The 68,831-nt window shown below is 56.8% G+C and overlaps 1 protein-coding gene and 1 non-coding gene across 3 annotated transcripts; one reads left to right on the top strand and one right to left on the bottom strand.

The window, feature by feature from the left end:
• Window positions 1–11,273: 11,273 nt before the first annotated feature.
• Window positions 11,274–54,338, top strand: TENT4A (terminal nucleotidyltransferase 4A). 2 transcript variants are annotated; one of them, XM_021076642.2, is made up of 13 exons: window positions 11,274–12,184; window positions 38,661–38,784; window positions 39,498–39,544; window positions 40,376–40,496; window positions 42,406–42,513; window positions 43,476–43,604; window positions 45,944–46,157; window positions 47,898–48,024; window positions 48,900–49,000; window positions 49,566–49,738; window positions 50,050–50,208; window positions 50,994–51,158; window positions 52,161–54,338. In XM_021076642.2, the coding sequence occupies exons 1-13, from the start codon at window positions 11,457–11,459 to the stop codon at window positions 52,350–52,352; spliced, it is 2,388 nt and encodes a 795-aa protein (XP_020932301.2). In that variant the 5' UTR covers window positions 11,274–11,456; the 3' UTR covers window positions 52,353–54,338. The 2 variants fall into 2 exon arrangements, with proteins under 2 accessions (XP_020932301.2, XP_020932302.2); XM_021076643.2 differs by having other exon boundaries at window positions 52,158–54,338.
• A 5,022-nt stretch (window positions 54,339–59,360) lies between these two features.
• Window positions 59,361–59,433, bottom strand: TRNAK-UUU (transfer RNA lysine (anticodon UUU)). Its single transcript has one exon. It is a non-coding gene; the product is annotated as a tRNA-Lys (tRNA).
• Window positions 59,434–68,831: the final 9,398 nt, after the last annotated feature.

The following is a 68,831-nucleotide window of genomic DNA, read 5'->3' as shown; positions in this document are numbered from 1 at the left end:
TTCCCAGCCCAGGCATCAAATTTGCCTACCTCAGCCACAACCTGAGCCGCTGCAGGCGCAGCCCGAGATCCTTAACCCACTGGGCCACAAGGGAACTCCCTGTATTGATTCTTTTAATCATCACGCAACCCTATGAATGTTACAGCTCTTGTCCCCATTCTGTAGATGAGGAAACTGAGCCCGCCCAGCCTCAGAGTCAGGAAACGGCAGAGCAACGTGACCTGGCTCTGTGGCCCCCCTGTACTTAACCAAATAAACAGATCTGGGTCTGAGAGCAGGCTTTACACCCCAGTTAAAGTTCTACAGCAGAGGGGCATTTCAGCAAAGCCTGGGTTTATTTACCTAGAACTGCTTCCCTGTTGCAGAGCTGATGACCGCCTCGGGCTGTGGCGGACGGGTTTGGGCTGGGCTGCCCAGGACCTCGGGAAGGTCACAGAGCCCCGGGCGGCTTCAGCTGCAGGAAGCGTCTGAGACTCTGGTGTGTAACCTAAACACTCAGCAAGTGCTTCTTGTTGCAGCGGCTTCTCGAGGGAGAAAGGACGAGGTGTAGCCATAAGCGTGACACCGAAAAACCAGAATTTCCCGGTTTCACGTTCAGCGTGTCTGTTCATATCGCAAACTTAGCTCTCAATTTCTCCTAGACTGGGATGCAGAGGGCACAGTAAAACAGGTCGTGGAAACGTCTGCGGTGCTTCTAGGCCAGACCCCCGTCTCACTCGCGGAGGCCGTGGCTCCCGTGTTCTCCAGCCCTCTCGTCCTGCCCCAGGCTCCTCAGCCCAAACCTGGAAGCGCTCTGGTCCCGGCCTCTTCCCTTCCTCCACGTGGAAGCAATTATGGGGCCCGATGATTTTACCTCTGAAACATTTTGTGGCAGAGTCGGTGCTGTGTATTTGCCAGGCCTGCTTCCTTTCTGTTCTGGGCTCTTGGCTTGGCGGCACTTTCTAGACTCCCTTGGATGAGCTGGGACCACCAGCCGGAGATCTGGTCCCCAGGATGTGGGCTGAAGACATGCATGCCCCTGCCCGCCCACCAGGCCTGCCCCAGACCTCCTCCAGCAGGACGCTCCAAACTGCTTCCTCTCTCTCCAGGGACCCCTGCAGAGAATCAGCAGAGCCCACCAGCAGGGACCCTTGGGCCTCCTGAGCCTGCATCCCCGAGGGACCGCAGGGAGTCCCCGCCCTCCCCGCGCCCAGGTCCCATCAGGCCCACTAGGGGCTGGGGTGTGAATGAGACATGAAGTCACTCGTCCTGCCACAGCAACGACAGCCACTCACCTAATAGTTGATCTTCTAAATGTTCCTTGCCGAAGCTAACACGAGCTGGAGTTCTGGCCCCCGGGATGTGGGCCCTGTACTGATTGTCCGTTTCTCTCGACAGGCCACGTCCTCCTAATCTCTCTCCCTACCTTCACGCACCCTGGGCCTCTCAATCCCGTCTCCCAAGGCAGAGCAAGCCTCTGAAAACAACATAGACCCTGGCTCTTCCATGTCCATCTTTTCACAGGACCGCCAGGAGCCTCCTCGGGGCTGCAGCGTGGAGCACGGCCCTCCCAGGCCTTGGTCTACAACGCCAGCCTCGGACTGTGTGTCTGTGGCTCTCCTGGGCTGGCCTTGGGGGGTGCCGCCCTGTCTCTCCCCGGGCCTGGAACATTCTGCCCGCCGCCTTCCCAGTCGTCTTCCTTCTCTGCCTCTTCGAGCATCAACTCAATCTCAACACCTCCTCCAGGCTCCCTTTTGCTGTATTCAAGCGCCCCCCCCCACGCCCCCCCCAACCTGCCCACCACTCGCATCTCTGTTTTTCCTCCACTGAGAACACTGGCTTTGGAAACTGTGTTGGACGCTGGACACACAGCAGGGGCTCAAACGCTACCCCTCATGCTGATCAAAAGTGCCTCCAGACCTTGCCAGATGTCCCCCCGGGGCGGTGGGGGGGGGGAACAGTCAGCCCCACTTGAGAAGCTCTGCCCTGGAGTCACGCGGGGGAAGGGACCCTCTGCTGACCCACAAGAAACCAGAGGGCTCGTTATCTTGGGTCCATGTCGACCGGAACATCAGAACAGGCTCTTAGAAGCAGACTTGTGGGGACCAAACCCAGAGGAGACGGGAGTGGCAGGCACGGTACTCACCACGGCTCCTCTCCTGCTAATGGGTCCCGGTCTGGGTCAAGACGGCCTTCTGTCCGGCACAGGCAACACACCAGGACTGACCTGGGTTTTTCTCCATCATTCTGAGTCTCAACATCCCAGCCTCTCTTGCAGTTAGGGGTGGCCTTATCATCGGCAGCGGGACGTAAGGGGAAATTTAGTGTGAGGGGCTTTCTGAGACGTGTTTGCTTTTCTGATACAAAGGGCCACAAGCAACAGACAGCTCCCCGCCCGCCTCTCTCCATCCTTGACCGTGGACATGATGCTGGGGCAGGGGCAGCCATGGGGCAAAGGCCGGGGGAGCCATACACACCCTCGGGCCAGGGGCGCTCCATCTCCTGACTTCTAATTACGGGAGGAAACGAACTCTCAGCTTTTGTCGAAGCCCCTGGAGCAGGGTGGGTATTTCCCTCCCCCTCCCAGAGTAATGTCCACCTAGAATCTCAGAATATGACCTAATTTGGAAACAGAGTCTTTGCAGATGTAATTTGTTCCGGATCCGGAGATCAAAGCATGCTGCATTGAGGGCGGGCCCTCAATCCCGTGACTGGTGTCCTTATAAGAAGAGGAGAGGGTGCCGGGAGACCCGCAGGGAGAAGGCGACATGGAAAGACAGAGGTAGAGGTGGAAGTGATGCAGCCACAAGCCAAGGGACTCTACGGGCCACTGGGAGCTGGAGGAAGAGGAGGGGACCCTTCCCTGGAGCCTCCAGAGGGAGCCTGCCCGGCCGGGCTGACACCATGATTTGGGGCTTGTGGTCTCAACCCCAAGGGAATGGATTTCTGTTGTTTTAAGCTATCACGTTGGTGGTCATTTGTTACAGGCAGACCCAGGAAACAAATTTGCCCCTGTTAGTGAAGGTTTCTGTTGCTTTCGATGAAACTTTTATTGGGGGGGGGGGGCACACCCATGGTATGTGGAAGTTCCTGGGCCAGGGATTGAACCCACGCCACAGCAGTACTCTGAACCACTGCAGTGACAACACCAATCCTTAACCTGCTGTGCCACCAGGGAACTCCTAGATGAAACTATTCTTATTGGATACACGAAGATAGGCAGGGAGAACCAGTTTAGAAATCCCCCCCCGGGGGGGGGTTCATTTCCAGGGGACCCCCTTTGAGGACAAGAGAGGAGAGGAGCAGGTCAACTGGAAGGTCACTCGGGGGAAATGAAACTGATTTCTTCCACGTCAGGGGGGAGCCTTAAAAAAATTGACTCCAAATACTGACCACTAATTTAGTTTTTATTATGTATCATTTAAATGTGAAGGAGACACTTAAAATGGTGAACAGCACACACGTCGTATAATTCCTTTATCTTACATTGCGAAGAAATGCGACTTTCCTCACTAATCGACACTGCTGGAAACAGGCTTACCATTTTGTTTTGTTTTATTTTATTTTATTTTTTGTATATTGTTTTTTTAGGGCCACACCCCATAGAAGTTCCCAGGCTAAGGGTCGAATCGGAGCTGTAGCCGCCAGCCTACACCAGAGCCACAGCAAGACAGGATCCGAGCCTTGTCTGCAACCTACACCACAGCTCACGGCAACACCAGATCCTGAACCCACTGAGCAACGCCAGGGATCGAACCCGCAACCTCATGGTTACTAGTTGGGTTCATTAACCACTGAGCCACGACGGGAACTCCAAGCTTACCATTTTTACGTTCACTGACTTCTAATATTAGCCACTCGATAGCTACTTAATATTGATTTTGAGGCATTTCTTTTTCCATTGAGATATTTTCTGTTTTCTCAAAACCAAGATTTTTTTCAATATGCTTGAACTTATGTATGAATTTTTAAAAAATTTGACCTCATATCTTTATTTTACTTTAATAAAAACCATGACTAATCTAAGATATACAGCCTAGTGACTGGACATACCTGTGCCCAGTGAAATGATGCTACAGGCAAGCTAAGTGATATATCCACCGGGTCACATCGTTACTTTTTTTAGGTGGACCCTTTTGAAAATCTTCCTGCTGCCCTCAAAGGTTAGCTTCTGATGAAATGCCATGTGTATTCACCAGGATCGGGGTGCAATTTCTTGGACAAAAGGTGATCAAAGCGTAATTTGGGGGCTCCCTCTTTATCGAGTTCCTGCAGTCCATTTCCTGAATTCTGTTACATGCTCCTTCCACAGAAATGGTCCATATTCCACAAAGTCATATTTGTGTGACATAATGAGGTTAATTTGCATGGGGTCTGACTGACGGGACTCACTCTGGTCGTCCTGATTGGGCCGTGGTTTCAGGAGAGCTCGGAATCCTCACCTGAGACCCGAAAGAGTTAGACTAGGTGCCTGCGGGGCATCTTTTGCATCTCGAGTCAGGTGGGAAGGGGTCGCCAAGGACCTCTCTGTTGTCAGAATGTGGGGACCCTGCCCTGGAGGGACAAGGGACCTCAGGTCTGGGGCAGAGTGCTTGTCCAAGGCACTCAAGGAGTTCCTTGGTGGCTCGGCAGGAAGGATCTGGCCTTGTCATGCCTCGGGTCACTGCTGTGGCTTCAATCCCTGGCCTGGGAACTTCTGCAGCTAAGAGAAGCAAAGCAAGCAAACAAACACGAAAGGCCCTCGGGGGACTCAGGTCCACCTGCACAGCTGCCACACTTGCCAAGAAAGGCTGAACCTGAATTCCATCAAGACTCTGGGTCCAGGGAGTTCCTGTTGTGGCTCAGCAGGTTACGAACCTGACTAGTGTCCATGAGGATGCGGGTTTGATCCCTGGCCTCCCTCTGTGGGTTAAGGAGCCAGCATTGCCATAAGCTGTGGTGTAGGTCGAATACTCGGCTTGGATCTGCCGTTGCTGTGGCTGTGGCGGCACCTGCAGCTCCGATTCAACCCCTAGCCTGGGAACCACCATATGTTGCAGGTGTGGCCCTAAAAAAAAAAGGCAAAAAAAAAAAGACTTGGATCCAACAGACCAATTTACAGAAAACTGAGAAGACAGGGGACATATTAAGTCATACCACAGGGAGATATTTGTGTGTGTGTGTGTGTGTGTGTGTGTGTGTGTGTGTGTGTGTACCAAACTGCAAAACCCAGAAATGCAGACTGTGAGACAAAGGAACCACTTCCTTCAGTAACAGACTGCCATCCTCCCTCCCCAAGAGAAAAAGATAAGGGAGATATCATGGATTAAAAACCTTGGGGAGGAGTTCCTGTCGTGGCGCAGTGGTTAACGAATCCGACTAGGAACCATGAGGTTGCAGGTTCGATCCCTGGCCCCGCTCAGTGGGTTAAGGATCCGGTGTTGCTGTGGGCTGTGGTGTAGGTCGCAGACATGGCTCGGATGCTGCGTTGCTGTGGCTCTGGCGTAGGCTGGTGGCTATGGCTCCGACTAGACCCCTAGCCTGGGAAATGGAAATAAGACCAAAAATAAATAAATAAATAAATAAATACCTTGGGGAGTTTCCACTGTGGCAAGAGGGTTAAGGATCCAGCATTGTCCTGCTAATGGCTAGGGTGGCACAAGTTTGATTCCTGGCCCGGAAACTTCCACATGCCGTGAGTATGGAAATAAAAGAAAAAATAGGAGTTCCTATTGTGGCTCAGTGGGTGAAGAACCTAACACATCGTCTGTGAGGATGTGGATTCAATCCCTGGCCTTGCTCAGGGGCTTAAGGATCTAGCATAGCTGCAGTGGCGTAGGTGTGTTGCTGTGGCTGTGGTATAGGCCTGCGGCTGTAGCTCTGATTCAACCCCTAGCCTGGGAACTTCTGTATACCCCAGGCGTGGCTGTAAAAAAATAAAACAAAACAAAGAAAATGATAAATAAAAAATACATTAATACCTAAATAAAAAATAAAAACTTTGGAGGGTACAAATCAACCCGTTGCAGTATATAGACTTTAGGGGAAAAATCAACCCATTAAAATTTTTATAAGATGATCAAAGCTATTTATTATGGATCAGATATTTGATACTAAGTTATTGTTACTAATACCTTGATGGGATAATATCATGGTTGTGTATGACAACAAGTATGTGTATAACTTAGAAATATACCCTGAAGTATTTATGGAAGAGATTATTATCTGGGGCCTGCTTCAACATATCTGGGAGGGAAGAAAGTGGGTGAGGATATTAGTGAACGAACTTGACCACAAGTCGATAATTGTGGAATCTGGGTAATGAGTATGTAAGGGTTCATGATACATATTCTCTCTACTGTTGTGTATGTCTGACAATTTTTGTGATTAGTAATAAGAGGAGGATTATTCATTTTACAGAAAAACTCACCCCAACAATTTCCTTTAATAAGCACTTAAAACTTTCCAAAAGTTCAGCACTCACCTCTGCAGGAACACAGATTTTTGGAGAAAAATCTCTCCCCCAAACACGGAGTCCCCAGGGCACAGCGCAGGTACGTTGCTCTTTCTCTCTCCCCTCTCTTTTTGCCTGATCACATTATTTGCTTCCCAGCGACCGGAGGTTGCCCACAAGCTATGGGCAACCCACTGACTCCCCTAGTCTGGCTCTCACTGTACAGTAGCAGTTTCTGGATTACTTGCTGTATCAAGGTGTATTCTGCAGCAGGGCATGGCTGTGCAGAAGATGCTTCCACAGGTAAGGGAGGCCTCACCTTGGACACCCAGGGGAGGGAGAGGGAGGCCTCACCTTGGACACCCCAGGAGAGGGAGGCTATGGTGTGGTTGATTCTGCTGCTCAGCGAAGCACCAAGGCACTTCTTTGCCTTGTTCTGCTCGGCCCCCAGGGTACTGGTCATCTCTCTTCTGGCCTCAAGGTGGCTGCAGCGGTGCCTAGCATCCTGTGCAGATATGACTGTGTCCTGCGGTGAAGAGGGAGTCTCCTCTTGGGTGCCTCTTTTATATTCATAGGGGTCCCCGCAGCCTTTCCTGCATTTAGCCAGCATAGCTGATTCTTGCACAGGTAGTCCGTGAAACACACCTTGGAAACCATTTGTTCATGAAAACAAATCACTAAAACCATAATGTAATCTCAAATGTTCCTTCTCCTCTAATATCAGGAGAGAGAGGGGCATGGGTTTTGGCGGGAAGGGGTACATGCTGGGCTTAGCCTTGAAAATTGATAAGCGAAGAGAAAGCCTTCCCCTGCCCAGAGTCTCAGAGACTGCATTTTGACCTCAGTATTTTTTCTTTTTTCTTTTCAGGGCATATGGATATTCCCAGGCTAGGGGTTGAATCAGAGCTACAGTGGCTGGCCTACACCACAGCCACAGCAACACGGGATCCAAGCTGCATCTATGACCTACGCCACAGCTCACGGTAACGTCAGAACTTTAACCCATTGAGTGGGGCCAGGGATCAAACCCGAAACCTCATGGATCCTAGTCGGGTTCGTTTCTGCTGCCCCAGAATGGGAACTTCCCAGTACCGTTTCTTGATTTACATAGAGAAATATATTGCTTCTAATTTACATAAAAGATTTGTGATCAAATGCATAAATAACAAAATCCAGATATAATAACAAAAAGTTGACTGATGGGTGATGAATCCAACTAAAAGGCTTGGCTAGAACCGAGGAGGCCATGGATGGATGGATGGGTGGGTGGGTGGGAAGCTTACAAGGCTGAAAACACATCAACAATGACAACCTGTGTCTTAGATCCCGGAAGCTCGGCAACTGCCTGCTTTCATTCCCGTTGGGTCATCGAGGCTACCATCGGTCACCCCGCCAAGGTCTACTGAGGACCTGTCATGTGCCAGACACAGTGCTCGAGCTGGCCCGCAGCAGGGAAAAGGAGAGAGAAAAATTCTCCTTGTGAAGCTTCCATGCCAGTAGGGCGAGGGGACACAGATGATAAAGGTAAACAGAATTAGATTAGCTGGCATGGTCGTTTGAATTATGTCCCCTCAAAGACACATTTAAACCCTAACCCTGGGTACCAGTAGAATGTAACCTTATTTGGAAGTAGGGTCTTTGCAGATGTAGGCAAGTTAAGATGAGGTCAATAGTATGAGCCCTAATCCAATAGAATCAGTACCTTTATAAGAAGAAGAGACACAGGGGAAACTCCACGCAGTGACAGAGGCAGACATTGGAGCGAGGTACCTACAAGCCAAGGGACAGGAAGAATTGCTGGCAACACCATAAGATAAGGTGAGTTTCTCCCCTGGAGCCCGTGGAGAAAGCCTGGCCCTGGAGAGAGCTTGATTTCAGGCTTTTGGCCTCCAGGAGGGTGAGAGAATGAATTTCTGTTGTTTTAAGCCATTGGGTTTAGGGTATTTTGTTATGTAGCCCTAGGAAACTAAAAGAGATGAATGCCAACAAAAATAAAGCAGGGAAGAGAAGTAGGGAGTGTTGAGGGTTAGGCTGGTAGTTGAAATAGAGCCACTTGGAAGTCCTGACTAAGACGTGAGAGTGGAGACAGACATCTGGCGGAGGAGCATCCCAGGCAGATGGAACAGCAAGAGCAAAGGCCCTGCGGTAGGTGTGTGTCTGCTGGCTTGTGCCTTGAGCAGGCTTGGTTGAGGACCAGACCATGTAGGGACTTGGAGGTCAGAGCAAGGCTGTGAGAAAGCAAGCCACCAGGGGGCTTTGAGCAGAAAAAGTGGCCTGATCTGATTTTAAAGAAAACCAACACTTTCTTTTTTTCAAAGGAAAACTCAAGTGGGAGACCACACCAGAGGGCGTAAGAATGGAATGTGGGGAACCTGCTAGGAGGCACAGTTTTCTGTTTTGGTTTTGCCTTTTCTAGGGCTGCTCCCGCGGCATATGGAGGTTCCCAAGCTAGGGGCTGAATTAGAGCTGTAGCCACTGGCCTACACCACAGCCACAGCAACCTGGGATCCGAGCCACATCTGTGACCTACACCACAGCTCACGGCAACACTGGATCCTTAACCCACTGAGTGTGGCCAGGGATAGAACCCGCAACCTCATGGTTCCTAGTCAGATTTGTTACCCACTGAGCCACAACGGGAACTCCGAAGGCATAGTTCTAAACAGGCTAAAAATATTGGTGGCTTGCAGGGAGTACAGGTGCAGGAAGAGTAGCTGTAGGGGTTTGGCTGTTGCTGGCAGGTGAGGCCAAGAGGGTGTACTGGTTATGGAGAGAGGAGGCTGGGATGACCCCGGGGATTTTGGCCTGAGTCAACAGAAGCAAAGACTTCCAGAGTAACGACTGTTTGACTGGTTTGGGTATCATTTTCTGCACTTTATTTGACTGAACATGTTCTAACTATAATTTACCAAAAAAAAAAAAAAAAAAAAAAAGAGTCTGAACTGAAATAATTCACTTTCATCAAGTAACACCATTCGGCAAAAAACCATAGCATGCAATACATGGATGTTTCATTTTGGTCTGATGTTTGAGGTGTCCAGCACGTAGCAAATGTCTACTCAGCTCTGATACAGGCGAGGAAGAGACGAAAACACGCTTTGCATATGCACACCGACCTATATGGAATGACTGGCCACCCGGACCTGCTGTATAGAGAACTCTACCCAATATTCTGCGATAATCTATATGGGAAAATAACCTGCAAAAGAACGTGTGTGTATATACACAGCTGAATCACTTCTTTGTACAGCAGAAATTATCACAACATCGTAAATCAACTATACAATAAAACTTTAGTTTAAAAAAACCCAGCCTCGCTCCGAAGGAATGGCGCCCAGGCGCTGTGGGAGAAAGGCAAACAGCTTCAGGGCCCTGGCTGGGTTCCTCGCGGCCGCCTGGCTCGGGAATGCATTCCCCGGCTCAGGCTCCGGCTCGGACCAGGACGGGTGGGGCCCAGGCTGCGGGCACGCAGTCTAGGCTCCCTCCCAGTGGCACAAGCAGATTTGCCCTGGACTCCACAGAATGTACAGTTAGCGTGGCATTCCAAACAATACTATTGGCAAACCTGGCTCAGGGCACCCGCTGGACCCTGGGAACCCAAAAAGCAGACAGCTGGACAATTCTCTAATGAATCCTGCGGACCCTGTGCCAGCTTGAATAATCAAGGCCACTGGGCCCGACACCCAAGTGCTCGGGCTGTTTCTCAGATGGGCAGCACTGCCAAGCTCGCACAGTGAGCCAAGGGGACAGTTCGAACTTCATCTTCTGCATAGAAAATCATGTTTAAAGGGGAACAAGAAGCCGGCAGAGAAGGGTTCTGCCTGACCATTCCCGGATTCCGCTCGGGGCAGCGGTATCAGGGACCGGCGCTGCCCAGGCCGCAGGGTGTGGGACCTACTCCTTCGGGAGGACGCCGGCGAGCACGTGGGCAGGGGCGGGCACGAGTGACCGCAGCGTGACCGGCTGCACAGAGGACTCCGATGGGCAGCAGGGGTCTTGGGGCGTTTGTGTTCTTTCCTTGGAGCGGCGACGGTACCGCTCCAGCCGCCTACGGGGGGGGGCCGGCCGGCTTTGCTGGCGGAGGGCGCGGCACCCGCCCGGCGGCACGGAAACTTCCACCGGCGGCGCCGGGCCCTGCGCACGCGCAGCGGGGCCCGGGGCCCCGGCCCCAGCGCGCATGTCTCCACGCCTCGGCCCGTGCGCGGCGACGGGAGGTGGGGCCGGCGGAGCGCCCCGGGGTTTCTCCCTGCCCCGCCGCAGCCCAGTCTGGTCTAGAAAGGCCCGGGCCGCCGTCGCTGCCCCCGTCCGGCCCCTCCCAGTCGCGTATCCTTCCGACGCGGTGCCCTCCGCCCTCGCGGAGCAGCACCCAGCACGCAGGCGCGGTAACCTAGGCGGCGGTGTCTAGTGAGGATTTGAAATCGGCCGCGCGTGCGCAGTGGCGGCCCGGCCCCGGCGAGGGAGGCCGCGCTTCCTCCCCGCCCGCCCCCGCCCCGCTGCCTCCCCGCCCCTCATTGGAGCGGAGGTGGCGGCGCCCCCTCCTTCCCCCGCGCCCAGTCGCCGCCGAGAGTGTCTTTTCGCCGCCGCCGCCGCCGCTGCTGCAGGGGTGCGGAGCGAGCGTGACCGAGGGCCCGGCGCACGGCGGCGGCCCTCTCGCGGGTCCCGGGCCGCGCTGCGCCTGGGCCCGCCCCCTCGGCCGGGCCGCCCGCCCCCTCCGATGGCCTCTCCCGCCGGCCCGTGTGGAACGCCGCCGCCGCCGCGGCCCCCGCGCCCGCCCCGAGCCGCGTGAAGGGAGCGCGACAGGCCCGAGCAGCCCGCCGCGGCCTGCCCGGGCCCCGCCAGGCCGCCGCGACCGGACCCCGACGGGAGCCGCCGCCGCCGCCGCCGCCGCCTGCCGGCCCGAGCCGCGGCGCAGGCCCGCCCGCCCGTCCGTCCGCGGCCCGTCCGTCCGTCCGTGCGCGGCGCGGCGCGGCCGGGGCTCAGGGCGCGGCGGGGGCGGGGCCGCGGCGGGGCGGGCGGGCGCGCGGGCCCGCGAGGCGGCGCGTGGATGGATCCGCGCGTGGCCTGGATCCAGCCCGAGCAGAAGGGGCCGGCCAATGCCCTGTGGATGCAGATCTGGGAGACCTCGCAGGGCGTGGGCCGCGGCGGCTCGGGCTTCGCGTCCTACTTCTGCCTCAACTCGCCCGCGCTGGACACGGCGGCCGCGGCGGGGGCAGCCGGGCTGGGCGGCGGCGGCGGCGGCGGCGGCGGCCTGGCGGGGCCGGCGCTGCCCGCCGCGTCGCCCCCGCCGCCCGCGCCGGGCCCCGCCGCGCTGCCCCCCGCGCTGCTGACCGCGCTCGGGCCCGCGGCCGAGGGCGCCCGGCGCCTGCACAAGTCGCCGTCGCTGTCGTCGTCGTCGTCTTCCTCGTCCAACGCCGAGTCGGGCACCGAGAGCCCCGGCTGCTCCTCGTCGTCCTCGAGCAGCGCCTCGCTCGGCCGGGCGGGCGGCGGCCGCGGCGGCGCCTTCTTCCACTTCGCGGACGGCCCTCCGAGCGCCCCCGGCGCGGCCAACGGGCACCCCGGGCCGCGCGGCCCCGCGCCGGCCGGCTCCCCGCCGCAGCACCAGTTCCACCCGGGCCGCCGGAAACGCGAGAACAAGGCCAGCACGTACGGCCTCAACTACCTGCTGTCTGGCAGCCGCGCGGCCGCGCTGAGCGGAGGGGGCGGCCCCGGGCCCCAGGCCCCGCGGCCCGGCACGCCGTGGAAGAGCCGCGCGTACAGCCCGGGCATCCAGGGGTGAGTGCGCGCGGCGCGGCGCGGGGACCGGGGAGGGGGCGGGGGCCGGAGCCCCGCGTGGGCACCCGGGCCAGGCCCGGCGCGCCATCCCGCCGCGGGGTCGGTCCCCGGGCCGCGCCGCGGGTGCACCGACGTCCCGTCCCGGCTCCCGGGTTATTTCGAGGTGGATGCTGGAGGCCCAGGTGCAACTCTGCCCTGAGGTTTTACGTTGATTTTTGTTTATTTCAACTTAAAACTGTTTTCAAAAACGAGTGCTGTGTCCGGATGCTAGAATGACCGGTGCTGCTAGAAAGAGGCCGCTGAATCCGACTTGTGCAGCTGTTTTCCTTTTCTCGCCGGCGAAACTGGAGCGGACGTCGGATACTTTCCCTCTCGCGCCCCCCTCCCCCCCCCGGACAGGTTAGGGACCTCTTGTCAAAGTGGCCTGCAGATAGGTGTGGCGTTTTGTGTTAAGTTCCAGAGCATTTTGGGATTGCCGGCAACCTGAATCGAATTGAAAGTGAATGTTTGTTAAATGGGAACTTTTCTTGTTTTCTCTGAGAAAATCCATTTAAAAGATGACTAGGTTTTTGGTAGCGCTACAGTTCAGCAACAGCGAATTTAAATGATTTAAAGCTTACATGTTATGCTTTAATTTTGTGCTGAAATGGACAAATAGCATCATGTGCATCTGTTTTTAAAGAATAAACTAATAGCATGTGAAGAAAGAAAACATTTGCAGCACATACCTATCCGGAAAGTGTCATCTCTATTTCAGTGTTTCCACGTCAGTCTAGAGGGGGGTTGACGTTCCACTTAGGGTTACTGCAGTCACGCATCCATAAAGTTGGTGAGTTGAAGCCGCTCAGGTGGGAGTGCTACCTACCCAGCCCCGTTGCCTTCCTGTGCTTTTTTGAGCACCTGGAGACAAGGTAGTTGTATCTAGGTTTTATGTCAGTATTTCAGGACTTAGGTCAGAAACTTCACTTTCCTTGCATGGTCACATGCTGATTTAAAGGGCACTTAAGAATTTGCCAGGGTGTGTTAGGATTGGGAAACATGAGGCTTATAAATCCCACAGTGTCTAGGTGTGGCTGTTAATTTCTTAAAGTAACTTTTTCTCTCATAGGTCTGTTTCTTCTCATGTGAAGTATGTTTGTAGAACTCTTAAGATGATACTACTTAAAAGTGTGTGGGATACACAGTAATAGTTCTGTGTTCTGCAACTTGTTTCACCTGTGTGGGTTGGGAGTGTTACTTTCTTAAGCTCCCTGAAGCCTGAGCGCCCCTTCAGCCCCAGGTAGGAGCCTGGTCTCCTCCCCCTTCTGCCTGGGCTTCTTACTTGTAGGACTTGCAGAGAAGAGGTGGCCAGGCGCAGTTGCTTGATGTATGGCCTTGGGGGGACCTGTAGGTCTCAGCTTGTCATGGAAGTTGTGCTGACTCTGTGTCACTTTAGGAAAGGAGGGGATATGTGGTCTTTGCTTGTCAAGCATTTTTGGGCCCAGGCCGTCTGGAGTCCCCCTTCTTCCTTTCACGAGCTTGTAGCAGCGGCAGACTAAGCTCTTGTGCAACTTGCCCAGGTTCTGGAAGCTCCTTCCTCACCTGTTGGTCTCCAGGAAGCCTCAGTTGTCCTTAGGCTGCCGGTTGCTTTTCTTGGTCAATGAGCCCACTTCCTGCCAGGTGCTGTGCTGGGGTCCAGGGGAGGGGTCGGTGTGGGAGGCACACAGCCTCAGGACCCTGACTCAGAAACCCGGTCCTGATCGGCGAGTATCCCTGCCCCGACTGCCAGACCCAGTGCGCATGAGCACCGACCCTTGGGGCGGGCGGGGGGGGGGCTGCCCTCATCCATCACCTGCATCAGGCTCGTCTGGTCTCTTATTACCGAGGCCTTCTCACCCTCACGCGGCTGCCCTCATCTCCCGCTGGGTCCCTCATGGAGCCCGAGGTGGCGTCTCTCAGCATCCAGGCCCCTTTGGACCTGCCCTGGCACTGCCAGTGGGCTGCTCCCCTCTGCCGGGAACCAACCCCGTGATGGCACCTCCCTGGTCCCGCGGAGGTTAGAGATCAGGGCACACTGTGCCTCTGGGCCCTGCCTGGGGGTCTCACCCCTCCACCCCCGCCAGCCTGTTAGCACTTGGCTTGGCAGCCCTGTGGTGTAGGGCTGAAGAGGGGGCTCTGAAGCAGCAGGAATTCCTCGTTTCCGCCCACCTAGCTGGGGGCTCTGCTCCTTCTTCTCTTCACCAGCCGCCCTTCCTTGCCTGCCTCTGCGGGTGGCCCTGGGGCTGTCTGCTTTCTGCCATCCCTGCCTGGAGGGGGGCCTGCTGGGTTGCCTGCCCTGTGCCCCCCCCGCCCCCCGTCTGCTTGGCAGACGGCCCATTTAGAAGGGCAGGGAGGGGTGCTGGGGAACCCGTGTCGAGCTGGGGCGCTCCCGTCCCTAACGAGCGTTTCCACAGGGCCCGCCGGGCTCATGGGAACTCACCCTTTGGTATCGAGGAAGCCTGTTCGTGGAACTTGCTCCAGGCCGCAGCTCACCCAGAGTGATGAGTGTCTTTCTGCTCCTGGCTTAGAAAGGGAAGGACTGAGGGGAGAGCGCCCCCAGCCCAGCAGCAGAAGAGACTCACATTGACGGGGAGTTGCCCGGCCTGGATAACCTCAGGACTGGTGTTTCTGGAAAGACAGTGCCTGCAAGCCCGTGGGAAAGGCTGGGCAGTTGCTGGCGTGCTGGGCGTTGGTAGCATCAGCAGAACCCATTTGGGCCTTTGCCTGGTGGCCCTTGGAGCAGCTGCCACTTTTCTTTCCTGGGGAGGCTTCTGCCCTTGGACACTGCCTGGAGGCCGCCTTGTGGGATGGGCCGCCTGGGTTCACCCCTGAGTGAGATGAAGATGCCGCAGGTGAAAGCAGGCAAGAGTCAGCGTCAGGCCCTTCAGAGTGGAGACGGTCCACGTGCTGGCTTGGGGGCTGCCGTTGGTGCTCGTTCTTTGTCTGTTTGGGGGTTGAACTCTCAGACTTTGGTTTTGGGCGCCGTGCTCTGCACCTGGGCTCCCGACCGGAGCTGCAGGACAGGCGTACGGCCGTGGGCGCATCCTGGCCCCTGGCTCTGGCCCCTTCCCCCACCCCTCACCTCCTGATCCTGCAGGACCTTGTGCCTTTGCCCTGGTCGGTGTCAGCAGCCTCAGAAACCTTCCCAGATGAAAGACAAAGGTGAGAGTGGGAGCGTGGCCCTCAGATACTCCACCATGTCCCTCCTGGTGCCCCGCAGGTCCCCAGAAGAGTGTATGGGGGCGAGAAAGAGCCCAGCGTCCAGGACGGTGCCCGCGGTTCTGCCCTGGTCAGGGCTCTGTCGGGAGTTGGTCCTCTTGGGTCTGTCCACAGGGTGCGGGGCCACGTGCCACAGCATCTTCCCTGTAGGTCCCTTGATGCTTCATGCTGACGTTTTTTTCTCCCCAAAGGAATTCCTATAGCCTGAAGCTGGTGCGAAACCAGTGGATGTCACGTGGGTGTGGTCAGCCACAGCCGGCAGGGCAGGGCCGGCCTGGCTTCGTCCTAACTCTTTCCTCCTTTCCCCTGCGAGTCGGCGCTGGGCGAGGGCTCCGGTCCCACCTCTCCCTCTGTGGCCTGACTTGGCTCTACCTGAAGTCCGACCAGCTGCCTTCTCCGGCTCTTCCTTGGAAAAGGCCTGGCAGGACCCACCACGGACCCTAGCTGTCCTCTCTCTCATCCCCGTCCCTTCCTGCAGACGGCCCGGGATGCACAGGAGGGGTGGCTGTGAGCTCTGCCAAGAAAGGTGATGGTGGCACAGGAGCCTTGTTTGCTGCAGGTTCGTCCTTGGGGACCCAAGGGTGTGCGGCTGTAGCGGGAAGCAGGGCTGCTGCACCGGCGGTGAAGTGAGCTCCCACTCAGACACGCCCACCTGGCAGTAGTAGCATCATCACTGTTGGCATCGCCATTCCTGCCCATCGCGCCCTGGCCAGTCTCTGCAAAGTGACGTTGAAAATTTAGCGTGGGATGCTGGCTGTGACAGAGCTGGGGCGAGTGGTCCCTGGTCCCTGGTCAAGGAGGTAGGACAGCGGACACTCAGGGAAGGGGCTGCAAGGAGGGGGAGCAGGGCAGGCCCTGAGAGTGGACGGTCAGGATGTTAAACAGCCTGGCAGCCTGGCCGGGTCGGGGTTGGGTGGGGCGGGGGGCTCAAATGATTCTGCAGGAAGTGGCCTTACTGCTCCTGCTGCGGAGGTCAGGGTGGGTGAAGAGGGTCGGCCCGCTGCTGTGAGCTCGGGATGGGAAAGCAGGGCCCAGGCAGGGCCGTCTGCTGCTGCCCAGGAGTAACACGTGGTTGCAACTTAAGGCTTTTAAAAGTGATTTTTAAGTGGTATTTTAAACTAAAAAAGGTGTTCATAATTTGAAGATTTGTGTTTCCAAGTAAAGTCTCAGACCTTTTGGTCTCTGTTTACTATGAAATTTTGGTCCCCTTTTAAGTGGATTCACGTAAACGGAAGGAGGGATCGTAATTTCCCTTGAAAAATGAGACTTTTGTGCCGTGGTTAGGTGTTTCTGGTTTAGAATGTGGTTTTTTGGTGGTAGAGTAAAAGAGCGTTTTAGTAAACAAACAAAATCCTGTGATGGTTAAATTCAGAAACCAGATTTTGCTGATGCAGCTCAGCAGTCGGCCGGCTGGAGGGGGTGCCGGCTCCTGCTAACTAGAGTCACAGGAGATGGTTTTAAGTCACGGTGTCGGCTGAAAACTGCCACCGGCTATGGTCAGCTTGGCTGGGCGTCTTCTCCCGCAAGGCTGCCGGGCGAGCACGGCCCCTCAGGAAGGGCAGGTAGCTGGTCTCGGTTGTGGGGACAGACGCCCCCAGTGTGAAGAGCCTCCCAGTGAGGCGGTCGGGGTGCATCTCCCTGCTGGCTTGGGGTTTGCACTGAGATTCCCATGCTGTACCCATCGGTTGCTGCTGTATAACAAATGTCCACAGACTCAGTGGCCCTAGAATGGCACTCTTTGCGTGTCTGTCTCATGGTTCCTCGGGTTGGAGGTTGGGGACGGAGCTGGGTGCCCTGCCCAGCTGAAGTCGAGGGGGTGGCCGCCGCGTTCTCAGCAGGAGCGCCTTCCTGTTATTGGCACAATCTCGTTCTTTTGCAGTCATAGGACTGAGGTCCCCGATTTCTTGCTGGCTGCCAGCTGGGGCCTCTCTCAGCTCTTAAAGCCACCTGCATCCTTTGGCTCAAGGCCCTCCCATCTTCAGACTGGCAGCAGTGCTCTGAATCCGCGTCTGCCAGCCGGAGCAGCTTTCTGCTCTACGGGCTCTTGTGGTTGGGCCAGGTCCTCCCAGGTGACACAGTGTCGAGGGCACACGATAGTGCAGCACAGTCACAGGAGCGACGACAGTACGGTGGTGGCTGCAGGGTCTGGGGAGTCAGGTATGGAATCTCTGGGGGCTGCCTGTGGCGCATGCAGGTGCTCGGGAGGCCGGCTCTCTTCTGTGGGAAAACAGGCGACCGGAGGTTGTGTTTGCCTCTTCCAGCCCTTCTCTCCTGTGACTGGACCCCAGCCCACCACGGTGACTCTTGCCGATGGCTGGTCCTGTCGTGTCCTCTAGCTGGGTTGTCACCGCTGAACTCGGGGGCCACCAGAGTGGTTGTAGCTGAGTGCCTTTCTGTGCTTCTCTCTCTCTTCCCGGGCCTGTTCTTAAACTGTGTCATCTGGGAAAGGTTTACGTGAAAGCCGTGTGAATGCGTCTCTGAAACGACAGTGACAAGGCCCGTGCAGGAGGTGTCCCTGCACAGAGCAGCTCAGGAAAGGTGCCGCTCCTGTGCAGGAGAGGGTGGTTGGCATCCCATCCTGGCCGCCTTTGGGGTCCAGACACACAGACACGTGGCAGCGCATCTTGCTTTGCAGAAGGTCCTGCAGCACTTGTGCTGCCGTCCAGGTTGGGGGGGGGGGAGCATCTCCCGCCAAACCCCTGCTTCAGAGCACTGTCCCTTCCTGTGCAGTTACTGCTGCTCTTGAAAACTGACCACTGCCCTCCCGTGTCCCTTCTGGGAAGGAGGGGCTGTGTCCCAGGCTGCGTTCCCAGTGCCAAGCACTCCTGCCGCTGCTGAATAATAGTAGTGAGGGAGTGAGTGAAGGAAAGAAGAGAAGGGGAAATCTGGCAGCTTAGAGGAGCAGGTGAGGTGTGGCAAGTCTGCATAGTTTAAATAAAGCAAATGCTACAGTAACTTCCGTTGTTTGTCCTAGAATTTCTGAAGATTTGACTGCAAACTCTAAAGTTATTTAAATGCAGGTTAGGAGTTTTCTGGTGGCCCAGTGGTTGAGGACTCAGAATTGCCACCTCTGTGGCCCTGGTTCAGTCCTTGGCCTGGGAACCTCTCCCTGCCATGGGTGCGACCGAAACAATAAATATATAAATGCAGAATAAATTAAAATCTATTACAGCGTTTCTGCCCACTTTCCTGAACAGTATGGTTAAATCAGCTTCATGGAAGCCTTGCCGTGTAGAATGTAAAAACAGAACACCAAAAATCTGTGTTTGAGAGGCATCTTCATTCAGTTTTAACTGGTTTCCTTTTCTCATTGTAACGTTAACACCTGCTGTGAGCAGTCAGAAGCCTGGTGAGTGTCCTGTGACTAGTCCAGTGTCCTGGCCTGGGAGGCCTGTGCTCCCTTCGCTGGGGGGAGGCGGAAGCAGAGGTGGGCCCACCCTGGGGCTGGGCTGGGCTGGGCTCGGCTGGCACAGAGATTTATCCCCTGCACTGGCAGCGGAGGGTGTCTGGGTGGAGGGCTCTGAGGTTCCCATTGGTGGGGGTGGCGGGGGGGCCTTGGTTATCGGCAACAAGCCTGTGGATTGAGGGGGTGCTCTTCTTAATTCCCTAATCAGCTGCTCCACACACCCCTTTCAACGTCTCTGTGGCTTCAGATCAGAGCTAATCTCCTCACTGCCAGCTTGTGGAGGTAGGCACTTTCCAGCTTTCCTTGTCTGAAGGAGGTTCCAGACGACCTTAATCTTTCTGGGATCCTGGGAGTCTGAAGAACTGGCTGGGATGCGGGTGGTAAAGGACGGTGGAAAATCACATCGTGTGTGCGTTTCGTTGCCTTTGAGCCCTTTGTGTGGAAGCCGTTTGGCATCGGGAGGCCTGTGTGTGGCCTGGAGCTGGCATCTCGTGCAGCCTGGTTTCCGGCGGCGTTTGGCCGGTTTCCTCAAGGGTTCGGCCGTGAGCCTCCGTGCCCCGTGGAGCGGGGCTGTGCCGGCGCCCTGCAGGGCCCGGGAGACAGAGAGGAGGCGAGGCCTGGCGGTGTGTTGTCGTGTTGAGATCGGAAGCACACATCTCATTGCCACCGGCTGCAGACAGTGTCCCTGGTTTCAGGAGAGACTGCAGACGGGGGCGGGCGGCAGCGGGCACAGCTGGAGGCCCACCTGATGCTGTGGAAGTGCTTTCTCCCCTTGGAGCCAAGACACACTTTGCTATTTTTAAAAATGTAAACAGGGCCTGAGTCACGTGCTCTCCAGTTTGAAGGGAGAGCCAGGGTCCCCCCGTGTGTGTATCAGACGTGCCTGCGCCGCCCGCGGAACTGGACGAGCGCTGTTTGGGGTTTGGGTCTTGGGTGCCTGGCGTGGATGTTAGGTTATTTTTCCGGGCGCTGTGCAGCTTCGACACGTGTTTTGTGTACAGTGCAGAAAGCAGAAGCGGGGGCCGGGAGGGTCAGCACGAGGGCAGCGCCATCCGTGGACCGTTCCGTGGGGACGGAGGAGGCCTCGTTCGGGGCCGCCCAGCACGGCAGCCACCAGGCACGTGTGGCCACGGAGCCCTGGAAACGTGACTGATGGGACGGAGGAACTGGATTTTAATTGTCTCTCATTTTAGTTAAAATTTAAACGGGCCCATGTTCGGATGGCACTGAACTGCAGTAACTTGAGATTCCTGCGCGAACCGCAGTGCCTGATTCAGTAACTGCTGCCGGCGCAAGTCCACACTCAGACACCAAAGCTGTGTTCCTCAGCAGGTTACCCCTAGAAAGCTCTAGAATCATCTCTGAGCTCTAGTGGAAATCCTTTGCAGAGGCTGCTGTTTCAGCGACACAAGAGGCATAAATGGGTTCCTAGCCGGGGGTGCCAGGGACCAACCCTGGATGGCTGACCTCGGGTGTTGGGTCCAGCAGGCAGGGCTGGTGCCCGCCCCTCGGCACTGGCCGATGACCTGCTCGGCCTCTCCTGTCCCCTCGGGCTGCAGCGCAGGGGCTCCCGTGCGGGCTCGGCTTTCTGAATTCCCAGAGCAGCCCCCTGAAAGGGGCACCACTTCTCCTGTTCTGTGGGCAGAAGAGCAAAGCCTAGACTGGCTAATGTGGTCTGGCCAGAGGTGCTGCCCTTGGAAGAGGGTGTCGCTCTGACCTGGCAGCTGCACCGCCCCCTCCCTGGAAGCCAGCAGCTCACTCTGCTCACACCCTGTTCGAGTGTGCCCGGTGAGGGCCGTGGGCTTGTTCGTTTTCCTGCAGAGAGTGCGGACTGGGGCAGGGGCCTGGCTGGTGGCTTAAGGACAGACAGCGAGGTGACGGATGATGAAGGTGGGGTGGGAGGGCGCGGGGAGGCCCGGGGCCCAGAACCCAGTCCTGTTGCTGTAGTGCACGGAGTTCCTGCTTCCCCGGACATTCCAGAGCTGCCTGGGGGAAAGCTGTGGTGGAGAGCGCAGGACTCTACCATCTGGACGATTCTTAGAAGTCGCAGTTTATGAAAAATGCAGCATTTGATGAGTTGTTGACTTGCTGTTTTTCTGGAAGACAATTGAAGGCCCGAAAAGCAGGGCTGGCAGGTGTTTGCCCACTGCTTCCTTGGTGTGAGGCGCTGCCTTGGCTGCAGAGCCCACATTCTCCCGGAGCCTGTGGACAGCGCCTCATTTACAGGGAGGGCGGATGGAGTCTCCGTAGATGAAGCATCTTGCCTAAGGCGCAGCTGGAAGATAGAGAACTGGAGCCTCAACACAGGCCTGCTTGACGAGGAGGCCCGTGCGCGTGACCACTGCCCCCGTGGGAAGGGAGTTGGGGCGCGTGCATGAGAGCCAGAGGCAAGGGCCTGGTGGGTCCGCAGAGAGGGCAGCCTTGGCGCAAGGCAATTTAGAGCGTTTTGGTCGTTGATATCTTTTATAAATTTAAGCAAATAGATTTAAGAAATTGACGTATAAACTCTGAAATGATAAGTGACATAGAAAAGAGGGTATCTTGGGAGTTCCTGCCGTGGCGCAGCAGAAACGAATCCGACTAGGAACCACGAGGTTGAGGGTTTGATCCCTGGCCTCGCTTGGTGCATTAAGGATCTGGTATAGGTCACTAGCCTGGGAACTTCCATGTGCCGTGGGCACAGCCCTAAATAGACAAAAGACAAGTAAAATAAAAATATAAAAATTAAGAAAAGAGGGTATCTTGCCTGGTTTGTGAAATGCAGAGATTCTAAAGCATTGTTATAAGCCTTGTAGAAAAAAAGCAAATGATGATTCTAAGAGTTTGTGTCTCTCGAAGACCTTCTGACAAGGGGCCGACATGCGACCCTGAGAACAAGAGGGTGAATGGAAATAATGGGAAACTGAGACCAGATTTGAAAGAACGAGGACCTGTGAGAATTGTCGCAGGTTAAAGCCTGGAACGGAGGGCCGCCTGTGGAATTGGTACAGGTGCAAAGGGCCTCTTCGGATGGTTGGGAGGAAGCCCATGGGCAGTATGCGGGAGGCTGGGCTGGGGGAGCTGGCTCCGTGCCTGTAGCAGCTGGATGTTTCAGCTTTCCTTTGCGCCCATCAGAGGGGGGTCCTCAGTACTAATTTCCCTGGCTCTGCCGAGCCCTCGTCCCTCTACGTGCACCTGAGGCCCCCCGCCCTGGAGATGGAGGGGCTCTTGTCCCCTCCACAGTGCAGGAGAGGGCGTAGGTGCAGTGCCTGCCTCAGTGCCCAGGTGCCCGACCCCACAGCCCAGCTTCTTAAGCACTGGGCCCGCGGAGCAAAGGGGCTTGTCCGAAGTTGCATGGTAATAGGAAGACAGCACCTGCCCACGCTGCGTTCCAGGCTCCAGGTCAAGAGGAGGGACCCCTGGCTTTTCGGGAAGGGCTGCAGGCGCCGTGAATTCCTGCCCCAGTCTCAACAGTCGGGGCATCCCGAAGATGGACATCTTTGCCCGCATGTCCCCAAGAGGACCTGAGAGAGCTTCTTGCAGAGCCAGCAGGAGGCCCTGCTGCTGTCCCCCTGCAGCTCTTCTGGCTCCTTTGCCACAGCAAGCGCTGCGGGTGTGACCCCGTGCCTCTGCCTGCCTCTCTGTCTGCTCATTGCTTTGCAGTTAACTGCTTCTGAGAGTGCTTTGTGCTGATTCTTAAATAATGATACTGTTTTTATAAAACAGCTTTGTGTGTATTTGTTGGTAAAATGTAGACAGCTTAAAATCACTCAAGCCCCCACGCAGGAGTAAGTACAGGCCGGTCCGGTGACCGCCGTTGTAGCCACTTCTCTCAGCCGCGTGTGCACGGACACGTATGTTGATCAACAGAAACACTCCTGTTACAACTTACATTCTCCTCAAATCCCGTTTACTTAAAGTATTGATTTGGCCTGAAAGCGAACGTAGTATTCAAATAGAAATAATTGTTTCTGCCAACTAGTGTCCATGAGGATTCGGGTTCGATCCCTGCCCTCGCTCAGTGGGTTAAGGATCTGGCGTTGCCATGAGCTGTGGTGTAGGTCACAGATGCGGCTCGGATCCTGGGTTGTTGTGTCTGGCGTAGGCTGGCAGCTGCAGCTCTGCTTCTACCCCAGCCCAGAAACTTCCATATGACGCAGGTGCGGCCATTAAAAAAGAAATACTAGCTTCTAAGAGGTATTGCTGAGACCAAGAACATAAAAGATAGAAAACGGCATATGGCCAAGTGCAAAGAAAAGAGTGCGAGTTTTCACGCAGTCGCATCCGTGTGCTCACAGCCTCGGGGGCCGAGATGGCAGCCCTTGCCGTGGTCCGAGCTGTCCCCACCCCGATGCCGGGTGATGGTGTGGGGAAGTGGGACCTTAGGGCCTCATCCTGGGGTGCGCGTCCCTCTAAGGAAAGGCCAGCTTCCCTCGCTCTCCCTCCCCCACGTGAGGACCCAGTGTCATGACAGCGGTCGCAGGCCCGGAAGAGGGGCCTCACCGTAGCTCGGCCAGGCTGGAGCCCTGATCTTGAACTTGTCGCTCCCAGAACTTTGAGAAAGAAGTGCCTTTGGTTTCGGTGCCCGGGCTGCGGTGTCCCCTGACAGCGGCCCAGGCCCGTCAGAGGTCCTCCAGCTCCTGGCTTGCGTCATGCTGTCTGTCACCGCGAGTTGGCGCTTGGCTCTCTAGTCGTGACCACTACCACTTGCTGCGGTCTTGCTAGTGCCAGGCCCCTTCTAGACACTTTGTTGGGATTCATCCCATCCTCGTGCCAGCACCACGCGGAGGGTGTACCCTCAGCATCCTTGGGTTCCACATGAGGAAATAGGCCCAGGGCAGCCGAGGGCCCCTCGTGGTTGTGTGGCAGAAAGCTGATGGCCCTGCCGTCCCGGCTCCGCACAGAACACCACAGTTCGCAGTCATTAGTCTTTTTTGGGGGGTGGGGGCCCACCCATGGCATATGGAGGTTCCCAGGCTAGGGGTTGAATCAGAGCTGCAGCTGCCAGCCTACACCACAGCCACAGCAATGCGGGATCCGAGCCGTGCCTGCACCCTCCACCACAGCTTACGGTAACGCCGGATCCTTAACCCACTGAGCGAAGCCAGGGATCGAACCCTCATCCTCATGGATACTAGTTGGATTTGTTTCCGCTGTCCCATGACGGGAACTCCATGCAGTGATTGGTCTTGGTTCTGTATTTACACCGACTTTGTGCTTACTGCCGTGAGCCCAGTTGTGTTGTCTTGGCATGTGTATTGAGTAGTTGCATTTTTATTTTTTATTATTTTTTAATTTTTTATTTTCTTTTCAGGGCCACACCTGTGACATATGGAAGTTCCCAGGCTAGGGGTCAACTTGGAGCTGCAGCTGCCGGTCTACACCACAATCATAGCAGTGCCAGATCTGAGTCACATCTGTGGCCTACACCACAGCTCATGGCAATTCTGGATCCCTAACCCACTGAGCAAGGCCAGGAATTGAACCTGCATCCTCAAGGATGCTAGTCAGATTCTTAACTTGCTGAGCCACAAACTCTGGTAGTCACGTTTTTAAAGGCGGGCTTGTTGGTGCCGTGTTCCCTGCAGCCTGCCGTGTGCGTGAATAGCACACCTGCTTCGGAGTCTCAGCATCCTCCCCTTGCCTCTGGCTTTGACCGTTGTCAGGAATCTGGCAGGACTGATGCCGCTTCAGTGGAAGTGATCTCGGATGCCCGTCCGTCCGGGGCATCCCTCGCGCCCTCACCTGGTCCTTTGGGCAGCGGCGGCCCCACAGCAGCCTTCCTGGGCCACAGCTACCTGGCGCCCCCGCAGCCTGGCTCTGCCTTTTCCCTTGGGGCTGGTCCTCTGTTGGCTCTTGCAAGCGGCCTTGGTTTCATCGTCCTGGTGCAGGGCGGCCGCGTGGACAGCCGGACTCGGTTTGTCGCTCCTCACTGTCCGGCTTCCTTCAGTGGGCGCTGCGCAGGCTCTTGGCACCGCGGCTTCCTGACCTTGCCTGCTCAGCCCGTGTCCCTGCCGCATCCTTACCTAGATTTTCTGTGGCAGGAGGCACTGGAGTGGGTGTCCTGACCCCACGCTGGGCTGTGTCTTCACGGTGTCCTGGGCCCCCTCTTCTTCTCTCCCAGCTGTGCAGTGTACACAGGGTTGCTGGCCCGGCCTCTCTGCCGATGTGGCCGGACTGTATTCTGATCCATCCCTCCCTCTTCCCTGGAACTGTCCCTTTCAGGCCAGGCTGCAGGATTGAAAGGCTGCTGGGTTGGGCCAAGCCTTCAGGGACCCACTGGCCCCGGAGGGAGAGGAGCGTCTTGGAGCCAGTCGATGGGGGGTGGGCCACCTCGTTGGGGCCCAGGGTCCGTTCCGACATAGGCCGCCTCTCAGGGCTCAGCTCGCCTGGTCCCATCCTTGCCTGCTGCCGGGCTCTGAGCCTGGCCGTTGGCTTTGAACTCAGACTCGGGACAGGAGGCCCTCACTGCCGGTGTGTCAGCCTCAGGCTCCTGTGCTCTCGGCCGTGGCCCCAGGTTCGTCCCCTGCTCGCTGCAGGTCTGGCGTCTCCTTGCCCTTGTGTCTTGGCTGCAGCACCAGCTCTTGGGGAGGCTGGCGCAGGAGCCAGCCGGGGCCGCATTCGGCCTCTCCGTGTCGTCGGCTGTTTTTGGGCTTGACTCTGCTCCTCTGCCTCGCTCCTTTCTCCGGAGCCCGAGGCCCTCCCTGTCTGGCTCTCTGCGTGGCCGAGATCAGGACCGCGCCGTAGGTCGAGGCGACTAACCGTGCGGTGATGCCCCGTGTCTGCCCGCGGGAGCCGCACGCGTCCTTAGCCTTTAGATCCTTGCCCTTCTGTGCTTTGCCCGCCTCCCTCCCTCCCTCCTTTGATGTTTGCTGGTTTTCCAGCACCGTCGTGTTGTTCTTTTCCTGCAGTTCTTCTTTCTGGTGGTCTTGGTGGGGCCTTGGGAGGTTGGGGTGCTCTCCCTGGCGTCCCGTGCCGGAACCCGGAACCCCTCTGCTGGGACTTGAAGAGGCAGACACGTCTAGTGCCCGCGTGAGAGCTGGTTCCTCCTCTGCCCTGGATGGAGACAGTCCTGCTGATTCAGTGGGAGTAAAGCCGGAAAAGTCAGACCCGTGTGTGTGCTGCCGCGCTTAGACTTGGCGCTGACGTGCGTGCAGACGCAGGGCACCCAGGGCGGGGGGCTTTGAGTGCAGCCGACTCTCGGGTGCGTGACACCTGGTGTGGGGAGGCCCGGTGGGCGGCGAGTGCCTCTGTGGTCGCTTCTTCAGGCCGCATAGATCTACAGGCCACAGGCTCACCGAGTGCTTTGCCCGTCTTGGTGACGTGCACGGTGGCCGGCACGTCCTTCTCCGGGTGTGTCACACGCGGGCTTTCCTGCCCTGAGGGTCCTTGGGACGTCGCGTTCCCCAGGTCAGTCTCCGGGCCGGGGGAGGGGGTGCTGAGGCCCTGGGTCTGCAGGGCGAGGCGGGCCGGGCGGCCGATGGGGTGCGGGCAGTGTGCGCAGAGGGGCCCGAGCCCGCAGGTTCCAGGTCGCACGTGAGGCTCGGGCTACCTGTCAGCGCCGAGCCCGCCGTGAGCCGGGGAGGTGGCTGGTTCTCAGGGTCATAGTCAGGTGCGTCGTGTGGAGACTGGACAGGGCAGCCGATGGAGGGGGCAGGTGCTCGCCGCGGTCACGAGAGCGTCGGCTGGCAGCATCCCTGGTGAGTTTACCCGTGTTGCCTCAGGATCCTCGTGCGCACACCTCTTGACAGCAGCGCCTCTGACGGGGGCTGGGACAGCGGGCAGAGCCTGCTAGTGGTCCGGCTGGGGCGGGTCGGGGTCCTGGAGAAGACCCCGTGCTCACAGGTCTCGTCCGGGCTCAGTCGTCTGCATCCACGGAGGCTTTTCTGGGACTAAAGGGGAGCCTTCTTAGGAGCCCTGTCTTTGGGGCTGTGTCTGCTAAGTCAGTGGCTTGGTTGAGGTGGCGCTTGAAGCAGAAATGTAGGCCGAAGGGGCCTTTTAGCCCAGCTGGTCCTTGGAGCTGAGCAGAGTCCCAGTGCCCTGGACCCCGGAGGCTGGGTTTGGCTTTCACGGCTGACGGCGGCCAGTCGGCAACGTCTCTGCCCTGGGACCTTTGGAGTAAAGTCAGTGTCAGTAAAGCTGAGATGATGACGCTTTTTCTTGGCTTTGATTATAAAAACAACGGTGTGCTTATTGAAGAAATTTGGAAGATACAGAAAAGAAGCTGTCCGTAATTGTCCTGTTAACACTTGAGCATATTTCTGTTATTTAAAAAAAAGTCATTATAGTTAATTTACAGTGTGTCAGTTTCTGCTGTACAGCAGAGTGACCCAGTCATGCGTGTGCGTGTGTGTGTGTATGTGTGTGTACCTTCTTTTTCTCGCCTCATCCTCCATCATGTTCTGCCCCAAGTGACTGGATAGAGTTCCCTGTGCTGGACCGCAGGATCCCTTTGCTTATCCACTCCGAGTGCGGGAGTTTGCGTCTGCTAACCCCAGTGTCACCAGTGTATCGTTTTGTATTTGTTTAACTCTAGGTAAGTGGTTCCTCCTTGAAGAGCTCTCTTGAGCAATTTTAGAAGATGGTGCGCTAGAGAGAGAGAGTTCCAACCTTCCACTTTTTAGAAGAGGCCCACGGTGCAGAGTTGTGCACCTTTCTGTGTGCTGGGCCACTCCCCGAGGGTGGCCTTCCTGCTCCGTGGCTGAACGTCACGTCTGAGGGCTGCAAGCTCCGGGTTTTTGAGTCCTCGTTGGGGGATCTTGGGCCGTTTACCTCCCGTTGAAAGAATAGTTGGTTTTGGACAGCAGTCCTTGCCTCGAAGATTGCTGGAGAGCCTAAGGAAGGGGCTGGTGAAGTGGACGGAATTGCGCGGCATCCGGAGTAGTCGTCTTCTCAGATTCCTAGGCGTTCCTCCCCCAGAGATGGTCCCGCTCGCCCGCGCCCCGGGTGTGAGCATCTCCAGAAAGAGGACAGAAGGCACAGCTGTTTTCATCTCAGAAATGATTGCTGGCGAGCAGGGCCGGGGACCCTGCCTTCACAAGCAGCCCTGGGGTTCCCTCTGAGCACCTGGCCTGCAGGGGGCTGTGCTGCAGCTGCCGTGCCAGCCTGGGTGGCAGGTGCCTGCAGCCAGTGCACTCAGTGCGGCCCCTCCCTGCCCAGCAGCCCTGCAGTCTCTGAGCCTGTCCGGAGCGTGGAGGCCCGGGTTGCATTGCAGCTTCCTTAGGACACCAGTGTTAGGGGCTGAGGCCCACTGGCTCCCTTTGCCGGTGATGCCTTCAGGACTGGCTGAGGGAGTGGGTGCTTCCCGCAGGGTTGCTCCAGCTGGGACCGGAGGTGGGGGTCTCCTTGGGGCTGAGACGCAGGACGGTGCAGTGGCACTGGAGCGTGCTTCCCTCACCTGACTTCGTCTTGGTCTCGGGATGCTCCTGGGTGCCTCAGCAGAGTTTTTTTCTAGAAACCATTTCGGCATGTCCTGTCTACTCTGGCCGTGGGTTTAGTGGATCCACTGAAATTAAGTAAATGCCTTTGCATGACTTAGTTATAAGCCTGTGGTATCCGAGCTCTTGCTTTCTTTTCTGAAGGGGGGAGGGAAGGTGGTTGTGGTTCTCGGGCCTCTGAGTGGCCCCAGGGGCTTTGCTTGGCACTTGCAGTGTGCTTGGGTGCTCTGCCGGGCCAGCGGGAGCGGGGTGCTATCCTTTCCCCTGACCCGCACAGAGGCACTTCTCCTCGCTTCGGTTCAGGCCCCTGGACATCTGCCTGCCTCAGCGTGCAGCGCAGCTGATCCCAGGAGGGACCCGGGAGGGAAGGGGAGGCAGAGCTTGCGTTGGCCGGGAGCTGAATTTGCGGGGATCAGGGGTTACCACAGAGAGATCCCTAAGCTGCAGGGTCCTCTGTCCTGGCTCTTTTGTTGCTCTGAGCCCTTTTAAACCCTGGGTTGGCTCGGCCTGCTCCGAACAGCAGCCGTGCCCCAGCCCAGCCCCACCTCCCCCTGCCTGTCACTCAGCTCTCAGGACCCTCCCTTTGCAGCAGCTTCTCTTCCACTGATGCCTTGGAGCCCCTGCCGGAGAGAGAGACGGGTGCACAGGCAGGGGTCTGCGGGGCTGAGGAGGCGAGGCGCAGGCCCGAGGAAGGCGGGTGGAGCCCGGGGCTTGGCAGCAGGAGGGGTCCGCCTGGAAACACACGGACGGGCTTTCTGCTTTGCAGGTTCAGTCAGTCTCCTCCTGCCTTTGAGCTTAGATTCAAAACAACCTTCGAAGGTCTGATTCAGGGTTCTCTAAGTGGGTATGGATATTAATTGGCTTGTAACATAATTAAAAATCAGTTAAAAAAAAATGAGCTGATTAACCAAGTCCTTGAAGGGAGTTGTAAAAAGGATGGGCCACCCGAGTGACTGCCCTGGCCCTGCCCGGTGGCAGGCAGACGGGACGCCCACGGCTGCGCAGCAGAGTGGCTTGAGCAGCCACTGGAAACTCCAGCACTTGACTCCAGAGACGTTCACCAAGGCGTTGCTTTTTGGCAAGAATGCAGACGAGGAGCTGAGGGGAGGGAGCTCCAGTTTCTGAGAAACCACTGGCTTATTAAGGCTTTTGAGGGTTTTCAGAAGAGTTGGAGGGCGGGGAGCAGGGGAGAACAGGAGGAAATGGACCTTGGCGGGTGGCTCTCGGTGTTTCCTCTTGCATTTTACAGTGTAATCTAAAAGCCTCGTGGGTCACGAGCCTTTGGAATGGACGGGTTTCTGGAGAGGGTGGATGGTGGGGCAGCGGTGGGGCAGGGCCGTGGGGTGGGCGCCGTGGGGACGGCGGCTTGTGCGGGTGGGGTGCGTGCTGACACTTAATCCGGTACGGGGTGCTGGAACTCCTTGTAGCCAAACTGCAGGAAGTTGTGCTCATTCATCTGGTTTTTCTTTCCCCTTCAAAGGATGAATGAAATCTGACCTCTGGCCAGGGCTTTCCTTTGAAAAAGCCGCGGGGCTCTCAAACCCCTCGCAGAGCAGCCTCAGGGCCGCCTTGGCCTGTTTCCTTTCCCTTTTCTGTCGACACGGTTTTATCTTAAATCTGATTCAGTGTCCTCAAGTCCGGTCCCTTGTTTCTCTGTCTCTTAGCTGCTGCAGTGCGTGTGCCTGTCCTTGTTGGCGTACGAAGATGTCACCACTCAGCAACTTGCACCTTGTGCCAGGCTAGCGGTGGGAGAAGGCCGCTTTGCTGGGGCCGGACCCCGAGGCTCCTGGGGGTGGGACTGCTTCTCTGGGGCACCCCCCTCAGAACCAACAGCCCTCCCTGACTTTGGGTTAGACTTACCATGTAACCCTGCCAGCACGGCTTTGAAAGTCTAAAATCATCCGCCTGAAATGGGTCATCTGTTTGCATGAATGACTTGACTGGCTGTGGCATGGTGAGTTTGGCTCTCTAAATTCGTAATTGCCTTTTGGTCTTTGAAAAGGCTCACTGAGTTGGATTTCACAAATGTTTAAAGCAACCAGATACCAGATGCAAAGATAGATACTAAACATTGCTGATTGATACTTGGTACCGGAAGCAAGAATTAATTTGGGAAATGTACTAGACATTGAAAGACCAGGAGTTCCTGTCGTGACGCAGTGGAAATGAATCCGACTAGTATCCGTGAGGCTGCAGGTTTGCTCCCTGGCCTCGTTCAGTGGCTTAAGGATCCAGCATTGCTGTGAGCTGTGGTGTAGGTCACAGACTCGGCTTGGAACTGCATTGCTGTGGCTGTGGTGTAGGCCGGCAGCTGCAGCTCTGATGATTTGACCCCTAGCCTGGGAACCTCCATATGCTGCAGGTGCAGTCCTAAAAAGACAAAAAAAAGAAAAAAGAAAAGTCAGTTATTACCTCGAGTGGCTTTACAAGTGAGCAATTGTAAATGAGAAATGTCTTTTCTCATTTCTCAGTGAACTTTATTTTTTGATATTTAGATTCAAAGGGTACTTAGCAATAACGCGTTAGAAATTTTTTTCCAGTACTTTCATGGTTGTAACTAAAAATCACTGGAAACTCTGGTCTCACCATTTTCGTCTTTCTTAAAATAACCAGGAAGTAAATCTCAGGGCTTTCTCCACTGTGTTGTATCAACTTGAGATTCTTCCAGATTGACCATCAGAGTCGTACGGGGTCTGTATGGGCCAGTCGCCCTGGCTGGAGTGTCTCGGGTCCACTGCTCAGGGCAGCTCGTCAGGTGTGCTGTGCGGTCCCACCTCCTGCAACTGCGCTGTCCCTTTTGTACCTTCTGTTCTGCCACGTTCCAATTCACGATGCCACTTATGAGGCTAAAGCCGGCCAGAGCCCTACTCTGGTCCCTAAAGGCCCCACAGCGGTGTGGACGCTGGGGTCTCAGCTGAGAATGAAGCCTGCCCCACACAGAGGTTTCTGGAGCCATTCTTGGCTTCATGGCTGCAGAGTGGCAGGGCAGGCCTCACCTGCTGGTGGGCCCTCTGTTTCTTCTGCTGCCCCCCCGCCCCAGGGTGCCTCTGGTCACCTCTGATTCCCCTGTTTCTGTGGATCTGAGGTGCCATTACTTGTAAAAAAAAAAAAAAAAAAAAAATGGACCCATTGTGTTTTTTTTTTGTTTTTTTTTGTTTTTTATTTTCCCACTGTACAGCAAGGGGGTCAGGTTATCCTTACATGTATACATTACAATTATATTTTCCCCCACCCTTTCTTCTGTTGCAACATGAGTATCTAGACATAGTTCTCCATGCTATTCAGCAGGATCTCCTTGTAAATCTATTCTAAGTTGTGTCTGATAAGCCCAAGCTCCCGATCCCTCCCCCTCCCTCCCCCTCCCATCAGGCAGCCACTAGTCTCTTCTCCAAGTCCATGATCTTCTTTTCTGAGGAGATGTTCATTTGTGCTGGATATTAGATTCCAGTTATAAGTGATATCATATGGTATTTGTCTTTGTCTTTCTGGCTCATTTCACTCAGGATGAGATTCTCTAGTTCCATCCATGTTGCTGCAAATGGCATGATGTCATTCTTTTTTATGGCTGAGTAGTATTCCATTGTGTATATATACCACATCTTCCGAATCCAATCATCTGTCGATGGACATTTGGGTTGTTTCCATGTCCTGGCTATTGTGAATAGTGCTGCAATGAACATGCATGTGTCTCTTTTAAGTAGAGTTTTGTCCGGATAGATGCCCAAGAGTGGGATTGCAGGGTCATATGGAAGTTCTATGTTTAGATTTCTCAGGTATCTCCAAACTGTTCTCCATAGTGGCTGTACCAGTTTACATTCCCACCAACAGTGCAGGAGGGTTCCCTTTTCTCCACACCCCCTCCAGCACTTGTTATTTGTGGATTTATTAATGATGGCCATTCTGACTGGTGTGAGGTGGTATCTCATGGTAGTTTTGATTTGCATTTCTCTTATAATCAGCGATGTTGAGCATTTTTTCATGTGTTTGCTGGCCATCTGTATATCTTCTCTGCAGAAATGTCTGTTCTGAAATTGTGTTTTTATGGCTCAGAAATGTGACCCTGGTAAGGACAGCTTCCTGTGGATGAAGCCACCTAAGGGGAAGTGCCTTTATGAAACTCACCGTGAAGAAAGGAGAATATTTAATTTTGAGTTGATGTGATGCTCAGCCATGATTGGAAGATGCATCCCAATTTTAGATGAGTTGAAATGTTAAGGAAAAAAGGGTACCTTTTCCTGAGGATGAAAGAATAGTCTTTGCTCAGTTCCCCAGTGACGTGAGTTCCTCTGGAAACGCTCTCATCAGGCACTGTTGTTGGTAAAAGCTCCTAAACCGGGGTGTGGTAAACGTGGCCGTGAGGATGCGTTTAAATTGTATCAAGAGCTGGAATGCTTAGTTTTGACGGACGCGGCTCTTCCTTGTCCGCATTTAGCCTGAAGCTTCTGAGATGTTTATTTTGGGGAGCCTTTGAGAGCCAGGGACGCTGGTCTCCTGTTGGCAGGTGTGTGGGTGGGGCGGCCTCTGCCCACGGGGGGCCTCCCCTCCTGCCTAGACCTTGGCTTCTCCAGGGATGGAAGGAGCGGGGACCCGGGAGAGGAGATGGGTGGGGGCCGCCCGCGCCCCCTTGTTGACCTTGGGCTGCTCAGCTGCCTGCGCGGGTGTCAGGGAAGCAGCCGCTGGAGCCGCCGCCGCTCGCCCCACGTGGCCGCTTAGACTGCAGTGAAAGCACAGCTCCAGCGCCTCGGTCACGGCCACGTTTCGGAGCTCTGCACCACTTCCAGAACGTTCTGTGATCATGGGACTTGTCAGCAGCGCTGTGCTGCTGTGCTAGGGAGCCTGTGGGTCCTGCCCCCCCGCCCCGAGGACGGCAGCATCCTAGGCTCGTCCCTGCTCGGGCCGAGTTGGGGGCCTGGCCGAGGTGCTGGGACCAGAGACACTGGCGGGACTTGGTCACCTTGCTGCCTCTCAGCAGCGGGTGCAGAGTCGGGGCTCTTGAGGCCGACTGGCTGGATCATTTGCTTTTTTAGTTAAGGAATTGATAATTTACCATTAAAGTTAGAAAATGAACGCAAGCAAAAGGAATATAAAATTCACAAGTAATCTCGTCATCTAGAAAAATAGTTGACTTTTTTGTGTTGTAGTTAATGTTTTGCTGTTTGCTGTTAAGTATGAGCGGTGTAGTGACCGTTCTCAGGGGTGAACTTCTGTGTACTTCTGCAGTTATTTCCCTCTTAAAAAGTGTCGTCTTTGCTCCTTTTCACTTTTTCTAATCACGATTTTATTGGTGGTTCATTTTTTTAGCTCTAGTGTGCAGTGGCTTGATTTGGATCTTAGTTCCCATACCAGGGATTGAACCCGGGGCTGCAGCAGTGAATCCTAACTACTAGCCCACCAGGGAGCTCCCTCCTTTTCACTTTTTAATTTGTACATATGATGAGTACATTCTGGTGAAGAACAAAGCTCCTGCAGCACGTGGGTCTCAAGCGTAGGAGGTGGTTGCTCTCAGCAACTCGTTCATCTGGTGGCAGAGCCTGTGGGCCTTGGCGTGTGGCTCCAGACCTTCTCATGAGCTGTGCGTGTGTGTATGTGTGTAGCTACATTCCTGTAGCGGCCGGGCAGGTCTGTCTGTCTGTCCTGGAGCCTCACACCCTCCTCGCCCTTCTCAGTGCTGAACAGTGTCCATCCCTACCCACAGCCCTGCAGCGGGAACACCAGGCGGTTCCCGAGTGTGTGCGCACGCACGTGTGTGTATGTGCGTGTGAGTGCGTGTGTGGGGGGAGAGAGTGTGTGAGAGTGCCTGCGTGCTCCAGGGCCCGGGGTCCCGGCCTGGGGTTGTGGCTCCCAAGGGAAGCCTTCCTCTCACTCAGAGTTATTGAGCTGTTGTCTGCTGGTGCCCGAGTGTGAGGTCCAGTCTGAGCGAGGTCCCATCTCTGTGAACAGATTCTTCCTGTTTCTGCCGTGCGAAATTGACATTTGCTTTTTAATTTGTTCACATTCCATGTGTTTTTGGAAGGAATTTCTTCATAATAATGGACTCTCAGTCTTTGTGTCGTGGTTGTCTTTTCTGCATTGGAGTCTGGAAAGGCCTCTTCCCGTCTGAGAAAGCTGATAGCTCTCATGGCTTTTTTTCTCTTCTTCTATTTGATGTTTTCATTTAAAAATCTAACTCTGCATCTGTATTTTTTTTTTTTTTTTAGGGTTGCACCCGGGCGTATGGAAGTTGCCAGGTGAGGGGTCGAATCAGAGCTACAGCTGCCGGTCTACACCACAGCTACAGCAACACAGGATCCAAGCCCTGTCTGCAGCCTACACCGCGGCCCACAGCAACACCAGATCCTTAACCCACTGAGCGAGGCCAGGGATCAAACCTGCGTCCTCATGGATACTAGTTGGATTCATGACCGCTGAGTCACGACGGGAACTCCAGTCGTCCTTGTTTTTCGGCTGCTGTGTCAGGATTAGGTTTGTCTACAAGGATAAAAAGTCACAATGTGGTGCCTTGGCACCAGGACTGAGTGAGGGGGCGTAGGGCTGAGGGCGCTCTCCCCTCAGAAGCCCTCCGAGGTCCCCCCGGGGCACGCTGGCACCTGCAGCCCCGGGAGCAGGCGCTCCTCGGCCTCCTAGCGCTGCCTGGTGGCTGCCTGCGGCCGAGGCGGTGGCCTGGGCCCGCCAGACCGGCAGCTCCTGCCGGTTTTGAGACCCCACCTCTCTGCTGCTCTCGGGGGGCTTTTCCACGGTGGTCGCAGCGTCAGCATTTTCTTGGAAGGTGTGGAGACGGCAGGCTGGCAGCGGCAGGGGCTCTGAGTGTGGTTTCCCGAGTTCATCTTGGCGGCTCCGCAGTTCCTCTGAGGTTTTGATTTGAGGGAGGAGGCGTCGGCGTCCTCATTTCCTGCTCGAGTAGAAAGGATCCAAACTCGCCGTGGACGTGGTTCCGTGAGACGCTTTGGAGAACTGTGCACGGGGGACGCTCAGTCTCCGAAGGGGTGACTGACCGGCGGCCTCGGGTTGACGCTGGCGGCGGGCTTGGGGCCGATGGCCCTTCTTGGTGCAGTATGTTGTCCTGCCCATCGGGCAGTTTCTTCAAGTGACCCTTGTAATGTGTGTTGAATACTTAACCCCGGCGGCTTTATTGAACACTGGTTACGTTTTTCTAAAAAAGGATAGTTGGCCATTTAAATGATTTCTGCTAACAAGTCAAGTTACCCAGTTTCGGGGTACAGTATTTCTTGGGGTGCTAATTTTTGACGACATCGTGTAGTCATTTAATGACATTCCCTAATGTCGCTCTCAAATGACAAGATGGTAATAAGCAAAACATGTAGTTTACCCAAACTCGGTTGGCTCCGCACACGCTGGTCGGATGCTGGTCCTGGGTCAGCGCTGTCTTGCGCCGAGATCTCGTCGGGGACAGGCGAGCCCCTCTCCTCCTGCGGGTCGTCTCCTCTGGGCAGAGTCGGGCGCTGGGCCATCACCACGGCCACGAAGGACGCGGGGGCCTCTGCTTCTCCTCCCCGCAGGTTCTGTTGAAGTGTCCTGCGGGACCTCCCAGCTCTCCCAGCCCTCAGGGCCCGAGGCGGCACGGGGGCAGCCGTGGGGCTCTCCGCGTCTGCCCACATGTCGCGGTGGTGGTTAGACCTCCTGGTGTCTTTCTACACCGACGGAGCCGTCACACTGCAGAGCCTCGGGCGGCTCCAGGGGTCGTGCAGTGCCTCGCCTGTCCCAGCTCGCCGGCAGGGGCCGGGCCGAGCCTTCTTGTCCAGCTAGGCTCCCAGCAATGTCCCTTCTGTTCCCAGAAGGCAAAGCAAAAATGCCCTTCCTAATATTTGTTAGGGCAGTTACTATCTTTTAGTTTTAATTTTATTTAAAAAAATTTTTTTTCGTCTTTTTGTCTTTTCTAGGGCCGCTCCTGTGGCATATGGAGGTTCCCAGGCTAGGGGTCTAATTGGAGCGGTAGCCGCCGGCCTACACCACAGCCATAGCAACACAGAATCCGAACCGCATCTGCGACCTACACCACAGCTTACAGCAAAGCCAGATCCTTAACCCACTGAGCGAGGCCAGGGATCGAACCTGTAACCCCGTGGTTCCTTGTCAGACTCGTTAACCACTGAGCCACGACGGGAACTTTGGCAGTTGCTAACTTTTAGATGCAGTCTAGCACCTATTTCAGATAAGATGCTTCCTCAGTGTATCTTACTCCTGGAACAGGACACTGAGATCGGGAGGCCTGGAGGCGAGTGTCCTGCTTGGCACCACTTCCGCTCTGGCGATGTGGGCCCTTGGCGACCTCATTATTAATCTCTCCTGAAATGCGGGAGGGGCGGGATTCTGGGCGGCGTCCTCTGTGTCAGGCAAGTCCACGGGCATCTGACAACACTGCCACCGTGTCACCCACCGGGCAGCGTCTGTGCAGCCAGGTCCCTTGGGGTGTCCTGGGAAGCCAGGGGGCGACCTTTCATGTTCTTCCATGTGTGACGGTTCATTCCGCACTGCACGTGCAGACTGGCAGTGACCCGTAGCACATCGGCCTGGCCTGCTTCCTGGGTGCTGTGATGGGTTCCCTCTGGGCTGTGGATGGAATTTTGCCACGCCAGCTTTGCTCCTCTTCTCCCATGTCTTTGGGCCATTTGCCTAGTTTTTCTAGGCCTATGTTCTTTTATTTCTCCGAATGTCTGTCCTCGTGGTGTTATCAGAAGAGCCCTGAGCTGCGGTGGGGGGGGCGTGTGCCCTTCGTGCTTTGATGGACTAACCGAGGTGGCTGCTGGTCCAGTGTCGCGTGCCAGTCCCCTGAGGAGCCTGTGCTGCCTCCCTGACGGCCACACAGTGACAGGGACAGACGCCTAAGCTGAGGGGCAGGGGCCCTGCTGTGGGCATTCACCTGTAGCCTGACCGTCTTGTCCTGCGACAGCATTGGAGCTGTGCCCTGGAGCTGTGGGGACCGCCCGTGACGTGCCGCGCCTGCTGGCTGCCGGAGGAGACGGCGTTCATTGCGGAGGATGTAGTTGGCGCTCAGCGGCGGCTGCGACGGTGGAAGCTTGACGCTGTATATCCTGGAGTTGATAGATATTTTGGAAAAATGACTGCGTTTTAATGTTGCATGATTTATTATCTTTTTGGATTTACTAAAAACTGAATCAGCAGTGTGCTTGGGGTGAAGTTCTGTTTGATACAAAACATCATCAAGTTAGGTCCCCCGCCGGCGATGGCCCCGCTGACTGCAGATGCTCCGTGAACAGGGGTGTCGAGGACGTATTTGCCACTCGGGTCCCACATGTGCTTTCAGTGGCTTCGAGGAGCCTTGAAACTGAGCAGTAGGGATGCTCACTGCAGGTGACTTGCAGGGGTCAGGGAGCCGGTCCTGCAGGCAAGGGAGTTGACCTTGGCCTTAAATGAGAAATTGGATGTTCGCTGTGGGGTGAGATGTTTGCTGTCACGTCTGTGCCTTCGGAGCCGTATGCTGAGAGGTCCCAGGAAGTCTTGCCGCTCTCAGGGCGACTGGTTTGGTGGTCACTGAGCTGACATATTATGCCCCTGACTTTGTTCTGTCTTGTCTTTGCCTGGCTCATGATCAGACTGCGAGTGGAAGCAGGTGGATCTGACCTGACGTCGTTCCTAGGGCTGGGTTATTTACCTCCCCCTTTTTAATCCCTAAAGTAGCCCACGATGGCCTGTCTCCTTCCTGCAAAGGTGACTGTGCTCAGATCCGTGTGGCTATGGCCGCAGGCCTAGCCTTCACCTGTGGGGCTGACAGAGAAGGGCCTTTGGGGGGCGGGGTGAGGTGGCTTTGGGGGCTTCTCTTTCCTGGGGCCACTGCTTTTTAGATCTTTGTGCAGAAGGACGGAGAGGGAGAGCAGGCCCAGCACGTGAGGAGCTGGCCTCCTTGGAGTCTGGTGGAGGGAACCTCGGGAGCTGAATGCAGTGGGGCCTGTGGTGGCGGGTCAGCGGGTGTGTCGGGCAAACCTGCTGGCTGAGGTCCGGGGTCTCTGGCTCCTGAGCACACCTGTGTCCTCCTGGCCGCGCTGGTCTCAGGCCCGCCCGTGGAGAGGCCGGGAGGTGCCCGTGGGCCCGAGCACAGCCCGGCGGGGGTGAGGCTGCTACCTGGGGGCCCTCTTTGTCTGTCACGGAGGGACTTCCCTCCATTTCTTGAAGTCACCCAGATGTATCTTTAGGATATGCCTTTAAACGCCAATTGGAAGGTGGGCTGTTTTTGTCGTCAGGACCCAGCGGTGCTGCTCTGCTGAGCTGGGCTCTGGGACGCGGCCCGCGACAGTTTTCATTTCATTCTCTGCGTTCAGAGCGGAAAGGAGCTGGATTTCAAGTGGCCAGACACACATTTTAATGTCCTGCTGCTCTGACGCTGGAGTGAGACGTGTGCTTACATTTGATGGTAACTCAGCGTGTTTCTCTTCTGTCCTAGGCTTCATGAGGAAATAATTGACTTTTATAACTTCATGTCCCCTTGTCCTGAAGAAGCAGCCATGAGACGAGAGGTGGTGAAGAGGATCGAGACTGTGGTTAAAGACCTTTGGCCGACGGCTGAGGTGGGTGCGCCTGGCTGGTGCGGGTCACTCAGCCCCGTGGCTGCCTGGGTCTGCTGGGCTCCGGGCCCATGGTGCTGTCCCCGGGTGTGGCCCTGGGGTGGGCTGGGCCCTCACCAGGGAGCCCCTTAGACGTGCACCTCTGGTCCGCGTGCGCCCCTGGCCCCGTGTGGTTCTGACCCCGCACGCCCAGCTGAGCAGCCTCGGCCTAAGGGACTTCTCTGTTGACATGGCCTGGTTATTTTTCTTGTTTCAAGTTTACCTTAAGGTCAGGAGTTTCCCCCCTTCCCTGCGTCTCACATCACAGCACGTGTTCAGCTTCGTGAAACTTTTCCAGGGAGTGAACACGTGTTCGTGGAGCTGTGGTCCTTGGGCAGCGGAGACAGTCCCCGTGACTGCGGCCAGCCCGTGCTCCCCTCCTGTCTAAAAGGACACATGACGTTTTTGGCTTCGCCCTTTGGAGCCCTGAGGCAAAGCCCTGCTGCCAGCACCTTCCACGGGCATGACAGCGGCTCTGGACATTCGCGGCTGCAGCGACTGTGGGCGAGGCAGGAGTCGCTGCATCCTTAGCTCTGAGATTATACACATTCCTTTTGGGGGCAGGTCTTTAACTGCAGGGCTGAGAGGGTCTCGTTGGGGTTCGGGCCCCGCTGCAGGCGCGTGGCGGGGAGGCGGCCGGGACTGTCACGGTGAAGGCCTCGCTCGCTCTCTTTCAGGTGCAGATATTTGGCAGCTTCAGTACCGGCCTCTACCTTCCAACCAGGTGAGCAGCAGGCGGCGCCGCGCAGGTCCGCGTCTGCGCTTGTCTGCCGGGTGCAGGTGTCTGTGCGTGTGAAAGGCTGAAAGTAGGTTCCTTGCGTTCACGTCTAAGGCAAGAAAAGAAAGGCCTCTGGGGCACAGAGAGAGGGAACAGTGCAGGAAGAGCAGACGTAACTTTCTGCTGCCGCGCTTGCTTGCTTTGCTTTCCCTCCTGCCCTTCGTTTGATGGGATCCAAGAGCGCTGGCTCCTGCGAGCGTCAGGACCAGCGAGCGGGCTTGGGACGCAGATGCGGCAGAAAATCCTCCTGAGGTTTTGGAAACGTTGATCATATGTTCTAATGAAGACTCAGGCAAAATTGTATTTAAACAGTATTTCGTGAGAATTTCTTTGACTAGGAAAACGTCAAGCAAGGTTTCTTCCGCGGCCACTCTCCAGGGTTTGCTTATCAGGGGCTTTCTCCTCTCCAGTTAGTTGTACGCGCATCATTTTATTAAAGCTCCTTTTCCACTAACCCACTGTTACTCCTGGGACACCGCCGCGGCCGTAGTCTTAGGATCTGGGTTGGCGTTGGCAGGGCCAGATCCCAGGTGTCCAGGCGCCCAGGTCAGCACGGATGGGAGGGCCGGGCCCCCTCGGCGGTCAGGCGCCTTCTCCCAGCCCTCGGGTACCCCGTCAGCTCTTTGCCTTCCCTCTTCCGTTACGAAGAGTTCATGACCTGCGCTTCCCCCGCTGGGCAGGAGGGGTCCTGGGGGCTGCAGGCGCTGGGGCCCGGCCGCCCCGCGTCTGGGCTGCGGTGGGCAGGGGGCGCCGTTCACGCTCCCTTTCCTCCCCCAGTGACATCGACCTGGTGGTCTTTGGAAAGTGGGAGCGCCCCCCGCTGCAGCTGTTGGAGCAGGCCCTGCGGAAGCACAAGGTGGCCGAGCCCTGCTCCATCAAGGTCCTCGACAAGGCCACGGTGAGTGCGGGGCTGTCCCCCTGCTCGCGGCTGTGCGGCTGGGACGCCAGCTGGCGTGTGAGCGGGAGAGCGCCTCCCTGCTCCCGCCCTGGAACCCGGGCCCGGGCGCCTCTGGAGAGGCCGTGGACGGATCGTAACACCCGACACGGGTGCATTCGGTCGCTGCCTGCGGGGAGGGTGTTGCCGAACGTTCCGCCTGTGGCATTTATTACCTGTGCCAAGTTTTACCTCGGAAAGAAAACCTTGCCTGCTCCTTCCAGTGTTGAAAACACGTACACGTGAGAAAGCCGTGCTGCTCTCAGGAGCAGGTGGGAGATGAGGCCGCTTCGGTGTGTGTGTCGAGCCCCAGGGCCCTGGCAGCGCCAGCGCCACCTGCCCCGAGGGCAGAGGTTGTCAGACGCGATGCTGCCTTCTGTTCGTTGAGAGTTTGGGGGTGGGCGGTGGTCTCTGCCGGTGTCTCTGTTTAGATGACGATGAGCTGAGAAGGTTCAGTCTGACTGTCCCGGGCTCCAGAACTTTCTGGAGGGCAGACCACACGCTGAGTAGCTGCCGCAGGAGCCGCGTGGTTAGTGGCCTCAAGCAGCCACACGCCGACTCTGCTGCCAGAGGTGCAGCGTGGACGGAGGGGCAGTGTCCGCAGGCTGCTCCCCAGGAGTGTTGCCTGTTGCCCGTCAACCCCTCTGCTGGGCAGCCTCAGGGCATCGCATCAGGGGCTCTGAGCCCAGTGTGAGAGCTGTGTTTTGGGTGAAAGTGTGTCTGTTTTGAACAAGCACCAAAAAGTAGGTATCATGGTGTTACTAGCTGTCTCCAGAACCTGGGGGTTCAGCGTGTGTGTGGGTGTGTGTGGCAGGAGGGTGCCAGGCGTGCTTTAGGAAAAGTCCAAGTCCGGAAGAGGCAGGGCTTCCTAGCTCTGTCCAGAGCTGCGCACGTCGCGGGAATTTTCCTCCTCCCGGAGGCCTGGGCGTTTGAGGATGGACAGCTTCTGAAACACTCTCGCACAAGTTCTTTGGGAAAACATTTTGTTTTCTCCGCTTCTTGGACCCCAGGGGCCGTCGCTCGTCGTGCCTGGTGGCCGAGGTGGCTCCCGGAGTTGCTGTCGCCGCCTGCTGACCTGCCCCTCTCGCAGGTGTCCCCTGCAGTTTGCCCCGGGTGTATGTGTCAGAGCCCGGGGCGGGCGTGTGCTGGAGAGCACGTTGCTGCCTCGGCCTGGAGACGACTTAAACCTTCCCTCAGCCCCCGATTGTGGCGGGGAAGGGAGTGTCCCTTTCAGTCGTTAGAAGGCTGACTCTCCTTCCAGAAGTACGCGGTTATGTCTGGGGCAGGAAGGAGTGTGGGGTCTGCACGGTTGCTTGGGCAGCTTTTATGGGGCCCGTTTTTAGTGCCTTTCGGTGATACTTCTTGTTGATGAGACTCTTTCCAAAACAGCCTTTAATTCTGATTTCCTGGGAAAGTTTTTTTAAGTTAAATTGTCTTTAAAGAGTGAAAACCCAAAGTGGAAGTGTCTGGAGAAACAGCATCAGTACGAAACATACTTTAAAAAGTGGCTTTGAAGTGACTTTGGATGCTCTGGGAAATTGGAGCAAGTGTGACTGGGGGACCGAAAGCTCCTCGGTCCCCAGGCCCTCGCGGGACAGGCCTGGGCGCGCCCCTGCGCCCTGTGGCGAGAGGCTGTGGGCCCTGCAGAGGTTGGAGGGGGCGCTGTTGAGGGACTGGGGGCGGCTTTGGGGACTTGCGGGTTACGGCCGACAGAGTGGGTGCCCTTCCGTCCGCCTTCACACGGGGCCCATCCTCTCTCAGCGCCTCTGCGAAGGAGGAGGAGAGCCCGCTGTCCACTCGGGAAGCACGGGGCTGCCCGACTGTGGAACCCGTTGCCTGTTAAAGCGCAGTTTCCTAAATGCCATCTTTGCAGGTACCGATAATCAAACTCACAGACCAGGAGACGGAAGTCAAGGTGGACATCAGCTTTAACATGGAGACGGGGGTCCGGGCGGCCGAGTTCATCAAGAACTACATGAAGGTGCCGTCCCCGCGGCGGCCTTGGCCGCGGGCGTCCTGCTCGTGGGAGTGTTGGGAGCGCCAAGCTGCTGGTCGCCGTTAGTGAGGAGGGCGGAGCCGCCGAGCGAATCCCCCAGAAGCCCCTCTAGAGATGCTGGGGAATCGCGTCGCCCTTCGGCAGAGCGGCTCCGCGTGGCCGAGCACCTCACTGACTTGGGCGTCATTCCGGAGCACCCTGTTGAAGCCCGTTTCTAGTTCTTAGGACGTGACCGTCCCGTAGCTGAGGCTGCCTGGTTTGCGAGGGGAGCCCTTCCCAGTGGAGTTAGATTTGCTTGCTTTGGGTGCTTCATCGGGCCGAGGGGTCTGGGGCTCTGGCCAGGCGTGTGGTCGTCCGGTTGTGGTCAGGCGGGGGGCAGCCCAGCCCCGCCTGGATCCTGCCTCTTGCCACAGTTTCAGGGCCGTGCCCCTCAGGTTTTCCCCTTTCCTCTGCACCGTCGGGCTCGTCTGAAGGTCCATGTCTGTCCCCAGGAGAACAGGGGAAACCAGAGAAGCTTCCGCACCCCCCCACCCCCTTCCCCGCCTGCACTGTGTCCCTTGTTCCCATCCGCCTGCGTCCACCGTGCTGCCTCAGGCAGTGCCACGTGCCTCTGTCCTCCACCCCACCCGCTGGCTCCTGTCAGGGGTGCCCTGTGTGCTGGCCTTCTGCACCCCGCCTCAGGGCCTTCCCTCGCCCCGCTGCACCCCTGCCCACACAGCCCTGCTGCCCGGGGGCTCCATGCGGGTGTCCCACCTCACCCCTGCTGCACCACCACCGAGGGGCTCCCCTCCTGGAACTGGGCCCCCGTGGCCTGGGGGCGGAGGGCCTAGATTTTCCCAGGGGCCGGAGGGCAAAGCGAGCTTCCTGTCGGCTGTGGGCTTTGCTGCGTGAGACGTCTCGGAGCTGTAGTAACTAACCAGATCATGTTTCTCTTTTGGAATCTACAGAAATATTCGTTGCTGCCTTACTTGATTTTAGTACTGAAACAGTTCCTCCTGCAGAGGGACCTGAACGAAGTTTTTACAGGTGGAATTAGCTCGTACAGCCTCATTTTAATGGCCATTAGCTTTCTACAGGTGAGTAGAGTGTGCTTGCTGTCGAAACCCTGGGCGTTGAGGCTTGCGTGGGAGTAGTTCTGCCTCGATGGTCTGACCCCTTGCTTCATGGGTTCAACTCCTTGCTGTCCCCTTGCTGTTCAGTTTCGTGGTAGTAGAAATGGTAAATTTTCAGAATGAAGCTCTGGTTTTTGTTTTGTTTTGTTTTGTTTTTTTGCCTTTTCTAGGGCCACTCCTGCGGCATATGGAGGTTCCCAGGCTAGGGGTCGAATTGGAGCTGTAGCTGCCGGCCTACGCCAGAGCCACAGCAACGTGGGAACCGAGCTGCTTCTGCGACCTACACCACAATTCAGGGCAGTGCTGGATCCTTAACCCACCAAGTGAGGCCAGGGATTGAACCCACAACCTCATGGTTCCTGGTCAGATTTGTTAACCACTGAGCCGTGATGGGAGCTCCTGACGCTCTGTTTTGATCACTACTTTTTTCCTTTGCTCCTTTATAGCTTATTTTTGTTTCCAATTTAATTGTTGGCTTATCGCCTTGTTCAGTCAAAATTTCATGCCTTGACAGACAGTGAAAAACTGTTTTTCTTGATTCTTGACTATGATTTGTACCGAAAAATTTGGATCAGAAAAAAAAAGTCGGGTACCACATATGGTTCAATACTGAAAAGAGCCTCTTTCCTCAGTGATGAAAAACCAGTATTTGTCTTAGTTATACTTTGCCCCTTTTTTTGAGTCGCATGAGGAAGTCTCTCAGCTGAAAACCTAAGTTTTAAGTGCTACCATGTATCGATCGCTGGACGGCTCCTTTTTAAAGGTACAGTCTGCGAGTGACCTGAAGCCGTCATTACCCACTGACATTTTCTCCGAAGGACTCAGGTCTTTACAGAGTCTTGCTTGAGCTGGACGGCACTCTTCCTCCACGGCTCTCATTAACTTTGTGTCTGTGGTGTGCTTTGGGTTTGAGGCCCCGAATTGGGTCGTTCTCTGGGTAACACTCCCGACGGCCAGTAGGGCTGCTGGTCACTTTCCTTGGCGTGTCTTGGCAGAGGGGCTGCAGGAACGGCGGGCATGGCACTCCTCGCCGGTTCCCGCGGTCTCGGGCACACGTGTCTGCCCTCACCTCCGAGACGCAGCCTCACCGCTGCTCTCCCCGAGGAGTCGGACCTGGTTTCCAGCTGAGCCCCACCTTGTGTTCTTACCTTCGTTCCCGCTCTTCTCCTGATGCGAACCATTGCGGGAGCCTTGCGCAGGGACTGCACTCTGTGCCGGGCGCCGCTGTCACCTCCCTCCCTTGGCGCCTGGCGCTGCGCTCAGCTCACGGCTCGCTGGGGGCAGGAGCCCCACTTCCTGGGTGGGCTCTCAGACCAGGCGGACGAGGAAGGGGAAGGGCCGGGCAGGCAGGAGAAAGCCTCCTCATGCCTTTGGAAAGTCTTCTCAGCCCCGGAAATAATCTGCAGGCTTTCGAAGCCGCATTTGCTCACCGAGCCCCGTGTTGGAACCATCTTCAGCCAGGACCTTGACTTTCCCCTAGACCTGGCTGTCCTGTCCTCAGATGGCGCTGTCCAGTGTGACCCCCTTGTCCAGCACGAGGCCACCTGTGCCTACGAGGCTGGTGACGTGGCCAGCAAGACCACAAGCTGAATGAGTGTTTATGAGTTAGTGTGTTCTGAATCACTTCAGTATAAATGCACGGCTCATGGCCATCACAGTGGGCACCGCAGGTCTGCGCTGCTCAGGTCTGTGAGCCTCTGAAATTAGGGGTGCTCAGGAGGGGCCAGGAGACAGGGTTTATCTTCAGAAGGAAGTGTGGCATGGAACGAGGCTGATGCTGATCCGCATGGATCCGTATGCCGGGCGGGATGTGCGTTTGCTCTAAGTGTGACGCAGTGCCCGTCACTGCTCACGGGTAAAAGCATCCCCAGGCACCGCGATGCTGTTCAGTCTCATACTGCCCCCTTTTGGTTGTGTTTCAGAAAAAGGGATTCAAGATTAGAGTCTGAAATTAACTCCACCATCTAGGTGACTAAATTGTGCAGGAGCTGGTCTACTTATTTTTCGGCATTTGGGAATTTGTGGTAAATCAGATGTTTGTGTAGGAAGTGGCTATATGGAACATGCGTTTCAAAGAATTACAGTGTAATTAAAACCTTTGGATGAGAAGGTTCTGTTTCCCGTGAACCCTCTTGATTGACAGAAGCTCTCCAGGCTCCGTTAGTGCCCCCTGGCGCTGCTCCGGGTCCTTACAGTGCTGCTGAGCAAGCCTCCCCCGCCCCCAAATCCTGCCCCAGCCCCCCCACCCCCCCAATAGAGAGTGACTGGAGTCCATGCAAACCGTGGTTGTCTTGCTTCTACAGCTGCATCCGAGAATTGATGCCCGGAGAGCTGACGAAAACCTTGGGATGCTTCTTGTAGAATTCTTTGAACTCTACGGAAGAAATTTTAATTACTTGAAAACTGGCATTAGAATAAAAGAAGGAGGTGCCTACATCGCCAAAGAGGAGATCATGAAAGCCATGACCAGCGGGTACAGACCATCCATGCTGTGCATCGAGGACCCCCTGCTGCCAGGTAAGGACGCCTCGCTCCGCCTGCGCCCTGGCCGGGTGGGGGGCAGGCGTGTCCGCAGGCCCCCTGAGCCGGGGGCCCTCAGATCTGAGGCAGGCTCCCGCCGTGCTGGCTGAGGGTATGGGGGCACACTCAGAAATTCCTGCTAATGCTTCTGTGTCACTCGCTGTCAAGTTGCAGTTTTGTGTACTTTCTTTAATCAGAAAAATGTAGAGAGTGGGGATTAAAAATTTTTATTTTGTTTGGTTGGAAAAGTATTGCATATCCATCATAAACATCTGCTTCCCAGAAATTTGTCACGGAGCTGCGGGGTGTGCCGTCATCTCCCTTTGGTGTGGTTTTCTCCGGTTTTCCCTGCGTGGATATTAACGTTTATTGCCTTCTTGTTAATGGGTGGCGTCCCCTATTGCAAAGAGGTTGCAGCTCGTGGTTTAGTTAACAGTGTTCCCGAGGCCCCTTTCCCGTGTTCACAGGCTGTGTTCTGTTGTCAGGAGTGCTGCCTTGAAGAACCCGAGGTGGTTTAAAGCTGCTCACACACCCACGCCTTTGGTGGCCGTCTTTTAAACCTCTGCGGCTCGGAGAAGAGTGGTCTCACTGTACATTTTTGCTTATTTTACGTTTCTTTAATGATGAGTGAGGTTTTAAACACACGGTTATTTATCAATTCCGTGAACACTTACCGAGCATTTATTAGGTGATGCCGCATTTTTACTGTTGGGGATAAAATGTGTCATGTCGCACGGACAGGTGACAGAGAAGGCGGGGCAGCGCGTCAGCTGCAGGCGCGGCGCCCCCGTGTTGCTCGTGTGCTTTGCCATCCGTCTTGGCCTGTCTTGCTGCCCCGTGAGGTCATCCGTGGTCAGCGGGGTCTTTCTTTGTCCTCACGCTCTGTCTTTGTCTCTTGCATCTGTCCTTTGTATTTTTTTTTTTTACGGTTCAGCTCTTGTATATGTTTTTCGATTTTTTGGTTTTGTCGTACGGCTTCTGGGGTATGACGTTTATTTAAGACCTCTTGGCAGGAACCGGGCCCGCTGCTCTCGGCTGCGTGAGCGCCGTGCCCCCCGTGGTGCCTCTTCCTTCAGGGCCTGTCGACCACTTGGGTCAGTTAAATGGCAGCCGTCCCGCTGCTTCCGTTTTTGCTGAAATGTGCTTGGAAAGTGAAAACCCTTGGCTTATATTGTTAAATCTGGAGAAAATAAAATCCCGGGACTTAAGAACATGTCTCCTAAGAAACATCCTTCCCTGAATCGTCAGAGCGAGTTACAGGGAAATGACAGCTGGGAGCGCGGCTGTTCTTGGCAGAAGTCAGCTCCCTGCCTGCGGCCCGCTTCGTGACCTCGGCGCTGTCCCCGCGCTTCTCACCCCTGAGCGTTCGTCCAGCTGGCCCTCTGTCCTGGCTGGAGGACGTGCTTCCTGCCGGGCCCCCTCGGTGCCCACGGGGGCGGGACCCCCGCTCTCCCGGCCTCTCCGTCGGCCCCGGCGGTCTGGTTCCGCGGGTGCTCAGGCGCCTTTGAGTTTTCGGCCACCTGGGGGGACGACCTGGCTGTCTCTCTCCGTGAGTGACACGTCTTTCCACGGAGGGGGACCCTGGTCTGATGGTGGGACGGGCCGCCGGCCGAGGCAGGGCGCTGGCCGGTGCCATCCGGCTGCCAGGGTCTGGGCGTGTTTCCGGGCTCAGGGCGTCGCACATGCCCAGTAGCGGCGGGCGCGAGGCGGGGGCTTACGGCGGCCTCTCCGTTCCAGGAAATGACGTTGGCCGGAGCTCCTACGGGGCCATGCAGGTGAAGCAGGTGTTCGACTACGCCTACATCGTGCTGAGCCACGCCGTGTCGCCGCTCGCCAGGTCCTACCCCAACAGAGACTCTGAAAGGTAAGGCCGCCCCGGCCGCGTCCCGTCCCGGTGCTGCCGGCTCTGCCGCGCCAGCGCCCTTGGCCTTGTCCTTGGCTTCCCCGAAGTTTGTCGACCGTGTTTTCGGGGAACCGGAGAATATGGGGGAAGGAGGACCTCACGGGCATTCAGAGGGTCGCCCGTGGTCTGGAGTAACGCGTGTTCCGTCGAGGGAGTCAACCTTTACTTCAGGGGGTTGTTTGGGGAGCGACGTCTGGCCTTTGAATCTGGCACGAGCTGCTTTTTCTCAGGCGGAATGTGGGTGCTCAGCTCTGAGGGATGCATCTGTGCCCCTTCCTGCGCCCGTGTCCCCCATCCTCTGACCCCAGATGATGCTTTGTGATGGGGCGGGGGGCGGGGGGGCAGGCAGAGGAGGTGGAAAGGGAGACCGAGGTGGCTGTCGCAGGCGGCGGTTGAAGCGGGGCCTGGGTTCCGGCCTCGGCAGCGGTGGGGGAAGGTGGTTCTGAGGCCTGGCCCTGGAGGCGGCAGCGCAGGGGTCCATGGCCTCCGCTCGCTCAGTGTTCCGGGCAGAGCTTTGTCCCGTGCGGTGGGAAACGGGAAGCTGGGACCCCGGGGCGGGGGGCGGGGGGGGGGCGTCCCTCTCTGGCCCTGGACGGAATCGCTGCGCTGTCTTGTGGCTCGTGTACGTCCAGGGACGCGTGCACACCTGCACCCACTTTCTGTGCCGTGAGCTCAAGGCACGTTTGGGTGCCAACGCCGGAAGTCACACGGCTTTCATGAGGCGGCTCTAGCAGTTCCCGCCTCTCACCGAGCAGAGGCCTGTGTGAAGTCTGAAGCAGCTCCCGGGAGGGTCGCTGGCCGCAGGGCCGGTGCCATGCTGAGCCCTGTCCCCGCAGTACCTTGGGGAGGATCGTCAAGGTGACGCAGGAGGTGATCGACTACCGGAGGTGGATCAAGGAGAAGTGGGGCAGCAGGGCGCGCCCGGCGCCGGATCTCGGTGAGCCACCAGCCCCCGCCCCGTGCGCTGTCCCTTGGTGCTGGATGGATCCGGTCGGTCGCGTCTGTGCGGTGTAGGCTGGTGCCGCCCAGCAGAACTACAAGGCGCCACACGTGCGGTGGTAAAGTTTCTAGGAACTGCATTCCACGTGTGAAAAGAAACAGGTGAAATTAGTTCTAATGTTTTTTTCAACTTCGTATTGAAAATATGAACATTCGAACAGGTAGTCAATATAAACAGTTATTATTAATTTTTTTGGTACCGCGTCCTTGAAATCTAGTGTGTGTCTATAGCCCATGTCTGTCGTGATCCAGCTGGTAAGTTTTCGACAGAAATGCTTGATCTGTATTTAGATTTCCCAGAGTTTACACTTGAAAGCTGTGTATCCACACTGTTCCAAAGACATGTAAACGTTTTCCAGTCACTGAGATGTAATTTTTAAAAATGAAATCCGTTGAAATTAAGTAAAATCAGAAGAACCGGTTTGTCGGTCTCCTAGACAGCCCTTGCCGAGGGCCCTTCGGCGCGTGGCTGGCAGGTGACCGCGGGCTCCGTGTCCCCGCAGACAACAGGATCAAGATCAAAGAGCACGTGGGCGTGTGTGAGGGGGAGCAGCCTCCGCGCCGGGACGCCGAGTCGCCCTACGGCCAGCGCCTGACCCTGTCTCTGCCCAGCCCCCAGCTTCTGTCCTCGGGCTCGTCTGCCTCCTCCGTGTCCTCGCTTTCTGGAAGTGACATCGTGAGTGTGTCTGCTGGGGGCGTGAGTGGGGGAAGTGCCTGGAGCAGTGAGTTCACACGCTGCCCCCTCGTTTCCATCGCCGTGTGCACGAGGCCACCCCCCGTCCCCGCAGCACCCCGGGTGGCAGCAGGGGGCTCTCCCTGGAGTTGTGGTTTCTAGACTCACGTGGAGGTAACAGCTTGCAGCCCCGGTGTCCCTTCTGGGTCTCCCTGACGCCCCTCTTCCGTTGTGAGCTGACTTGGAGGAGTGCTGGCCCCTGCAGCTCTCGGGGGCCCAGGCACGACTGCAGCCCCGCTCTGTCCTTCCCGCAGGACTCGGACACACCGCCCTGCACGACGCCCAGCGTGTACCAGTTCAGCCTGCAGGCACCCACCCCTCTGCTGGCCAGCCTGCCCGCCGCCTTGCCCGTGCCGAGCGGCAAACCTCAGCCCAGCACGTCCAGAACTCTGGTCATGACAACAACCACTCAGGTATGCGGCCCATCCAAAACCCGAGCTCCTGCCTGAACACGGGACACGGAGGCGGAGGTGGCTGCCTGCGCCGTGGGAGGGAACTCGGCCCAGCTCCCCGAGAGCCCCCGGTGCGCGGCGTTGGGAGTGGCAGGGCGTGGCTGAGGGTCACAGCTGGTGCCGCGGTCCCGTCTGTCCCCGACGCTCACAGTGTCGTCTTAAGACAGGGCTCTGAGCCCACCTTCTCGCTGTCTTTCCGGACTTGAGACGCTGCTTCTGGTGGAGGAACTGAGGGCAGCCCGGGGAGACCCACTGACGGTCGCCACGCGGCTCAGAGTGAGGAGTCGCCCACCCCCACGGGGGTCGAGGCGGGGACGGAGAGCGGGGGGCACTTCTGGGTGCCCCGTGTCCCCCGGTGTGCCGGGCCTGGCGTCTGAGCGGGGCACCGGGTGTGCCCTGCCATCCCCGAGGCCCAGCTCCTGCTGCGCCACTGCCCTGGGGGTGGGGGCACGGTCACTGCCGGGTCTTTGGGACACTCACGGTCCTGAGACCTGAGCAGTCAGCGTCGCAGAGTCCTGCCCAGGTCTTCAGGGGACACGGGAGCCTTAGTGGCTCGGTGGCCGGACACACTGCACGCGCTGTGGCCGCTGTTTCGGAATAGGAAACGCTGCCCCTGCAGACCGAGTGTTGGGAGGTTGTGTCGTCCGGCAGCCGAAGGGCCTGTTCTCGGTGCCCCGGTGAGAGAGGGCGGGTGCGCCTGTGTCGCCGCCTCATGCCTCACAGCGTCTCTGGTGCTTCTCTCCCAGACCAGGTTTACGATCCCTCCGCCCGCGCTAGGGGTGGGCCCCGTGCCCTGCAGACAGGCTGGCCTGGAAGGCGCACCCGCGCTGAAAGCCGTCCACCACGTGTCTCCCCCCGCCCTGCCGGCCGGCTCGCCCAACCCCCTGTCCAGCCCGCACCTGTATCACAAGGTACGTCCGGCCCGGCAGCTGTGCCGCAGGCCAGCGCCTCACGCTCCCCCCACCACGGACGCAGCGGCCCAGGCGTTTTCTTTTTTTAAGGGAATTTGTTTGCTGATCATTCAACTCCATCTTTGTTTTCCTTTGTAACAAACAAAACTTTACAAGTGTTCAGAAATTTTTTTAAAATTGAGTGCAGTTTAACTCACCTCTATAAGCATCTCTGTTTTCTGCTCTTGAACTTGTTAGCAGAAAACTTAAGTTTGCAGGGCTTTTTTTTTTTTTTGGTCTTTCTAGGGCTGCACCCACGGCATGTGGAGGTTCCCAGGCTAGGGGCTGAATTGGAGCTGTAGCCACCGGCCTACGCCACAGCCACGGCAACGCCAGTTCCGAGCTGTATCTGCGACCTACCCCACAGCTCAGGGCAACGTTGGAGCTTTAACCCACTGAGCGAGGCCAGGGAGCGAACCCACGTCCTCAGGGATACTGGTCAGGTTCATTTCCGCTGCGCCGCGACGGGAACTCCTGCAACAGAGAATGGATGTCCTCCGTTAAATGGGTTTACATGCTGAGAAGCAGACGGTGAAGCCGAGGTCGGCATGCTTTCCTCCAGTCTCACCGTCCCTGGTCTTTGCCACGGGTGCCCTGGGCAGAGGGGCCAGCAGGGCCTGCGTTGGCTTGGTTTCTAGGGCCCGGGGTCCCTGGGAATGTGCTTGTCTGCGGCCCTGTGGCTTCTCTAAGCCAGGCTCCCGCTCGTTAGAAACTTGGTGTCAGGAGACAGGTTGTTATGGAGGCGCTGGGTCTTGAGCACATGATGTTCAGGAGAAGCGTGACCAGCGTCCAGCCGTGGGCGTCGGGGCTGAGTCTGAGGGCTGGACGCTCGCGGCGCTGCGGGCCCTCGTCCTCGACTCCGCTCCGCGCCTCTCCGGACGTTTAGCGACACGTGTGGCTTGGCGGGGGCGTCCGTGTCGAGCTGGCTTCCGACCCCGCTGTCCCTCCCTGTCTCCCCAGCAGCACAGCGGCATGAAACTGTCCATGAAGGGCTCCCACAACCACGGCCAGGGGGGCAGCTACAGCTCGGTGGGCACTGGGGGCGTGCGGCCTCCTGTGGGCAACCGGGGGCACCACCAGTACAACCGCACCGGCTGGAGGAGGAAAAAACACACCCACACGAGGGACAGCCTGCCCGTCAGTCTCAGCAGATAATCCTCCTGGTGGCGCCGCCCGGCCCCCGCAGACTGTAGCCGGGCGGCCTCGGCGCCCCCAGGCCCAGAGACCAGCGTCCAGCCCGTCAGCCGGGCCGCCGCCCGCCGCCGATGCCTCTGCATGTCCCCGCGTGGTGGTCACGCCCGTCGTAGAGAACAGCTCCCTGTGCTCATCTGTGAAGCCTTACCCGACGCGGACGCTCTCCTGCTTCCGGACCCTCCCGCCAGCGCCGGGGCGGCTGGGCTGGGAGCCGCGGGCCGGGCCGGGCCCCGCGTCCCTCGGTACCGCGTCTGTCCTTTGCATCGGGTACCTTATTTCACGTTGTCAGAGCAACGGCGATCAGACCCCGTGTTCGCTGGGAGGTGTCCTCATTGTTTTACTGCTCTCACGTTTTGTTTCGGATTTCAGAACTTTTTCTATGTAAATATTGAAAACTTATGATTTGTGCAATAACTCAGATATTTTTTATTTAATTTCATATTTTCACATAAGTTATATTTAAGGGAAGAGGGAATTTTTTTAAACACGCTTAGATCCTTTCCCGAGTTGCATTTTCTAAGTTGGGTTCATCGTGTCGGCTGGCGGGCTGATGAGCAGCCTTAGGAAGGGAGACCTTGGGGAGGGGCCTGCGTTCCTTCTGTTGGTCGGACGTGAGGCCTCTCAGTTTGTGGTGAAGGAGCCGAGGCCCTGGCGGGTTGCGGGGGTGGGGGGTTCAGCTCCGAAGCCTGCTGACCAGCTGCCGGCCGGCTCTGCGTCTGGCCTGTCCTGCTCTGACCATGGCGTTTGAATGTTTTGGGTTTGGTTTTTTTTTAAACTAGACAACAGATCCAGCATTTAAAGTGCCAGAGTATAACTTTCTAAAGGGAGAAAAGGTTGTCACATTATAAAATCTTAAAAAAAAAAATGTGAATTTTGAAATTCCTCAGTGTTAGTAACATAGCTCGTGATGATGGGTCTGGTTCCGGACGGCGGTACCCAGTTTTAGGAATGTGGAGAAAGGAATTATGTTGATTCCATTGCGGAATCTGTAGCAGTAAGCACTCGTTCTGTTAAGAGCATCTCTAAGAGAAGTACTTGAGCTGCTCGGCGCGCGGCTGGGGTGCCTTCACGTGTCACAGGAGAGCGGGGCCCGGTGCCGGGCCGAGCGGCTGGTGCCCGACTGGAGAAGCCTACAGGTGTCCTGTGCAGGTGTCCTCTGCCGTGACAGCACTGTCCTTGTCCCCATTCTTGAGCGTGAATATACGCATCCTGCCTCCCCCCTGAGTTTCTGGAGCACACAGGTGTCCTGGGAGTCGGGGGCCCTCCCAGGTCATCCAGCACCCACTGTTAAAGTGGGGGTTCGGGCCCTGTCAACACTACAGGTGGGCCGGTCCTGGAGCCCACTGGCAGAGAAGGCCGAGGCGGGAAGCTTGCGCCCACGACCCGGCTGACGTGCGGACGTGGGCAGTAGTGGAGTGGGGTCAGTGTGGCAGACACCCCAAGGACAAGCTGTATTTGGAAGCGTGACCGGCCACGTGCGTCGCGAGCTGCCGACCGCGCCCGCGGGCTCTCGGGGCGGCGCCAGAGCAGCGTAGCACACTTGGTCTGCAGCTCTCGGCGATCGAAGGTTATCAAAAATATTTAAAGATATTTAAATTGTGAACCTATTGATAAAGACATATTTATAAAACTGATACGTAGACCCGTACTAATCTCTACACATTAGCAATATTGACTGTAACCCTCCATTAAGGAAGCGCCGCGGGGACGCGGGGCGACGTGGGTGCCCCTCGTGGCGCTCGGCCCCAGGCCCAGGCGCCAGGCTCCCTACCCGTCACGGTGAGCGAATGAATTGGGCTGGCCGCCCCGTGGCCACGCGCCGCAGGCTTAACAAGACATCATGTTTCAATTTTTTGTGTGTGTGGACAAAAATGTAGAGGTTCAAATTGACATATTTTTATGTAAAGTTTTTCTATTCTTTGATTTTTAATAAACTTTGGAAACCAGGTGGTGGGTGCGTTTGAGCGTCATTCCCTTCAGGGGAGGGTTGGCCCCTGCGGTGTCTCTTCCTGGCTCAGGCCGGGGACGATGGCGATGCCCTCGGCTCAGGGAGCCTGTCCCGGGCTCGGCTGACCCTTTAAATCCTGCCCCTTCCGAGCCCGTGTGCCGGGGAACTCAGACGTCCTAGTTCAAGGCGTGTGTCTTCACACCCCTCTCGGCTCAGCCCTGTACCGCTTCAAGTCACACATTTAAGCCACCAAAACGCGTAGTGTGGCTTCAAATACAAATTAGGATTTGAATTTATAAGGACATTTGTAAAAACTGCACCAGCACGTGGCTGCTCCATGTCTCAGGCTGCACGGCCCCTTGGGGATGCTCTAGAACATCCTCAGCAGCGCCCGGCCTGCTGCCAGGGCCCGTACCAGGCCCCGTGCCAGGGCTCTAGCGCTCCTCCCGCGCTTCCACAAAAGGTTTCTGAAATTGCTCGGAGCAGGTGCCGCCCGGAGATGCCAGGCCCTGCCCTGGGCACCGCGTTCAGGGAAGTCACAGCAAACCGCCCAGAGCAGCCGAAGACACGTGACAGCACCAGCGGGGCGGTGGGGGGGAAATACTGTGTTTTTCTGAACGGGATGGCCTGGGACAGCCCCCAGCCAGAGGGAGCTGTGTGTCTTGGGGCTGGAAGGAAGCCCTGAGGCCTGGGAGGTGTAGGGGGAGAGGGGAGCAGAGGCTGAGAGTCGGGGAGGGGTGTTGAGGGGGTCCCTGCGACAGATGATGGGGACGCTGGACTGGCCGAAATTGGGGGTTGAGGATCCAGGGTTGTTTGGAGGTAGAGCTGCAAGGCGTCCTGGTGAGTGGGGTGGTGGCAGGTCCACGGTCGTGATGGAGGTTCCCCGGGGCTTCCCGGAGGATCAGGGCCTGAACAGCAAGTTACACTGTGGATGAGTCTGGAGCCCAGGGGAGGCGGAGGCTGCGCTTACCTGAAACGGAAGCAGGCCCTCGGCAAGCTCTGGGGACAGGGGAGGGGCTGTCCGAGCAGGGCCCCGCGGCCTCCCTGGACTCGCGAGCCGGCGTCTCGTCGGCGGAGTCAGGAGGTGCCCAGCGTGGCTCGCTGCCCCTGCCGCCCAGCCGCCTTGCCTCGGTGTGATCACCTGCGAATTCACATCATTTTGGCGCCCCGTCAGCGCTGGCTCCTAGGCTTCCCCACCAGCTCCCCCCGTGGCCCGGTCTCCAGGGTCTCCTCCTCGAGGTGTGGCGGGACCCCCAGCGCCCCCTCTTATTCCCACTTGAGCCCCGGTCCCCGGGCCCCAGCAGCCTGTGCGCCCAGGCAGCCACATTGGTGATCCAGACACGTGTGCCTTTTTTGTCTCAATCACAGTGATGATTTTTTAAAATTACTCAATGAACTTTATTACATTTATAATTATACAACAATCGTGATGATTTTTTTTTTTTTTTGTCTTTTTGCTATTTCTTGCGCCGCTCCCGCGGCATATGGAGGTTCCCAGGTTAGGGGTCGAATCGGAGCTGTAGCCACCGGCCTACGCCAGAGCCACAGCAACGCGGGATCCGAGCCGCATCTGCGACCTACACCACAGCTCACGGCAACGCCGAATCCTTAACCCACTGAGCAAGGGCAGGGATAGAACCTGCAACCTCATGGTTCCTAGTCGGATTCGTTAACCACTGCGCCACGACGGGAACTCCCGTGATGATTTTTTAAATTATTTTTCTGTTGAAGTATAGCTGACATAGACAGTATTAGTTTGAAGTGTACAACATAGAATTGCAATATTTTTATAGATTACATTCCATTTAAAGCTATGCAATATTGAGCTATATTCACTCTCTGATCATGATTTGGTGAAACTTTGAGAAGGGTGGGATGCTTATCCTTCCGCTTTATAACATGTAGTGGCTACCATGAAACACAGGCAGAGCCCTAAACACTCCACACAGCGAGGCTAATTCTCACTGTTGATGAACCGCTCAAGTGAGGGTTGTGTTACTGTTTCCGTGGGTCTGTGGGGGCGGGGCTGTTCCCCAGGATCGTTCCAAGGCCACCGTGGCCACACCTGGGCTTGGCGATTTGCTGTCCATCTTCCAACATAGCAGAGTCCTAGGGAGGGACTGATGTGCGATTCAAAGACCCCAGACTAAATTCTGGACAGGACGGTACGAACTGGCATTGGTAGGGTTCTCAGAAGGACTGGTCCTGCCTTCGGTGGGGCCCCCCGGAGGGCACCCCGACCCGCCCCGTGCCTGCTTCCCACAGCCCGGAGCTGTAGGTCTCCCGTGACCCCCAGAGGAACTGCTGAGATTATGTCAGACCCCTTCGCTTTACATCCGTGTTGAGGGTGAGCCTGGATGAGAAACCACTTGGCCTTGGTTTCCGTGGCCAGTGTCTACACCATAAGGTACCAGCCGTCGTAAAGACGGAGCCCGGGAAGGGATGCTGTCATCCCAGGCCTGGCGCTTCAGCTCCTTCCTGACCTCAGCTTCCTCTGCCCTGGCGCCTCCTTTCCCAGCCGGCTCTCTGGCCCTCGCTTCACCTGCACCCCGGCCCCCATGAAATCCCTCACTGCCGTCTGACGGTCGGATTCTCCTGGTGCGATGCCCTCCCCGGGATCTGTGCCCTGCCAGCCCCTGGGCCCCGCGAGCAGGGTAAGGGGTTCTGGGGGGTCGGCCAAGACCAGGCAGGGCCCCGCAGAGTTGGGGCTGACGTTGCCAGTGCTCAGTGGGCCGGATCGTGGGATGTCGGGCTGTGGCTCTGACGCTGCAACGTCGGGCGCGCTGCTGTCCCATCCCTGGAGGAGTAAGGGGAGGCGGAGGGCGGGGAGCTCCAAGGTCATCAACAGGTGTGGTGCCACGGGACGCAGCTGCCCACGCCCTCAGGGCTCAGGGGCTCCTTCCCCTTTCTCAGCCCCACTCAGTCCAAGGTCACACCCCCACCTCCCTGCTGCCCGCCCTTCCCTCTCAGACGTGGCCTTGCCTCCTGGTCTGAACGAAAGCCCCGCCCCAGGGGCTGCCCACCTGCAGCACTTTACCCTCCCCTTCCAGACTCTAAAGAAGCACAGGAGGCACTGCCACGTGTTGGCTGGGGCCCACCTGTCCTTGGCCTCTGCTTCAGACCCCTGCGTGGCTCCCAGGACACCCTCCCACCTGCAGCTTCCTTGACATCATTTTCTCATCATTTTCCCACCTCCCATCTCGGCTTGTGTCCTGGCTGGATTCCCCACAAGCATCCCCCAGGCTCCTGACTCTCCCCAAGCCTGGCCGCTCGGCCCCCTATCCTCACTGCTCCCAGGGGCTGCCCCACCCTCGGCCACCCTCGGACCTCCTCCCTTGTCCGCTGGGCATCTGTAGTGAGTATAGAGAGAACATACCCTAACATAATAAAAGCTATTTATGACAAACCCACAGCAAATACAATACTCAACAGAGAAAAGCTGAAAGCCTCCTCACTAAAATCTGGAACAAGACAAGGATGCCCACTCTCCCCACTTTTATTCAACATAGTATTGGAAATCCTAGCTACAGCAATCAGACAAAAGAAATAAAAGGTATCCAAAATGGAAGAGAAGAGGTAAAATTGTCACTATATACAGATGACGTGATACCATCTACACACAGAAAACCCTAAGGACTCCACACAAAAACTATGCCAACTGATCAATGAATTCAGCAAAGTAGCAGGATAAAGATTAGCATTCAGAAATCAGCTGCATTTCTGCATACTAACAATGCGATATTAGAAAAGGAATATGAAAATACAATACTTGTAAAATTGCACCCACAGGAGTTCCCGTCATGGCTCAGCAGAAACGAATCTGACTAGTATCCATGAGGACACAGGTTCGATCCCTGGCCTCACTCAATGGGTTAAAGGATCCGGCGTTGCCGTGAGCTGTGGTGTAGGTCCCAGATGCAGCTCGGATCTGGCTGTGGCTCTGGTGTAGGCTGGCAGCTACAGCTCTGATTCGACCCCTAGTGCGGGAACCTCCGTGTGCCACGGGTGCGGCCCTGGAAAGGCAAAACAAAACAAAAGAAGCCAAAAAGATACATGTACCCCTATGTTCATTGCACTATTCACAATATCGAAGACATGGGAATAACTTAAATGCCCATGGACAGAGGAATGGATTAAGATGTGATACATATACACAATGGAATACTACTCAGCCATAAAAAAGAACAAAGTAATGCCATTTGCAGCAATGTGGATGGAACTAGAGATTCTCATAATGAGTCAACTGAGAAAGAGAAAGACAAATACCATATGCTATCACTTCTATGTGGAATCTAAAATATGGCACAAATGAACCTACCTACAGAACAGAAACAAACTCATGGATATAGAGAACAGACTTGTGGTTGCCAAGGGGGAGAGGGAGGGAGTGGGATGGACTGGGAGTCTGGGGTTAGTAGATGCAAACTATTACATTTAGAATGGAGAAGCAATGAGGTCCTGCTGTATGCATAGGAAACTATCCAATCGCTTGTGATAGAACATGGTGGAAGATAATATGAAAAAAGTATGTATATCTGTATGTATAACTGGGTCGCTCAGCTGTACAGCAGAAATTGACAGAACATTGTAAATCGACAGTAATAAAAAAAATTTAAAAAAGACGACCAGGGCAGGTCTGGTCCTGCCTGAGTGTGGGGAGTCCTGACACCCCGGGTCTCCACCTGTGCGTCCCGGCTCCTCCTCGGGCACAGGGAGCGTGTCGGCTGTCGTTGGGGGTGACCCTGGCCACCTCTGTCCACCCATTCCAGGCAGGACCAGCCCCTTCTCCACGTCCAGGGAGTCCGTCCTCCCCTGGGAGGCTCCCGGGGGGTCGGAGCGATGGCCTGTGTCTCCTCTGTGCCGGGCGTGGAATCGTCACCGCTCAAGCGCTCAGCTTCCTGACATTCACTCTATCAGGCTGAAAAAGGTTGTATTCCTTTTGTGCTGTTATTTGACCTTTTAAAAAATTTATTATTTTATTTTTATTACTCAAATGAATTGGTCACATCAAACCTCTACTTCGCCCGAACAGGGACTTGAACCCTGGACCCTCAGATTAAAAGTCTGATGCTCTACCAACTGAGCTATCCGGGCTCTTCTGACTTTTTCAAATTTATCTTCTCTGCTCAGTAGAATGTGAGCTTTGTGAGAGGTGTGTGTGTGTGTGTGTGGCCCTCTCGGGCCCAGGGCCACGCAGGACACCCTGAAATTGCTTGCTGAAGTCTCACGGCTCCTGGGTTGGTGCGTGCGCTCCCCTGCCTCTGCTGTTGCAGGGTGCAGCCAGGAGCAGATAGACAGCAATGCTTCAGTGAATAAAAAAAAAAAGTAAAAGTTTGTATGTGGAAAAGTACAGCAGGAAATAGGAAGATTCCAGGTTAAGTTTGTAGGAAAATTGGAATGCAGACTATGTCAGAATTTAAAAGAATATCAAGTCCTCCTTTTATGTTTGTATTTTCTTTTTTAGAGGCACACCCATGGCTTATGGAAGTTCCCAGGCTAGGGATCGAATTGGTGCTACAGCTGCCGGCCTATACCACAGCCACTGGTCTATACCACAGCCATGACAACGCTGGATCCGAGCCACCTACACCACAGCTTGCAGCCACGGCAGGCTCCTCAACCCACAGAGTGCTGCCCAGGATCAAACCTGCATCCTCAGAGACTAGGTCAGGTTTTTAACCCGCTGAGCCGCAAGGAGAACCCCTGCCCAAGTCCTCCTTGTCGCTGAAACACATCCGCAGCAGCGTTGCCCTCCTGGAGGGTTTGCTTGGTTCTCTGCCAGCGTGCCTGCCAGCTGGCAGCGCGGGGAAGGCTGGAGCCCAGTGAAGCTGGGTAATTGCCCGTGGTTTGTTGCTTTGTTTCATTTTCTTCATCCCACCCCCTCCACTGCCCCCCACCCCCCCTCTCTTCTCATCCCATCCCCTCCCCTCCCATCCCATTTCCAAGTTCCTGGGTGGGGTGGCTCCCTCCCAGGTCCTCGCCTGTCCGATGAAGTGTCCTCTGTGCGAGGACGGATCCGGGATCTGGGTGGGCATCGCCGTCCACACCCCACACCCTATCCCCTCTCGGCTGACGGCTTCTTGGTAGCCCCTGGCAAGTCCTGGCTGCACGAGCCCCGCAGCGGGTCGGGGAGGGGGCGCTGGTGCCCCACTGCAGACCTGCCCTGCATGCCCGCGGCTCCCTCCTCCCTCCCGAGGTCCCCAGGGGAGGGTGGCCCCGGAGGTGAGCTGTGAACTCAGCAAAGGTTTGAAAAGAAACCTGGTGCCCAGGTTTTGAAAAGTACGGGGAAACGAGGCTGTGGGCTTTTCTTTTATTGAAAACAAGAAAAACCCGTGACTCCCCAGCAGTGGCAGTGGCAGTGGCAGTGGCAGGGAGGGGATCCTTAGGGTGGGTCTGGGGCCACTCCTGCCACCCGGGGTGCCCATCAGATCCAGATCGCTGAAACCAGCCTTCCACTGTCTGCGCAGACCTAAAGCTGCGTCTGGGCCTGGGCAGAGGGTTGGTGGCTCTGCTGTCACCAGGTTCCCTGTGATGTGCTCCGGATGGGGCGGGAGGGGCACCTGCAGAGTAGCTGCTGGACCTTAGGGAAGGGTTGGGAGTGGAAACAGCGTGCAAGGCACAGGAGCAGAGCGGCGGGAGGAGAGTGGGTGGGAGGTGGGAGATGGGACCTGGTCCTGGGCATGGTGTGACTCCAGGGGGACCTAGGGCAGTGTGGGGGACCTTGGGGACGGGACGGGTCAGTCAGCCCCCTTGGAGCTGCTGGTGGTGGCCTGCAGCCTGCCAGCCGAGGATGCTGGGGGCTGGTACCTGTGGCTGTTGGCTTTATGGCCACATTCTGAGAAGAGCAGTGACGAGACACTCTTCAAATTGGCTCTCGGGGCCTGAGCTCGTGGATAAAATACTTCTATTCTCTTTGCTCTTCCAGGACCGAGCGGCATCCCCCGCTTAAAGTCCTCAGGGGGCGTTGGAGGCTCTCTCCCTGCAGGCAGGGCGACCCCCACAGGCCCGGGCCTCCCAGGTGCCCTCCCCTCCCCAGCAGACACAGCCCTCTCAGGTCCACCAGAATGATTCTGGAGAGTTCTTCTTTTTCCTAGAAACACAGCTCATCCCAGAATTCAGGTTTTTTGTTTTTGATTTGGTATATCTGACAGTTTGAATGGAACAACTCTGAAAGCAACCTTCCTTCACAGAAATCCAGCTTCTCCTTGCTCTTGGGGGGGCCTCCCAGCCTCCCTTGCGCCCCTGACCCATTCCTCCCTCCCCTCTTCAAGACACAGGTGGAGCAGCCCCCAGGCTCTTGGGGGCGCCTGGCACTTGGGAGGGGGACCTAGGTGAGAGAGAGAGAGCGAGAGAGAAGGAGTTACCCCTTACGTGGAGACAGTAAGTACGGCCTGACCCCTTGTCTGAGCCAACCGAGGTTGAAGGCCCCCACCTGTGGCCCAAGGGCCACCGCGAGTGGACTGGCACCTGTCTCCTTGGCCGACAAAGGGCGGGGTGGGTCTGTGTGACCGGCAGCGAGCCCGGGTGATGCTGGACTCCACATCCACGTCTCCCTTCCTGAACCCAAGGTGGGCTGCACACGCGGCAGCCCCAGGGCTCCGGCTGCGAGGAGGCGGGAGGGGCCCCGGGGTGTCCCAGATCCTGGCAGCTCCCAGCCCACTTCCGTCCCTGTGGGAGATGTGTCTTGAAACCAGCTTCGGGAAGGTCCTCACCGGGCAGGCGCCTGCGTGGACGGAAGGGTCACTGTCACGCCAGTGCTCACTTGGGGCCAGTCTTCTGGATTCCGAGATCAGACGAATGAGAAACCTTCTTTATGTTCCTCAGTGAAGAGAAAGAGGATTTTTACGTACTTTTTTTACAATTGCAACAACTTTTTTTTCCGTTGCAAAAGTTTCATTGACGTAGAGGTGGCTGACAAGGTTGTGGTCCTTTCCGCTGTACGACAAAGTGATTCGATTATACGTGTCCACACATCCGTTCCTGCTGATTCTTCTCCCACGTGGATTTTCACAGCGTATTGGGGAGAGCTCCCTGGGCTTCACAGCAGGGCCCCGCTGACCATCCCGTCCATACGCAAGAGCGTGCACCTGCCAATCAGCGCAGGCGCGGTTGCTGTCGAAAAGGTGGTGGGACACGCTCCCAGGCTCTGCCACCCTATCGTGTCAACACAGGGTCTCATGCGCGGTGATCAAGAAGAATTTAAAGACACTGTCCCTAAAAAGTCTTGATCAGGGATCGGCCCTTTCAAGCACACGACTTGATATCAAAAACTTAGGCCCCAGAGTTCCTGTTGTGGCTCAGCCATAACGAACAGGACTGAGATCCATGAGGACACGGGTTTGATCCCTGGCCTCGCTCAGTGGGTTAAGGATCCAGTGTTGCTGTGAACCGTGGTGTAGGTTGCAGATGCGGCTCAGATCCCACGTGGCGGTGGCTTTGGTGTAGACCGGCAGCTGCAGCTCTGATTCAACCCCTAGCCCGGGAACTTCCATATGCCTCAAGTTTGGCCGTAAAAAGACAAAAAACAAAACAAAACACCCCCAAAAGACTAGGGCCAAAGAAATCTGCTCAAGCTTCCTATTACAAACATAGTAAAAGGTTTTATTTGGAAATTTTATACAAATTCACTATTATCTCCATACATTGTGTTTCATTGAAAAATTAAAATGATATCGAAAAGGGGTAACTTCTTTGCCACGCTTCATATCAATATCTCAGATTCCTTCCAGTTTACCCAAATGTACAAAAATACAGTAAAACAATAGTTTCTGTGGACTCGAGATCCACGCAACTTATCTCTATTCGTGGGAATCCCTGCCCCGGAGGACGGTAAGTTTTGTGGTCACAGCTTCATAAATGTTCACCTGTTACCCTTCTATTTATTCAGCTTTAATTATAAAAATCTACACCTGATGTGGGATAAAGACTAGAGAAGCTGTGGAAATGATGAGACAAGGTCCCCTTTCCTGACCTGCGCGATTGCTGTTCGAGGCCCTAATAACGGGACCTCGTGAGTGAGAGCCTCGTCTCCACCCAAGGACGGAAGCTCCGGGACCCCATCAGGCCCGAAGCCCATCGTCCCTTCCCACCACAGAATCACAGGCGGTTAAATTGGACAGAATCTGGGCATGTGGGTCTCGGTGTCTGGAGCCAGAGGCCGTGGTTTTGGCAGGAACGGTTCTGGAGCTTGGGTCTGCGAGGAGGCTCTAGTCTGGGGTCTCTCCTGCGGGATGGATGCAGGTTCGATCCCTGGCCTCTCTCAGCGGGTTGGGGATCCAGCGTGGCCATGAGGTGTGGTGTAGGTTGCAGAGGCAGCTCGGATCCTGTGTTGCTATGGCTGTGGTGTAGGCCGGCAGCTATAGCTCCAATTACACCCCTAGTCTGGGAACCTCCATATGCCACGGATGCAGCTCTTAAAAACACAAACAAACAAACAAACAAACTAACTAAAACCAAACTAAAATCAGAGAAGGCAAAGACTCCCACAAGAGTCCTGGGAGGCCAGCCCTAAGCTTCAGCTGCGCCGAAGAGGAGAGGAGCTGCCTCTGGGCACCACGTGGAGGTCTCAGGAGATGGTTCAAGAAGTGAATCACCCTCCCATGGAGACCTGCTCTTACAAGTGCTTTAAATTGCTTTTTGTGTGTGTGTGCACTCACAACCCGTGCCACAGCAGGGACAACACCAGGTCCTTAACCCACTGGGCCACCAGGGAACTCCAAAGCACTTTTAGACATGGGGTCGTCTAAGAGTCTGGTGCTGGTTTCTGCAGGCACACACCTGAGCATGAAGCCAGCATGCTCCTCCTCTAACCGCCTGATTTACCATCTTACTTACGCTCTTCCTCTGGGTCGATGCCCCCGGCTCGGCAGGGGGCCTTGGCAGAGCTAGCTCCTGTGTGCATCTTCTCCATTAACGGTCACCTGGGACCCCCTGGGGGGCGGGGTCCCAAGCTGGAGCGGAGCCAAGCCAGGCAGAGGGTGGAGCTTCGACCCCCGAGGGACAGTCTGAAAACCGCAGGGGCTTGGGTTGGGCTCCACAAGGCCACCCTCTCAGGGGTTTGCCAGGAGGACTTCCAGGATTTAGCATGTGATAGTGCTTGTGGCTAAGATTCGTTCCAACAAAAAGATCCGGAGCAAAACCATCGAAGGAAGAGGCGCTGGGGTGAAGTCCGGAAGGAGCCGAGCCTGAGCTTCGGGAAGCCCCTCCCTTGCCCGCAGGGGAGCCCCCGGGGCGGGCGGGGGCGAGGACTTAAATCCTCCACAGAGACGCTGCGTCAGCGGGTGTGAAGTGCTGTCCATGGGTCACTCAGTGGTCTCAGCGCCCAGGGCTCTTGCTGGGGGCCGGTCATGTGGGCACCACCGCCTGATGGAGACGGGATTTCCAGACGCCAGGAGGAAGCAGGTACAAACCAGCCGAGCCCCCTGATGAGTGAGGGATGGTGCAGCTGGACGCGGGGAGACGCAGGCACTGAGCCTCATCCCTGCCCTAGGAGGGTTTCGTCTGGGGTCTTCTCTGCGGGCGCCCAGTGGGCAGGGGAGGGTGCGGCTGGGCTGTTGGGGGCATCGTGGGCACTTAATGCTGAATCTGCCTCTTCAGCCTCACCCCAGCGCCGTGGGTGCTCAACAGACGTTCTTGAGGGAGAGAAGGAAGGAATGACAGAAGGTGCAGTGTGGCTTCCAGAACATTCTTCGGGGGCTGCTCCCCCACCCGGTGCAGCTTGGCAGGAGCCCCTCAGCCCCGCAAAGCCTGGCTCTGGCCCAGCCTCGGCTGGATGGGGAGTTTCAGACCACACTCAGCCCACCAGCCACATCAGAGTCAGGAGGCAGGGCTGTAAAGCCTTTTACTCTGCTTTCTGCCCTGCTTTGTCCTGAGCCCTGAGCACCGCCTGACCCTAACCAGCCTCCGGGGTCAGGGAAAGTGTGTTCCCAACAGCTCGGCTTGGACCCCAGCTTCCCTGGAGCCTGGGGGAGAAGGGAGCATCCCTTCACAGACCAGAGATCCTGGGGTAAAGGGGGCGCACCCCAGGAAGAATCTGTCCTCTGCGGGCACAGCCGTCTGACCGTGCCCTGTGGTCAGCGTGCCTGGGCGGACTTTGGATGTGCCCTTTCACCTCTTGGTTCCAGGAGGAGGAGTCATGGTGTCCTGGGAGCTGGGGAGGGGGGGTTGGGTGGCTGTTGGGTGGACATTGGGTGGGATGATGGGTGGGCGTAGGGTGATTGATGCGTGGCTATCAGGTGGGGGTTTGGTGGGTGATGGGGGGGGCGGCAGCTGCAGGAGGCTGTGCCATCATCTCCTGTGCCAGCGGGAACCTTGCCATCCCATCTCCCTTGCTCCTTGGCCTGAGGCTGAAGCCACGCCTGGCCAGTGCTGGGGTCGGCCCTGGCTGGAGTGGGGGCTGTCGTCTCTTCCCCAAGCATCTCTCTCTGCCTCGCCGTCTGTCCTCATGCTTCTCCGTGGCCCCACTCAGTGGCTTTGGTGCCATGGGGCTTCTCTGGCTACTTTGGACTGTCCCATCCTGGTAGGGTGACCCTGACTGCCCCCCGCCACCCCCAGGGCAGACCCCCTGCTCCTTTGGACCAACTGCGTCCCTCCCGTCACGTGTGCCTGTCTGGGAGTATGATGGGCTCCTTAGGGGTTGGCGGCTGCACAGAATGTTCTCCACATGAGGGGCCTGGCCGAGGCCCACCCTGTGGTGGCTGTGTCTGCCCAGAGGAAGGGGCATATCCTCCTGGATGTCACAGAGGCCCCTGTGGCCCAGCAGGGCAGGGCAGGGGGACCAGGTACAGCCAGGGTGGCTTTGGAAGGTGAACAGTGGCCCGGATGCTGGGCTGCTCCTGCCGGCTCAGGTGCGGCCACGGCATTAAGGCCTCGGGGGATGGGGTGGGGGTGGGACTGCAGGGTGGGGGTGGGCGCTCTCAGAGCTTTCCCCCAGCTCTTGCCAGCCCCAGGGAGGCCGGCCTGCCGTTCCAGTGTTGCCGAGGGTGGTAACTGGAGGGTGGTGGTCACAAAGAGACGAGAAGGTCCAGCATTGGCTGGTGGCCGTGGCTATGAGCACTGGTCATGAGACTGGCCGGTCCCCCCCCGGCCCCCAGCTGCCGCTGGGGCTGGGAGGAGATTCACGTCAGCCTCACAGGGGGCCTGTGGCCTTCCTCTGTGATGGGAGCTCTTTGCCTTGTGCATCTGCAAAGCTCTGCTGAATCTCTAAGACCTGCCCCATGTCACCTCTTCTTTGAGGGGACCTGCCCTGGCTGACTCTCTCAGACAGAATCAGCGACCTTGGGAAGAAATGCCCTCGTTCCCACCTTTTTGGACAGTGTTGTGTTGTGATGACTCAGCCTGGGCAAGACCTGAATGATGGAACTGAGGGAACAGGGTCTGTGTGTGTGTGCGTGTGTGTGTGTGTTTGTGTGCGCATACATTTGTGTGTCTACCTGCACACACACAGGAAAATATACCCTTGTCTTGATTCAGGAGCTGCGGAGCAATCACCCAGGGGCCTGCCATGAGGCTGGTTGATCCTTTTATAATTATATTTTTCCCAGATACAATTCCAGAAACATTTCTGTTTGACAAGTTACTAAGTGAAACCCCTTTGACCTACAAAATGACAGGAGCACGTTTAATCTTTGCAACTTAACCTTTTCATCCCGACTTAACTTTTCCCTTCCTGACATAAATGAAGAAATTAGGGCTCTTGACTTTCGAATTTGAGGTGATTACAGAGGCGGCGCTGTGAGAACAAACAGGACATTTGGCTCCCTCCGCCGCCGAAAGAAGATGCTGTGCCTGGGGTCTCGGAGCCCAGAGGAGCGGCGGCTCCACCGAAAGCACAGCCCTGCTCGTGGCCCCGTGGGACAGGCAGGTGGTCCCCGGGGATGCTCCTTGTGCACCAGGGCACAGCTCCGAGCACTGGGCACAGCTCCGGGCACCAGGGATGGGTGGGTTTGTTCAGTGCTCAGTGCCAGCCTAGGAGATGGCGCTACACTGTGTGATAGATCCAGGAGATGAGGGTGGGGAGAAAGGTGGGGGCATGTGTGTGAACCCCCAGGGGCCCCCCGGCTGTCAGGGAGCAGGGCCAGGATGCCAGCTCCCATGACTCCTGGGGCCTCTGGGTACCCCCCTTCCGCTTCGCCGGCAAGCCAGCCCATGAGGGGTGGGCAAGGTGCTCCATCACAGCTGAGGCCCTTGGTGGCCCAGGCTGTCCTGACCGAGTGCCACAGGCTCGGGGGTGGGGACAGTAGACACTAATCATTTCACATCCTGGAGCTGGAAGCCCGACCTCAAGGCGTTGGCAGGCCCACCTGCTCCCCGAAGATTCTAGGGGAGGAGAAGCATTCCTGCCCCTTCCAGCTCCTCGGGGTGGCTGCTGACTAGGAATGTTCCTTGATTTCTGGAAGCTTCACTTCGTTTTATGTGACCACCTTTCCTCTATGTCTGTGTTCAAATTTCCCTTCTCTTGTAACGACACCAGACTGGGGTTGGTTTCATTTACCTAATTACATCTGCCAAGACCGAATTTCCAGTTATCATCCCAGTTTGCTGTTCCTAGTGGATGTGAATTAAAAAAAAATTTTTTTTTCTTGCTTTTTAGGGCCGCACCTGCGGCATATGGAGGTTCCCAGGCTAGGGGTCAAATCGGAGCTGCAGCAGCCGGCCCACGCTACAGCCACAGCAACGCTGGATCCTTAACCCAGTGAGTGGGGCCAGGGATCGAACCTGCATCCTCATGGATGCTGGTCAGATTCGTTTCCGCTGAGCCATGCCGGGCACTCCGGATGTGAGTGTTTGGAGGACACTGTTGAACCCGGGAGAACAACCATCTCCTTGCTCAGCCCGTCACCCCGGCTGCCACACTTACTCTGTGCCTCTAACAGCAGACCTTTTTGTCTCACGGTTCGGGAGCCCAGTCGTCCAAGATCAGGATGCCTGCGGATGTGGCTCCTGGTGAGGCCTCTTTCCCGGGGGGCACATGGTCCTCTCTCTCACTGGGACCTCAGGCGGCTCTTCCCGGGTGTGTGCACGTGGGCGAGAGCCCTGTCCTCCTCTTCCTGTGCGGGTGCTCACCCATCACGAGGGCTCCTGCTGCTCTACCCCAACATCCCACGGGCCCGCCTCCGGGTGCCTGGCACTGGGGTTAGGGCTTCCGTATATGGCCCCAAACACGCAGCCTGTGTGCTCCCCCCTCCCTCAGAGGACTAAGCTGTCGTCTCTTAGTGGGCTTGGCCTTGGCCCCTGTTTCTGTAGGTGTCGTCTCCTTCATCGCAAATGAGGGACCCTCCAGTGATGAGGGCGGGTGGCCAAGATGACACGGAGGACGGTGGTGCTGCGAGGGGTAAGGGGTCACCTCGTCAGTTCCCTGGACACCTGATGCCAGGGAGCCAAGGCTGTGGTGTGTGCTCAGCCTCGTTGGGAAGCAGACCGCGGTCTGTGTCTTTGGGGGACGAATCAAGGCCCTGGTCCCATGGGTTTCTAACATCCCCATCCACTGAGAG

Source organism: Sus scrofa, chromosome 16, assembly GCF_054392235.1.
Source record: "Sus scrofa isolate SSC_HxYL_T2T_F1_AM1 chromosome 16, Sscrofa_HxYL_maternal_Yorkshire_Landrace_v2.0, whole genome shotgun sequence".
In the NCBI taxonomy this organism is placed as follows: domain Eukaryota; kingdom Metazoa; phylum Chordata; class Mammalia; order Artiodactyla; family Suidae; genus Sus; species Sus scrofa.
Note: the sequence above shows the minus strand (reverse complement) of the source record. Positions and strands in the feature narration are given on the sequence as shown.

Excerpts from the sequence above, each read along its gene's own strand:
- TENT4A (XM_021076643.2), top strand. The coding sequence starts at position 11,457 with ATGGATCCGCGCGTGGCCTGGATCCAGCCCGAGCAGAAGGGGCCGGCC. Across the intron at positions 12,185-38,660 it reads TACAGCCCGGGCATCCAGGG|GCTTCATGAGGAAATAATTG; the intron begins GTGAGTGCGCGC and ends CTTCTGTCCTAG. Across the intron at positions 40,497-42,405 it reads AGGTCCTCGACAAGGCCACG|GTACCGATAATCAAACTCAC; the intron begins GTGAGTGCGGGG and ends CCATCTTTGCAG.